Source organism: Oncorhynchus keta, unplaced genomic scaffold (assembly GCF_023373465.1).
Source record: "Oncorhynchus keta strain PuntledgeMale-10-30-2019 unplaced genomic scaffold, Oket_V2 Un_contig_462_pilon_pilon, whole genome shotgun sequence".
NCBI classification, from domain to species: Eukaryota; Metazoa; Chordata; class Actinopteri; order Salmoniformes; family Salmonidae; genus Oncorhynchus; species Oncorhynchus keta.
Window position 1 is genome coordinate 445408 of NW_026287878.1, and position 67792 is coordinate 513199.

At 44.2% G+C, this 67792-nt stretch overlaps 1 protein-coding gene and 1 long non-coding RNA gene across 2 annotated transcripts; one reads left to right on the forward strand and one right to left on the reverse strand.

Annotated features, from left to right (window-relative positions):
- Window positions 1-22263: 22263 nt before the first annotated feature.
- On the reverse strand, window positions 22264-58536 carry LOC118397598 (serine/threonine-protein phosphatase 5-like). Its single transcript, XM_052509451.1, has 13 exons — window positions 58344-58536; window positions 50500-50741; window positions 42622-42769; window positions 42247-42368; window positions 40181-40246; window positions 39938-40036; window positions 39714-39819; window positions 30518-30660; window positions 26387-26474; window positions 26268-26308; window positions 25968-26146; window positions 24530-24611; window positions 22264-24048 (listed from the first exon to the last, which is right to left on the reverse strand). The coding sequence occupies exons 1-13, from the start codon at window positions 58438-58440 to the stop codon at window positions 23986-23988; spliced, it is 1476 nt and encodes a 491-aa protein (XP_052365411.1). The 5' UTR covers window positions 58441-58536; the 3' UTR covers window positions 22264-23985.
- Window positions 31832-32803, forward strand: LOC127924839 (uncharacterized). The gene is made up of 4 exons (XR_008119024.1): window positions 31832-31948; window positions 32106-32305; window positions 32341-32540; window positions 32662-32803. It is a non-coding gene; the product is annotated as an uncharacterized LOC127924839 (long non-coding RNA).
- Window positions 58537-67792: the final 9256 nt, after the last annotated feature.

The following is a 67792-nucleotide window of genomic DNA, read 5'->3' on the forward strand; positions in this document are numbered from 1 at the left end:
CATATTATAATAGAGACAGTAGATCTAGCTGGTCTGTCATAATGTCATATTATAATAGAGACAATAGATCTAGCTGGTCTGTCATAATATAATAGAGACAGTAGATCTAGCTGGTCTGTCATAATATAATAGAGACAGTAGATCTAGCTGGTCTGTCATATTATAATAGAGACAGTAGATCTAGCTGGTCTGTCATAATATAATAGAGATAGTATATCTACCTGGTCTGTCATAATATAATAGAGACAGTAGATCTAGCTGGTCTTTCATAATATAATAGAGATAGTATATCCAGCTGGTCTGTCATATTATAATGGAGACAGTAGATCTAGCTGGTCTGTCATATTCTAATGGAGACAGTAGATCGAGCTGGTCTGTCATAATATAATAGAGACAGTAGATCTACCTGGTCTGTCATTATATAATAGAGACAGTAGATCTACCTGGTCTGTCAAAATATAATAGAGACAGTATATTTAGTTGGTCTGTCATAATATAATAGAGACACTAGATCTAGCTGGTCTGTCATAATACAATAGAGACAGTAGATCTAGCTGGTCTGTCATAATAGAATAGAGACAGTAGATCTAGCGGGTCTGTTATAATATAATATAGACAGTAGATCTAGCTGGTCTGTCATAATATAATAGAGACAGTAGATCTAGATGGTCTGTCATATTATAATAGAGACAATAGATCTAGCTGGTCTGTCATAATATAATAGACAGTAGATCTAGCTGGTCTGTTATAATATAATAGAGACAGTAGATCTAGCTGGTCTGTCATAATACAATAGAGACAGTAGATCTACCTGGTCTGTCATAATACAATAGAGACAGTAGATTTAGCTGGTCTGTCGTACCATAATAGAGACATAGAGACAGTAGATTTACCGGGTCTGTCATTTTATAATAGAGACAGTAGATCTAGCTGGTCTGTCATAATATAATAGACAGAAGATCTAGCTGGTCTGTCATAATATAATAGACACAGTAGATCTAGCTGGTCTGTCATAATATAATAGAGAGAGTAGATCTTGCTGGTCTGTCATAATACAATAGAAACAGTAGATATCGCTGGTCTGTCATAATATAATAGAGACAGTAGATCTAGCTGGTCTGTCATATTATAATAGAGACAATAGATCTAGCTGGTCTGTCATAATATAATAGACAGTAGATCTAGCTGGTCTGTCATAATATAATAGACAGTAGATCTAGCTGGTCTGTCATAATATAATAGAGACAGTAGATCTAGCTGGTCAGTCATAATACAATAGAGACAGTAGATATAGCTGGTCTGTCATTTTATAATGGAGACAGTATTTCTACCTGGTCTGTCATAATATAATAGAGGCACTAGATCTAGCTGGTCTGTCATAATGTAATAGACAGTAGATCTAGCTGGTCTGTCATAATATAATATACACAGTAGATCTAGCTGGTCTGTCATAATACAATAGAGACAGTAGATTTAGCTGGTCTGTCATAACATAATAGAGACATAGAGACAGTAGATTTAGCTGGTGTGTCATAATATAATAGAGACAGTATATCTACCTGGTCTGTCATTTTAGAATAGAGACAGTAGATCTAGCTGGTCTGTCATAATATAATAGAGACAGTAGATCTACCTGGTCTGTCAAAATATAATAGAGACAGTAGATCTACCTAGTCTGTCATAATATACTAGAGATAGTAGATCTAGCTGGTCTGTCATAATACAATAGAGACAGTAGATCTAGCTGGTCTGTCATAATGTCATATTATAATAGAGACAATAGATCTAGATGGTCTGTCATAATATAATAGAGACAGTAGATCTAGCTGGTCTGTCATAATACAATAGAGACAGTAGATCTAGCTGGTCTGTCATATTATAATAGAGACAGTAGATCTAGCTGGTCAGTCATAATATAATAGAGATAGTAGATCTACCTGGTCTGTCATAATATAATAGAGACAGTAGATCTACCTGGTCTGTCATAATATAATAGAGACAGTAGATCTAGCTGGTCTGTCATATTATAATAGAGGCAGTAGATCTAGCTGGTCTGTCATAATGTCATAATATAATAGAGACAGTAGATCTAGCTGGTCTGTCATAATACAATAGAGACAGTAGATCTAGCTGGTCTGTCATAATAAAATAGACAGTAGATCTAGCTGGTCTGTCATAATATAATAGAGACAGTATATCTACCTGGTCTGTCATAATATAATAGAGACAGTATATCTACCTGGTCTGTCATAATATAATAGAGACAGTATATCTAGCTGGTCTGTCATAATATAATAGAGACAGTATATCGACCTGGTCTGTCATAATACAATAGAGACAGTAGATCTAGCTGGTCTGTCATAATATAATAGAGACAGTATATTTAGTTGGTCTGTCATAATATAATAGAGACACTAGATCTAGCTGGTCTGTCATAATATAATAGAGATAGTAGATCTAGCTGGTCTGTCATAATACAATAGAGACAGTAGATCTAGCTGGTCTGTCATAATATAATAGAGACAGTAGATCTACCTGGTCTGTCAAAATATAATAGAGACAGTAGATCTACATGGTCTGTCATTATATAATAGAGACAGTAGATCTACCTGGTCTGTCAAAATATAATAGAGACAGTATATTTAGTTGGTCTGTCATAATATAATAGAGACACTAGATCTAGCTGGTCTGTCATAATACAATAGAGACAGTAGATCTAGCTGGTCTGTCATAATAGAATAGAGACAGTAGATCTAGCGGGTCTGTTATAATATAATATAGACAGTAGATCTAGCTGGTCTGTCATAATATAATAGAGACAGTAGATCTAGATGGTCTGTCATATTATAATAGAGACAATAGATCTAGCTGGTCTGTCATAATATAATAGACAGTGGATCTAGCTGGTCTGTTATAATATAATAGAGACAGTAGATCTAGCTGGTCTGTCATAATACAATAGAGACAGTAGATCTACCTGGTCTGTCATAATACAATAGAGACAGTAGATTTAGCTGGTCTGTCGTACCATAATAGAGACATAGAGACAGTAGACAGTATATCTACCTGGTCTGTCATAATATAATAGAGACAGTAGATCTAGCTGGTCAGTCATAATACAATAGAGACAGTAGATATAGCTGGTCTGTCATTTTATAATGGAGACAGTATTTCTACCTGGTCTGTCATAATATAATAGAGGCACTAGATCTAGCTGGTCTGTCATAATGTAATAGACAGTAGATCTAGCTGGTCTGTCATAATATAATATACACAGTAGATCTAGCTGGTCTGTCATAATACAATAGAGACAGTAGATTTAGCTGGTCTGTCATAACATAATAGAGACATAGAGACAGTAGATTTAACTGGTCTGTCATAATATAATAGAGACAGTATATCTACCTGGTCTGTCATTTTATAATAGAGACAGTAGATCTAGCTGGTCTGTCATAATATAATAGAGACAGTAGATCTACCTGGTCTGTCAAAATATAATAGAGACAGTAGATCTAACTGGTCTGACAAAATATAATAGAGACAGTAGATTTAGTTGGTCTGTCATAATATAATAGAGACAGTAGATCTACCTGGTCTGTCAAAATATAATAGAGACAGTAGATCTAGCTGGTCTGTCATAATATACTAGAGATAGTAGATCTAGCTGGTCTGTCATAATACAATAGAGACAGTAGATCTAGCTGGTCTGTCATAATGTCATATTATAATAGAGACAATAGATCTAGATGGTCTGTCATAATATAATAGAGACAGTAGATCTAGCTGGTCTGTCATAATACAATAGACATTTACATTTACATTTAAGTCATCTAGATGGTCTGCTCTTATCCAGAGCAGTAGATCTATTGGTGCATACACCTTATGACAACCAGTGGAACAGTCTGTCATAATATGCATCTAAATCTACCTGGGGGAGAAGGATTATAGAGACAGTATATCTACTGGTCTATCCTAGGTATTCCTTGAAGAGGTGGGGCTTCAGGTGTCTCCGGAAGGTGGTGATTGACTCCGCTGTCCTGGCGTCATAATATAATGAGGAGTTTGTTCCAATATTGGGGGCCAGATCAGCTGAACAGTTTTGACTGGGCTGAGCTGGAACTGTCTTCCTCAGTGGTAGGGAGGCTAGCAGGCCAGAGGTGGATGAACGTAGTGCCCTTGTTTGGGTGTAGGGCCTGATCAGAGCCTGGAGGTACTGAGGTGCCAGTTCTACCCTCACAATATAGGCAGTATACCATGGTCTTCATAAGCGGATAGCGAGCTAGATCTAACTGGAAGCCAGTAGAGACAGCGGAGGAGCTGGTCTGTCATAATAGAATAGAGAGAACTTGGGAAGGTTAAACACCAGACGGGCTAGACGTTCTGGATGAGTTGTCAGGGGTTTAATGGCACAGGCAGGGAGCCCAGCCAATATAAGTTGCAGTAATCAAGGTCGGGAGATGACAAGTGCCTGTCTGATTAGGACCTGCTACCTGGTCTGTCCTAATACAATAGAGGCAGGGTAGACTCTGCTGGATGTTGTAGAGCATGAACCTACAGGAACGGGACACCGCCTTGATGTTAGTTGAGAACGTCAGGGTGTTGTCCAGGATCACGCCAGTAGAGCTGTTCTGTCATTTTAGCGCTCTGGGAGGAGGACACAATGGAGTTGTCAACAGTGATGGCGAGATCATGGAAGTAGATCAGTGGTCTGTCCCGGGAGGAAGAGGAGGTCTGTCTACATGCTGAGGTTCAGCTTGAGGTGGTGATCCTGGTCATCCACACTGATATGTCTGCTGGTCAGACATGCAGAGATGTAGATTCGCCACCTGGTCTGTCAGAAGGGGGAAAGAGAAGATTAATTGTGGTCTGTAGCAATGATAGGAGAGACCATGAGGTTATGACAGAGCCAGTGACTTGGTGTATAGCGAGAATAATAGAGGGCCTAGATCAGAGCCCTGGGGGACACCAGTGGTGAGAGCGTCGTGGTGAGGAGACAGATTCTCGCCACGCCACCTGGCGCGTGGTGAGACAGTAGATCTAGCTGGTCTGTCATATTATAATAGAGACAGTAGATCTAGCTGGTCAGTCATAATATAATAGAGATAGTAGATCTACCTGGTCTGTCATAATATAATAGAGACAGTAGATCTACCTGGTCTGTCATAATATAATAGAGACAGTAGATCTAGCTGGTCTGTCATATTATAATAGAGGCAGTAGATCTAGCTGGTCTGTCATAATGTCATATTATAATAGAGACAATAGATCTAGATGGTCTGTCATAATATAATAGAGACAGTAGATCTAGCTGGTCTGTCATAATACAATAGAGACAGTAGATCTAGCTGGTCTGTCATATTATAATAGAGACAGTAGATCTAGCTGGTCAGTCATAATATAATAGAGATAGTATATCTACCTGGTCTGTCATAATATAATAGAGACAGTAGATCTAGCTGGTCTGTCATAATATACTAGAGATAGTAGATCTAGCTGGTCTGTCATAATACAATAGAGACAGTAGATCTAGCTGGTCTGTCATAATGTCATATTATAATAGAGACAATAGATCTAGATGGTCTGTCATAATATAATAGAGACAGTAGATCTAGCTGGTCTGTCATAATACAATAGAGACAGTAGATCTAGCTGGTCTGTCATATTATAATAGAGACAGTAGATCTAGCTGGTCAGTCATAATATAATAGAGATAGTAGATCTACCTGGTCTGTCATAATATAATAGAGACAGTAGATCTACCTGGTCTGTCATAATATAATAGAGACAGTAGATCTAGCTGGTCTGTCATATTATAATAGAGGCAGTAGATCTAGCTGGTCTGTCATAATGTCATATTATAATAGAGACAATAGATCTAGATGGTCTGTCATAATATAATAGAGACAGTAGATCTAGCTGGTCTGTCATAATACAATAGAGACAGTAGATCTAGCTGGTCTGTCATATTATAATAGAGACAGTAGATCTAGCTGGTCAGTCATAATATAATAGAGATAGTAGATCTACCTGGTCTGTCATAATATAATAGAGACAGTAGATCTACCTGGTCTGTCATAATATAATAGAGACAGTATATCTACCTGGTCTGTCATTTTATAATAGAGACAGTAGATCTAGCTGGTCTGTCATAATATAATAGAGACAGTAGATCTACCTGGTCTGTCAAAATATAATAGAGACAGTAGATCTAACTGGTCTGACAAAATATAATAGAGACAGTAGATTTAGTTGGTCTGTCATAATATAATAGAGACAGTAGATCTACCTGGTCTGTCAAAATATAATAGAGACAGTAGATCTAGCTGGTCTGTCATAATATACTAGAGATAGTAGATCTAGCTGGTCTGTCATAATACAATAGAGACAGTAGATCTAGCTGGTCTGTCATAATGTCATATTATAATAGAGACAATAGATCTAGATGGTCTGTCATAATATAATAGAGACAGTAGATCTAGCTGGTCTGTCATAATACAATAGAGACAGTAGATCTAGCTGGTCTGTCATATTATAATAGAGACAGTAGATCTAGCTGGTCAGTCATAATATAATAGAGATAGTAGATCTACCTGGTCTGTCATAATATAATAGAGACAGTAGATCTACCTGGTCTGTCATAATATAATAGAGACAGTAGATCTAGCTGGTCTGTCATATTATAATAGAGGCAGTAGATCTAGCTGGTCTGTCATAATGTCATATTATAATAGAGACAATAGATCTAGATGGTCTGTCATAATATAATAGAGACAGTAGATCTAGCTGGTCTGTCATAATACAATAGAGACAGTAGATCTAGCTGGTCTGTCATATTATAATAGAGACAGTAGATCTAGCTGGTCAGTCATAATATAATAGATAGTATATCTACCTGGTCTGTCATAATATAATAGAGACAGTAGATCTAGCTGGTCTGTCATAATATACTAGAGATAGTAGATCTAGCTGGTCTGTCATAATACAATAGAGACAGTAGATCTAGCTGGTCTGTCATAATGTCATATTATAATAGAGACAATAGATCTAGATGGTCTGTCATAATATAATAGAGACAGTAGATCTAGCTGGTCTGTCATAATACAATAGAGACAGTAGATCTAGCTGGTCTGTCATATTATAATAGAGACAGTAGATCTAGCTGGTCAGTCATAATATAATAGAGATAGTAGATCTACCTGGTCTGTCATAATATAATAGAGACAGTAGATCTACCTGGTCTGTCATAATATAATAGAGACAGTAGATCTAGCTGGTCTGTCATATTATAATAGAGGCAGTAGATCTAGCTGGTCTGTCATAATGTCATATTATAATAGAGACAATAGATCTAGATGGTCTGTCATAATATAATAGAGACAGTAGATCTAGCTGGTCTGTCATAATACAATAGAGACAGTAGATCTAGCTGGTCTGTCATATTATAATAGAGACAGTAGATCTAGCTGGTCAGTCATAATATAATAGAGATAGTATATCTACCTGGTCTGTCATAATATAATAGAGACAGTAGATCTAGCTGGTCTGTCATAATATAATAGACAGAAGATCTAGCTGGTCTGTCATAATATAATAGACACAGTAGAGCTAGCTTGTCTGTCATAATATAATAGAGAGAGTCAATCTTGCTGGTCTGTCATAATACAATAGAGACAGTAGATCTAGCTGGTCTGTCATAATATAATAGAGACAGTAGATCTACCTGGTCTGTCAAAATATAATAGAGACAGTAGATCTAACTGGTCTGTCAAAATATAATAGAGACAGTAGATTTAGTTGGTCTGTCATAATATAATAGAGACACTAGATCTAGCTGGTCTGTCATAATATACTAGAGATAGTAGATCTAGCTGGTCTGTCATAATACAATAGAGACAGTAGATCTAGCTGGTCTGTCATAATGTCATATTATAATAGAGACAATAGATCTAGATGGTCTGTCATAATATAATAGAGACAGTAGATCTAGCTGGTCTGTCATAATACAATAGAGACAGTAGATCTAGCTGGTCTGTCATATTATAATAGAGACAGTAGATCTAGCTGGTCAGTCATAATATAATAGAGATAGTAGATCTACCTGGTCTGTCATAATATAATAGAGACAGTAGATCTAGCTGGTCTGTCATATTATAATAGAGGCAGTAGATCTAGCTGGTCTGTCATAATGTCATATTATAATAGAGACAATAGATCTAGATGGTCTGTCATAATATAATAGAGACAGTAGATCTAGCTGGTCTGTCATAATACAATAGAGACAGTAGATTAGCTGGTCTGTCATAATAATATAATAGAGACACTAGATCTAGCTGGTCTGTCATAATACAATATGTCAACATGTCAACATCATACTTTCTAAATCTTAGCTCGCACTCATGAATCAAATCAACAATCTACTAGGAAATCCTTTTTAATCCTTGTCATATGAAGAGAAGTTATAGATAAAACTTGAGCTCATCGGCCATAAACATTACACAAATTGCAAACGCATATTCAACAAAGAGTGGTTTGGAAGGAATCAGTGACTAACTCCAAGCATTGCAAAGCAATCACTAGCCTGCTTTTCAGTGGAGTGGGTGCGTGGTCCCAAGTCTGGGTTTAATGGTCTCTTTTCCAAGCTTAAACAGATAAACATTCAACATTGGCCATGATGTCAATCCAGCATGACTTCTGCTCAAAACAACAGGAAACTCGGGGCTGAGAAAATACCTTTCAAATGGTCATATAACTCGCAAATCGGGAACTCAGGCCTCTTTCTAGAGCTCCGATCTGAAGATCACTGACATCATTTAACCTTGTCGGGAACTCAGGCCTCTTTCCAGAGCTCCGATCTGAACTAACCCTAACACTAGTTTTGCCTTTGTTTGATGGCACCATGGACCTTTTATTTTGTTATTCTTGTACTCATTGGGTGGTTCACCTTGTAGACCCTAACCTGAATTCTAACCTTAACCCCTAGTTACCCCAATCCCTCACCCTAACCCTGAGACCCTCATGCCTAAACCTTACTTATTGAACCTAACCCTAACCCGACCCTGACCCTAACCCGACCCTAACCCTGACCCTAACCCCAACCCGAATTCTAACCTTAACCCAAACATCCCTACACTCTCTATATCTATTTCAATCTCTAGATTTTCATAACGAACTTTTTCTCCTAGACCACCGCTCTGAACTTGGCCTTTATTCTTAGTTTAGAATTTCTGGCTTTTAACCTAAGCCCCATTTTAAAATGTCGGACTCTGGTCCTTCTTTTATATGTTTTAGTCATTTAAAGTATATCATACATACGTCTTACCTATTTATCCTAAAGGGGATGCCTGTGCCAGTGCACACCAGATTCGTCTGTCACTTATTGAACCTAACCTAGCCCGCGCCTGGCATATTATACATTACTTGGGTTTTAAAAGACTTCTTTGACTGGATGGTTTTAGTATGTTAATTGTTTTAATTTGTTGGTCTAGTAGGCCACAATAATTGAACACCTACCCAAATTGGGACGGTTGATGGGAGGAGAATGGGGTGGATGGACGGAGGACTAAGCCCTACATATGTCTCAGCAAGAAGGGATCTGCCCCCTCAATTCCCCATATCAGCACAGGTGTTGGTGACTACTCTTTACCTCTGAAGAAAGCTATGATGCTGAAATGTCAGGTCCCTGTTTGTTTTAATATTCTGAAAGTTCCCTTAACAGATGTTTTCCTTTAACAAGCTATACAAACGGCAGTACTATGGAATCTAGCACATGAAGGCCTCTTGGACTGCAACTTCACTTGAAAGGAAGCCCCAGTGAGAACTAATGCCTGGAAAAGGACTAAGGTGAAAGAGATTTATTTTCTAACCTTTTGAACATTGCTAAGAACATTGCTAGGTCCATGGACAATCTCCTCTGGTTAAGTGGATCATTACCAGAGAATGTTTGTGTAGGATCAACTCAAGGGAACTTCAGAATCTTAATTGTTTTTATGTTTTGTTGTTTCTTGGTTTTAAATCTTTTCTTTTTATGAAAATGTTTATCCTCTTAACCTTTTTTTCCCCCTCAACCTATGTCCTCATTTTTTAAAACAGCCTAGGATATAGTAGAGACTCAGCTGGGATAACATTTCTGATTGCGGTCATTGTTTGGGGTGGCTGAAGATGACGCTTCCCAGAAGCAACAGGTTTGGGCCTCTGGCTCATTCTGTAACTTTGGGGGAGAATACACCCACCTTAAGCTCAGACACTCTTAAAACCTCTTTCGACCCTAAATTGACTAAGCAGTACTTTAAATTATTACAAGCCATCCATCATGTGGAAATTTTAGCAGAACTACAAAGGACTGGGTCTTTCCCACCTGGCATGATGAAACAGGTTGTTAGACTTACAGCTTTTATCAAGCCTTCCTCACCTAACTTAAGCACTCTGGCATTGGTGAAGGAAAATACGGAACACTGGATGAACACCAATATGGGTATCTTGGTGGAGCATTATGATTCAGTCCTGGCAGCGGGGTTACTGGAGGTGGGGGGATTTGATATCAATTCCTTTGAGCGAGCTGTGGCTTGGGCAAGGACTAGGTATAGGTATATCCTGGCAGCGGGGTTACTGGAGGTGGGGGGGATTTGATATCAATTCCTTTGAGCGAGCTGTGGCTTGGGCAAGGACTAGGTATAGGTATATCCTGGCAGCGGGGTTACTGGAGGTGGGGGATTTGATATCAATTCCTTTGAGCGAGCTGTGGCTTGGGCAAGGACTAGGTATAGGTATATCCTGGCAGCGGGGTTACTGGAGGTGGGGGGATTTGATATCAATTCCTTTGAGCGAGCTGTGGCTTGGGCAAGGACTAGGTATAGGTATATCCTGGCAGCGGGGTTACTGGAGGTGGGGGGATTTGATATAAATTCCTTTGAGCGAGCTGTGGCTTGGGCAAGGACTAGGTATAGACGCAAGTTTACTCAGTCATCAGTGGCAACGTTAAAGGCTATGCTTCCCAAGGCCAGCATTGGTGCCAGTGAGGTGGCAGGCCCAGGCCAGTTGACTATGGAGGACTTTCCGCCCTTGTTGGGTGCCCTGTCTCCAGCTCCCAGTAATGTGGAAGGGGTGGGAGATAGCAGTCCGGCAGGTGGGTTAGTCCACAGTGGCCCTAAACATGGACCTGAGGGGAGCTCCCTTAGGAGGTCTCCCGGCCTACCAGCGCTAGAGCTGGATACAGGGAAACGGGTGGGGAAAACTATTTCAGTTACGGCTGAAATATATTCCCCTAGACCCCAAGTACCTGTTGGAGATCCATTGACCACAGAGTTGGTGCCAGGGGGGGTGGATATTTGGAAACAAACACAGGTGAGGTCTGCTCTTGTTCATAGTCCTAAGAGGTCTTTATACAGTAATGTTTCCCTACAATGTAGTAATACAATTACCTCTTTATCTGACTCTGGCCAGGAGGACCCCGTAGTTGGAGGGCAGCGGGGACTGTGGGGGGCTCCACTTGGGACCCGAGGTGGGGGGAGGGCAGCGGGGGCTGTGGGGGGCTGCCCTTGGGACCCGAGGGGGGGAGGGCAGCGGGGGCTGTGGGGGGCTGCCCTTGGGACCCGAGGGGGGGAGGGCAGCGGGGGCTGTGGGGGGCTGCCCTTGGGACCCGAGGGGGGAGGGGAGCGGGGGCTGCCCTTGGGACCCGAGGGGGGGTAAACATATGATGATAAGTGGCGACACAACGGAATGTTCCCTGATTACGCCCTTGTCTGAGCCCCCTGGGGGGTCCCGCGGTGCAGCCGCTCCGGTCCCCCCGCTGCTACTCTCTTCGGGGACTCCGCCTCTTGGTCAAGGTAAGAGTAGAACAGTGGGATTAGTCCCAGCTGAGGCGCACCCGGGGGTCCCTTTTTCCATCCCAGAGTTTGACCTACCTGTCAGGAAGCCTATATCCACCTGTTTTGAACCAGTTAGGCACCCAAATTCTATCAGAAATTTGGGATTGGGAACTTAGATTCCAATATCTCACGGATACCTAGGTTTGCTGACCCCAGAGTGCAAGCAGACAGCTTCCCTGGGGCCACATTCCACCATCTAAAAGGGGTAGTAGAAAAATTGGCACAACACCCAACGGTGGAGAAGGTGGTTCTATCGGGGGGTTTAAACAACTGCCTTTTGAAACAGCTGGCGTTGACCTCCTGGAAACAACTACAACAACTGTTGAAAATGGCGGAAAGTACATTTCCCAATGCAATACTCTACGTGCCAATTATCAACTACTCAGATTGGAAAAACAGCAACAGATACTCTTGGAGTAACGTAATCTAAAGATCCTAGAGCAATGTAACTATTTCCCGGAGATTAGCAAACTTAGGTTCCATACACTGCCACGTGACCCAGTACACTGCACACCTGAAACAGGAAATTTTATTTTGAACTATTGGCTGGATAATTTAAACATGTAAGGGGAGAACAGTGCCCTGATACAGCTCCACATTCAAATATCACTAATCTTTCACACTCATATAGGCTTTCTGAGACAGAAAGAAAGGTATTGGAACGGGGATTGTCTTTTATCCCCACCCCCCGAATAATGGATAGGATGGAGCTTCGTAGGGACCTTCACCTATACCATAGGAGACTAAAATTGTTGGATCATTTTAACTATTTACAGACCCCTCTTTTTTGGGAACCTAGAGTACAATCCATGTCTCTATCCATTCAGACGTTGATCAGGAAGGATCTGGATGCATTTAGGAGGTTCCGACCTGGTCCAGTCACTGGGGGGAATACCACGGAATTGGAGCGAGATACTATTAAATCATCCAACCAGAGTATAGTCATTAAACCGGCGGATAAGGGATCACAGATTGTAATTATGGACAGAGTACAATATACCTACCTGCTGGGCCCCGAGGAGCCAAGACCGCGACAATTCTATCTCCTTCCAAAAATTCATAAACCTTTGGAAGAGTGGTCTGTGCCCTTTCAGATCCCTAGTGGCCGCCCAATTGTTAGTGACTGTGGATCGGAATCGTACCGAATTGCTGAATATATTGATTACTTTATTAATCCGTTATCCCAGAGGCACGCTTCTTATGTTAAGGATACATATGATTTTGTGGATAAACTTAAAGGCCTTGAATTACCACTAGGGGCGTTCTTATTTTCAATAGATATTAACTCATTATATACAAACATTGAAACCTCTTTGGGACTGCGGGTGATAAAACAGGCATTTGATAGGTTTCCTGATCCTCAGCGTCCGGATAAGGAAATCTTAGATCTGTTGGAGCTGAGTCTCTTGAGGAACGATTTTAATTTTAATGATGAGTTCTATCTTCAGATCCATGGGACTGCTATGGGTAAGAAATTTGCTCCGGCCTTTGCCAATTTATATATGGGCTTCTGGGAAGAGACAGCTTTTCTTAAATGCCAGATCCTTCCTTTTCTATATCTTAGGTATTTGGATGATATCTTTGGAATTTGGGTGAGTTCTATGCAGGACTTTGAGTGCTTCTTAGAAACTCTCAATACACATCATCCTGCCATTACAACCTCCCACAATATGCAAAGGGGAAAACTAGAGTTTTTGGACACTCAGGTCCTAATTGTACCCTCAGATGGGGTAACTAAATCATTGGCTACTAAAGTCTTCTTTAAGGAGACTGATAGGCATGCCTTGTTACATAAGGCGAGTTACCATCCAAAACATACTTTCAGAGGGATTATTAAATCCCAGCTGATTCGGTTCAATAGGATCTGTACATTGGGTGAGCATGTGGAGGAGGCCATAACTATCCCTTTTAGAGCCTAACAAGCGGTGGAAGGACTGGTAGATTGTAGAGTAATCTCAGCGTATAGAAGAAATATAAACCTTGGGGACAGTCTGGTCCACTCTCCCTTCCAGACGAAAAATGTACCTAATAAATTTGATAAATATTTGGGGAGACCAAAGTATGTTGTTAATGCCTTTTCGGGGTTGGGGTTCCTCGTAAGACAGAGGATCGAATTGTCCACTGTAAACTTGATCTATGGAATTAAGTGTAAATTGTGCCAAAAGATTTACATAGGAGAAACAAAGAATGCATTACAGGTCAGACTGAAGCACCACCTATATCAGATAGCCAAGGGTAATAAGACTACGGTGTTGTATTTGCATTTTGGCATACATGCACTGGACGGTTTGAGTATCTTTGGCCTGGAGACAAATGGGAGTTGGTCCAGGACACAACGACAGGGGATGGATAGAACTTGGATTGGGCGTCTCAATACGATAGACCCTAAGGGCCTGAATGAAAAATATTGATTTGGTGTAGTGACATGGGCTATTTGGGGTGGGGGAGGGAAGAGGGGAGGTGGTGGGGGCCGGTGGAGAGCCACTCATTATAAATGTTTGTTTATTGTATTACTTATTTATTTTGGACTGGTCCATGGTGGATTAGCCATTGTCTGATAGCACTTATGATTGCTTATTTCTTATTTAATTATTTATTTATGGATCTATTCACGGACCATAAAAACGATGGCACTTATTTTTTATCATATCGTTGATCTTTTAGTGTGGCGTGGTTTTATTTGATTGTTTGGATACTTTTATAGCACTTATTTCGAGTTTTGCCTTTGTTTGATGGCACCATGGACCTTTTTAAATTTTATTTATTTATTCTTGTACTCATTGGGTGGTTCACCTTGTAGACCCTAACCTGAATTCTAACCTTAACCCCTAGTTACCCCAATCCCTCACCCTAACCCTGAGACCCTCATGCCTAAACCTTACTTATTGACCCTTACGCTAACCCTGACCCTGACCCCAACCCTAACCCTAACCCCAACCTGAATTCTAACCTTAACCCCAAGTTACCCTAATTCCTCACCCTAACCCTGGGACCCCCATGCCTGAACCTAACCCTAACCCTAACCCCAACCCAACCTGAATTCTAACCTTAACCCCAAATTACCCTAATTCCTCACCCTAACCCTGGGACCCCCATGCCTGAACCTAACCCTAACCCCAACCCAACCTGAATTCTAACCTTAACCCCAAGTTACCCTAATTCCTCACCCTAACCCTGACCCCAACCCAACCTGAATTCTAACCTTAACCCCAAGTTACCCTAATTCCTCACCCTAACCCTGGGACCCCCATGCCTGAACCTAACCCTAACCCTGAGACCCTCATGCCTAACCTTACTTATTGAACCTAACCCTAATTCTAACCCTGACCCTGACCCTAACCCCAACCTGAATTCTAACCTTAACCCCAAGTTACCCTAATTCCTCACCCTAACCCTGGGACACCCATGCTTGAACCTAACCCTAACCTTAAACCCTTAGACCCTCATATCTGATTTTAATTTCAACCTGGACCTGTATTTTAACTCTGACCCTTATGGTAACCCCAATCTGAATTTTGACCTTAACCTATAGCTTTTAAATCTTCAGCTTAATTTCTAACCCTAACCTTATGTCCCTACACCTCCATATTTAATTTGAATCTCTACACTCTCTATATCTATTTTAATCTCTAGATTTTCATATCAAACGTTTTCTCCTCGACCACCGCTCTGAACTTGGCACTTGGTCTTTATTCTTAGTTTAGAATTTCTGGCTTTTAACCTAAGCCCCATTTTAAATGTCGGACTCTGGTCCTTCTTTTATATGTTTTATATATTTTTTGTCATTTAAAGTATATCATACATACTTACCTATTAATCCTAAAGGGGTTGCCTGTGCCAGTGCACACCAGATTCGTCTGTAACTTATTGACCCTAACCCTGACGAACACAGAAGTAAATACATAGACAACATGGAGTTAAGAGAAAAGGATCCGATGGAGAGTATACTCCTAGGTTGCACTATGCTTTGCACATCCGTTGACATGCGGACCTTGACATCAGGACCAAACCACTCGATATGGACACATGGCAACCAACCGAGGACCAAACCTGCATAAGGTGCGCAACTCAAGGGTTTTGCCTGATCCTACGTTGAGTTGACAGACTACCTAAACCTAATCTTAACCTTTCTAAAAAACTATACCTTACCCTAACCCTAACCATCCTAAAATCCATAAATAACCTTAACCCTCACCCTAAATATTAAAATACTATACCTTACCCTAACCTCAACCCTAACCTTAACCATTCTACCAACTATACCTAACCCTAACCCCTACGGACAGACGACTTTTTAACCCAATCAATGGGTTAATCTACAAGTGGGTAACCATGGGGCCTACAACTTTGGCCGGCCGCGCCCGGACCCCTCCGGCCTACGCGCACATGAGTGGAGTGCACCCCCTCCCTTCCCCCCTCCGGTTTCCATGTGTCAGAGATGGAAGTGGATCAACCGACTCAAAACTAGAAACCTAACCCTAATCTTTCCCTTAACTCCACGCCTAACCCTAATGTGTACCATTACCCTAACCAGGGTTCTCATCCTATCTCCCTCCCTCACCCTAACTTGCCTATGGAAAGTGATCTGCACCAATCACTAAACCGGAACACTTCCTCTGTCTCCCCTCCTTTGTCATCAATACTCAATCAACAGACAACTATCATCCCCCTAGTAACCACATTTTCACATAGAATTAGACCCCTACATCAATCATTCAAACACAACTTCTCTACAGTTCAGCACACTGACATACCACTCAAACCATACAGAATTATTTCAGCATTTAGAAAGAACAAAAACTTAAAGGACCTCCTCACCAAAGCAAGATTCAGTAGCAAGCCACCACAAGACCTCAAACCTCATCATTTCCATTTGACAGATAAAGTTCATTACAAATATACATAGCCACACATCAGCACCAGTACAAGAATCCTAGTCATTGAACACACATAACACCATTTATATCATTACATGCACACTTTGCAATAAACAATACATTGGAGAAACCAAACACACCATAGAAACCAGACTCAAACAACACCTGTATAACATTAAAAGGGCACACCTACAAACAGAACTCATAACCCACTTCCAGGAGCATCCCATCACTCACCTTACCATATCAGGGTTACAGGCACATATAGGCTGGACCTGTGGGCAGCGAAAGAGGGTAGAACGGGAGTGGATCCAGCACCTACAGACAATAACGCCAAATGGCCTGAACGAGAGGTTTTAGAAAATGGGTTTTAACAGACAGGAAAATGGATGGAGAAGAACATGGTTTTATTCATAATTTATTTTTATTCTCTATAGATTTATGTCTTGTTTGGTTTTAGTTTGGCACTGCCTCTTTTAGGTTTTTCTGTCCTTTAACAAAACAATAAAACCATTTAAATGCACAACATGGCGTTTATGTTCACATTTAACAACACTATGGTTGAATGAATCTCTCACCACATCGACTTCTGCACTGCCACCCAGAAAAAGAGGCAACTTGGAGCTTACCTCAGTTTTATTTATGGTCTTAGGAGGACATCTACGGGCCTTTAAGTACTACACCTATTATATCAGATCATCAGAAATGGGAGGGATAAACAGGAGATAGGCCTGTGCACCGTAAAACTAACTAGTTGAAACGAAACACAATTATATTCAAAACCTAACCCTAACCCCCCCCCTAACCCTAAACACTCCATACACCTACCAAAACATAGGACGGAACTCCAAGGGTGGATGCATGACAACCGTAGAGAGGGCTCGCCTTCTGGGTTTTTGTCTGCTCAAACCACTGGTAGTTTATAGACTGACCACTTGACAGGGACACATGGCAACCAACTGAGGCCTGGACCTGCATAAGGTACGCAACTCAAGGGTTTTGCCTGATCCTACGCCGAGTATACCCATACAGACCAGCTGGATTCGACTAGACATGGGTCAATTCAGAGTTAGAATCCTGGAAGGGAATAACTCCTAATTACACACATGATTGAAAACATCCAGGACCAAAAGACTGACGAACACGGAAGTAAATACATAGACAACGTGGAGCTAAAGAAGAAGGATCCGTAAGGGAGTAAAACTCCTAGGTTGCACTATGCTTTCCACCTCCGTTGACAAGTGGACCTGGACATCATGATCATACCACTCGACATGGACACATGGCAACCAACCGAGGACCGGACCTGCATAAGGGACGCAACTCAAGGGTTTTGCCTGATCCTAAGTTGAGTTGACAGACCTACCTAAACCATTCTAAAAACTATACCTTACCCTAACCACTCTAAAACCCATACCTAACCTTAACCCTAACCATTCTAAAAACTATACCTTACCCTAACCACTCTAAAACCCATACCTAACCTTAACCCTAACCATTCTAAAAACTATACCTTACCCTAACCACTCTAAAACCCATACCTAACCTTAACCCTAACCATTCTAAAAACTATACCTTACCCTAACCACTCTAAAACCCATACCTAACCTTAACCCTAACCATTCCAAAAACTATACCTTACCCAAAACCCTAACCATTCTAAAAACTATACCTTACCCTAAAACCTTAACCCTAACCATTCTAAAAACTATACCTAAACCTACAGACAGACAGTCTTTAAACCCAACCAATGGGTCAATCTACAAGTGGGCTACCATGGGGCCTACAACTTAGGCTGGCCACGCCCGGACTCCTCCGGCCTACGTGCATATGATGTGGAGTGCACCCCCTCCGGTTTCCACGTGTCAGAGATGGAAGTGGATCAACCGACTAAAAACTAGACACCATGGACTGGTGATAAACTACACATGGTATATGTCAAACACACCAGGGTAATGACCTATACTTGGCAGTTGGTAGATGTTGAGGCACACCATGGTAATGACCTATACTTGGCAGTTGGTAGATGTTGAGGCACACCAGGGTAATGACCTATACTTGGCAGTTGGTAGATGTTGAGGCACACCAGGGTAATGACCTATACTTGGCAGTTGGTAGATGTTGAGGCACACCAGGGTAATGACCTATACTTGGCAGTTGGTAGATGTTGAGGCACACCATGGTAATGACCTATACTTGGCAGTTGGTAGATGTTGAGGCACACCATGGTAATGACCTATACTTGGCAGTTGGTAGATGTTGAGGCACACCATGGTAATGACCTATACTTGGTAGATGTTGAGGCACACCATGGTAATGACCTATACTTGGCAGTTGGTAAATGTTGAGGCACACCATGGTAATGACCTATACTTGGCAGTTGGTAGATGTTGAGGCACACCATGGTAATGACCTATACTTGGTAGATGTTGAGGCACACCATGGTAATGACCTATACTTGGTAGATGGTAGATGTTGAGGCACACCATGGTAATGACCTATACTTGGCAGATGGTAGATGTTGAGGCACACCATGGTAATGACCTATACTTGGCAGTTGGTAGATGTTGAGGCACACCATGGTAATGACCTATACTTGGCAGTTGGTAGATGTTGAGGCACACCATGGTAATGACCTATACTTGGCAGTTGGTAGATGTTGAGGCACACCATGGTAATGGCCTATACTTGGCAGTTGGTAGATGTTGAGGCACACCAGGGTAATGACCTATACTTGGCAGGTGGTAGATGTTGAGGCACACCATGGTAATGACCTATACTTGGCAGTTGGTAGATGTTGAGGCACACCATGGTAATGACCTATACTTGGCAGTTGGTAGATGTTGAGGCACACCATGGTAATGACCTATACTTGGCAGTTGGTAGATGTTGAGGCACACCATGGTAATGACCTATACTTGGCAGTTGGTAAATGTTGAGGCACACCATGGTAATGACCTATACTTGGCAGTTGGTAGATGTTGAGGCACACCAGGGTAATGACCTATACTTGGCAGTTGGTAGATGTTGAGGCACACCATGGTAATGACCTATACTTGGCAGTTCGTAGATGTTGAGGCACACCATGGTAATGACCTATACTTGGCAGTTGGTAGATGTTGAGGCACACCATGGTAATGACCTATACTTGGCAGTTGGTAGATGTTGAGGCACACCAGGGTAATGACCTATACTTGGTAGATGGTAGATGTTGAGGCACACCAGGGTAATGACCTATACTTGGCAGATGGTAGATGTTGAGGCACACCAGGGTAATGACCTATACTTGGCAGTTGGTAGATGTTGAGGCACACCATGGTAATGACCTATACTTGGCAGATGGTAGATGTTGAGGCACACCAGGGTAATGACCTATACTTGGCAGTTGGTAGATGTTGAGGCACACCAGGGTAATGACCTATAGTTGGCAGTTGGTAGATGTTGAGGCACACCATGGTAATGACCTATACTTGGCAGTTGGTAGATGTTGAGGCACACCATGGTAATGACCTATACTTGGCAGTTGGTAAATGTTGAGGCACACCAGGTTAATGACCTATACTTGGCAGATGGTAGATGTTGAGGCACACCAGGGTAATGACCTATACTTGGCAGATGGTAGATGTTGAGGCACACCATGGTAATGACCTATACTTGGCAGTTGGTAGATGTTGAGGCACACCATGGTAATGACCTATACTTGGCAGATGGTAGATGTTGAGGCACACCATGGTAATGACCTATACTTGGCAGTTGGTAGATGTTGAGGCACACCATGGTAATGACCTATACTTGGCAGTTAGTAGATGTTGAGGCACACCATGGTAATGACCTATACTTGGCAGTTAGTAGATGTTGAGGCACACCATGGTAATGACCTATACTTGGCAGTTGGTAGATGTTGAGGCACACCATGGTAATGACCTATACTTGGCAGTTGGTAGATGTTGAGGCACACCATGGTAATGACCTATACTTGGCAGTTGGTAGATGTTGAGGCACACCATGGTAATGACCTATACTTGGCAGTTGGTAGATGTTGAGGCACACCATGGTAATGACCTATACTTGGCAGTTAGTAGATGTTGAGGCACACCATGGTAATGACCTATACTTGGCAGTTAGTAGATGTTGAGGCACACCATGGTAATGACCTATACTTGGCAGTTAGTAGATGTTGAGGCACACCATGGTAATGACCTATACTTGGCAGTTAGTAGATGTTGAGGCACACCATGGTAATGACCTATACTTGGCAGTTAGTAGATGTTGAGGCACACCATGGTAATGACCTATACTTGGCAGTTAGTAGATGTTGAGGCACACCATGGTAATGACCTATACTTGGCAGTTGGTAGATGTTGAGGCACACCATGGTAATGACCTATACTTGGCAGTTGGTAGATGTTGAGGCACACCATGGTAATGACCTATACTTGGCAGTTAGTAGATGTTGAGGCACACCATGGTAATGACCTATACTTGGCAGTTAGTAGATGTTGAGGCACACCATGGTAATGACCTATACTTGGCAGTTAGTAGATGTTGAGGCATGACCACCAGTTGGTAGATGTTGAGGCACACCATGGTAATGACCTATACTTGGCAGTTGGTAGATGTTGAGGCACACCATGGTAATGACCTATACTTGGCAGTTAGTAGATGTTGAGGCACACCATGGTAATGACCTATACTTGGCAGTTAGTAGATGTTGAGGCACACCATGGTAATGACCTATACTTGGCAGTTAGATGTTGAGGCACACCATGGTAATGACCTATACTTGGCAGTTGGTAGATGTTGAGGCACACCATGGTAATGACCTATACTTGGCAGTTGGTAGATGTTGAGGCACACCATGGTAATGACCTATACTTGGCAGTTGGTAAATGTTGAGGCACACCAGGTTAATGACCTATACTTGGCAGATGGTAGATGTTGAGGCACACCAGGGTAATGACCTATACTTGGCAGATGGTAGATGTTGAGGCACACCATGGTAATGACCTATACTTGGCAGTTGGTAGATGTTGAGGCACACCATGGTAATGACCTATACTTGGCAGATGGTAGATGTTGAGGCACACCATGGTAATGACCTATACTTGGCAGTTGGTAGATGTTGAGGCACACCATGGTAATGACCTATACTTGGCAGTTAGTAGATGTTGAGGCACACCATGGTAATGACCTATACTTGGCAGTTGGTAGATGTTGAGGCACACCATGGTAATGACCTATACTTGGCAGTTAGTAGATGTTGAGGCACACCATGGTAATGACCTATACTTGCCAGTTGGTAGATGTTGAGGCACACCATGGTAATGACCCTTTGTTGGTTCATGTCTAAACACCCAATGGACATGTAATAAACTATACATGGCTGCATCAGCAAATATATTGGTAATTTCTTTAAAGTGGGACAGTTTCTTGCCTCGAAACAGAATCATTGCTGCCCTCTAGTGTTCGGATGCAGACCCTGTGTCCTGACATTTCAACAACAACAAATATTTCATTCAAAATCAGTGGACTGAAAGTTTATTCAAATAACTTTTTTTCCCAAACATGTACACAGAATATACACACACACACACACACACACACACACACACACACACACACACATACATACATACATACATACATACATACATATACACTTCAGTGTATAGAATGATCTAAAAAGTTGAAGGGACACGGCAGCTGGGCGCTTGGTGTCTGGACGTCTGAGCCAAACATCTGCAAATGGGCAAAGTCACTGGTAGACTAACAGTGGAGCAGGTTGGAGCATCACACCAGTGCTTGGCCTTGTAGCAAAGCAGGTTGGGAGAGAAGAGGGGTTGTGTAGGAGCTACCAGGAGACTGATGGGCTGAGCTGAAGAGTTAACTTGGAGAGCAGCAACAGGTAGAGAAAAGGTGCAGTAGGTGCAAAACAGCATACATGTACAGCATGTGTCTAAACCATCGGACTAGCAGGAATGAACAGCACCGTGCAGAGTGAGACTGGAGTCAAATAACCAGGTTCATGTTCTCCTGAAGATGGAATCATAGCTACATTTTCTACTGTAAAAAAAGACTTAAATAAAACTGTGTACCAATACTGTAGCACATATTACTCACACAACCCAACAAGAGACACTACAAAGCGAACAGTAGGTCAACCAACGGTATGTTTTACAGTAGCAGAACAGTTTTACTGCTGTGACAGCGTGGATCATTCCAATTCTTTGGTACAAACCAGCTCCATACAGTATCAAAACTGTACCATGGAGGCTGCTGATGGGAGGATGGCTCATAATAATGGCATCAATGTAATGGTATCAACCACGTGTTTGGTACCATTACATTAACTCCATTCCAGCCATTATGATTAGGGTCAGAGCCAGTATTGAGCCATCCTCCCCACATACAGTATGGTTAAGGTTAGGTACAGTATGATTAACCAGTCTAATCACTACAAACGCAGCAGCTCCAAAATGGATGCATCAACACCAAACTGGCAGGGGTGGTTGGTTATCAATAGACACGATTTGGCTATTGGCCATGACCCTACCATGTTGTCTCTTCCTGCCTTAAATAACATGACCCTACCATGTTGTCTCTTCCTGCCTAAAATACCATGACCCTACCATGTTGTCTCTTCCTGCCTAAAATACCATGACCCTACCATGTTGTCTCTTCCTGCCTAAAATACCATGACCCTACCATGTTGTCTCTTCCTGCCTAAAATACCATGACCCTACCATGTTGTCTCTTCCTGCCTAAAATAACATGACCCTACCATGTTGTCTCTTCCTGCCTTAAATACCATGACCCTACCATGTTGTCTCTTCCTGCCTAAAATACCATGACCCTACCATGTTGTCTCTTCCTGCCTAAAATACCATGACCCTACCATGTTGTCTCTTCCTGCCTAAAATACCATGACCCTACCATGTTGTCTCTTCCTGCCTTAAATACCATGACCCTACCATGTTGGATACTCTGAAAGAAACAGTAGGGATTATCGGAACTGGACACAATTCACTTCCCATTTCTTCCCCTTAACAATAACCCTTTGATTTCTGCAGAGCAGTAAGGTGACAGTCATATGGTGAAAGCTCCATCACTACAGAGATCAAAGAGTTTGGGCCAAGGGGAAGGGAGCTACTCAGGCATGGCTGGGCGAGAGATCCCATGGAGCACAGTATGGGCATGTTGTTGGCCAGGGTCAGGGGTCAGACTGAGCGACTTGGGCTTGGCCTCTACATCATCCCCATCTGCATCAGTGAGTTGGCGTACGCCATGGGCTTCACATTCGGATGAGGCTGTGGAGGGGAAAGAGAGAGACAGAAAGAGACAGAGAGCACGACAGAGGTTCATGATAGTAAGGAGATGGGTTAGTATGGACTGGCTCACAGTAAGGACATATCATATATAATGGATGTACTGACCACAGCAGTGAACTGGGTTAGTATGGACTGGCTCACAGTAAGGACATATCATATATAATGGATGTACTGACCACAGCAGTGAACTGGGTTAGTATGGACTGGCTCACAGTAAGGACATATCATATATAATGGATGTACTGACCACAGCAGTGAACTGGGTTAGTATGGACTGGCTCACAGTAAGGACATATCATATATAATGGATGTACTGACCACAGCAGTGAACTGGGTTAGTATGGACTGGCTCACAGTAAGGACATATCATATATAATGGATGTACTGACCACAGCAGTGAACTGGGTTAGTATGGACTGGCTCACAGTAAGGACATATCATATATAATGGATGTACTGACCACAGCAGTGAACTGGTGAAACTGTGGTTTGAGGTCTGATCCACTGAGATGGATGTACGCTCCTTTGTTACACATCTGATCACTGTGGCGGTTGGGAGGGGGAGAGAGGGGGATGGGAGGGGGAGAGAGAGGTGGATGGAAGGGAGAGAGAGAGAGGGGATGGAGGGGAGAGAGAGGTGGATGGGAGGGAGAGAGAGAGGTGGATGGGAGGGGAGAGAGAGAGGGGGATGGGAGGGGAGAGAGGGGGATGGGAGGGGATGGAGAGGGGGATGGGAGAGAGAGGGGGATGGAAGAGAGAGGTGGATGGGAGGGGGAGAGAGAGGCGGATGGAAGGGGGGAGAGAGAGAGGCGGATGGGAGGGGGGAGAGAGAGAGGCGGATGGAAGGGGATGGGAGAGAGAGGGGGATGGGAGGGGGAGAGAGAGGGGGATGGGAGGGGGAGAGAGAGGGGGATGGGAGGGGGAGAGAGAGGGGGATGGGAGGGAGAGAGAGAGGGGGATGGGAGGGGGAGAGAGAGGGGGATGGGAGGGAGAGAGAGAGAGGGGAGGGAAGGGGAGAGAGAGAGGGGATGGGAGGGGGAGAGAGAGAGGATGGATGGAAGGGAGAGAGAGAGGGGGATGGGAGGGGAGAGAGAGGGGATGGGAGGGAGAGAGAGAGGGGGATGGGAGGGGAGGGAGAGGGGATGGGAGGGAGAGAGGGGGATGGGAGGGGAGAGAGAGGGGGATGGGAGGGAGAGAGAGAGAGGCGGATGGAAGGGAGAGAGAGAGAGGCGGATGGGAGGGAGAGAGAGAGAGGCGGATGGGAGGGAGAGATGGGAGAGGCGGATGGAAGGGAGAGAGAGAGAGGCGGATGGGAGAGAGAGAGAGGCGGATGGGAGGAGAGAGAGAGAGGCGGATGGAGAGAGGCGGATGGAGGGAGAGAGAGAGAGGCGGATGGGAGGAGAGAGGCGGGGTGGATGGAAGGGGAGAGAGAGAGAGGCGGATGGGAGGGAGAGGCGGATGGGAGGGAGAGAGAGAGGCGGATGGGAGGGAGAGAGGCAGATGGGAGGGAGAGAGAGAGAGGAGGATGGGAGGGGGAGAGAGAGAGGTGCATGGGAGGGGGAGAGAGAGAGGAGGATGGGAGGGAGGGAGAGAGAGGTGGATGGGAGGGGGAGAGAGAGAGGTGGATGGGAGAGAGAGAGGTGGATGGGAGAGAGAGAGGTGGATGGGAGAGAGAGAGGTGGATGGGAGAGAGAGAGGTGGATAGGAGAGAGAGAGGTAGAAGGGAGGGAGAGAGGTGGAAGGGAGAGGAGGAAGAGAACTGTTACTGTCATCTTAAACTAAGGTTTTAGAGGGGGGTGGCATTTAAAAGTCTTACAATACACGTTTTTATTTGAAATATGGCAATGCAGATGGAATCACTAAAATTGGAATGCATAGTGAGTCTGTTGCCATAGTTACCAGTAGTTGGGCGCTGAGAAGACTGTGATGCATTTCCCTGAGTGTGTGACCTCATAACCCTCTGCCTTGACCTCGTGACTGCGGACGATGTAATCCAGATTGTTCTGGTCAAGGAACCGCTCGGTGACATCCGGCCCAAACTGACAGCTCACACCTCGCTTAGACACACACCGGCCATTCTGAGACAGATGGAGGGGAGGAGAGAAAGTAGATAACTGTACTGCATGATGTCATCTATTTGAAGCAGATTATTGTTGATGACAGAGTGTATTTCGAGTGTGATGCAAGGAAACACCAAACCTGTGGCTGTGGATCTGACCAGAGAAGATCACACATAGGACCTGAAGAAAACAACAAACAAACTTATTCCTTGGTCCTAAACAGGAAAATAAAGATATTGATTAATTGATTGATTTTACCAGAGTCGGGGGGCTGTCTGTTCCTGTCGATCTTCTTCAGATCATCCAACGTCACTCCGTCCTCACTGAAGAGCCCCCCGTGCATCACCTGGCACAGACAACACAACTATAGGTAACAGTCTTCAAATGTTCAGTTGTACCACTGGTAGCCTAACAGGGAACCTACCATGTCCAGTTGTACCACTGGAAGCCTAACAGGGAACCTACCATGTCCAGTTGTACCACTGGTAGCCTAACAGGGAACCTACCATGTTCAGTTGTACCACTGGTAGCCTAACAGGGAACCTACCATGTCCAGTTGTACCACTGGAAGCCTAACAGGGAACCTACCATGTCCAGTTGTACCACTGGAAGCCTAACAGGGAACCTACCATGTCCAGTTGTACCACTGGTAGCCTAACAGGGAACCTACCATGTCCAGTTGTACCACTGGAAGCCTAACAGGGAACCTACCATGTCCAGTTGTACCACTGGAAGCCTAACAGGGAACCTACCATGTCCAGTTGTACCACTGGAAGCCTAACAGGGAACCTACCATGTCCAGTTGTACCACTGGAAGCCTAACAGGGAACCTACCATGTCCAGTTGTACCACTGGAAGCCTAACAGGGAACCTACCATGTCCAGTTGTACCACTGGAAGCCTAACAGGGAACCTACCATGTCCAGTTGTACCACTGGAAGCCTAACAGGGAACCTACCATGTCCAGTTGTACCACTGGTAGCCTAACAGGGAACCTACCATGTCCAGTTGTACCACTGGAAGCCTAACAGGGAACCTACCATGTACAGTTGTACCACTGGAAGCCTAACAGGGAACCTACCATGTCCAGTTGTACCACTGGAAGCCTAACAGGGAACCTACCATGTCCAGTTGTACCACTGGTAGCCTAACAGGGAACCTACCATGTCCAGTTGTACCACTGGAAGCCACATCTGCCTGTGATTGGGAGTCCCATAGGGCGTGTTGTCCGGGTTAGGCAGGGGTTATCATTGTAAATAAGAATTTGTTCTGAACTGACTTGCCTAGTTAAATAAAGATTAAAGTACCCATAAAAACACAGAAATACCATGGCCACTTTTTAAATGGTTGTCTTTTTAAAAAGATGACGAAAGGAGACCGCTAAAAAGGACCGCTATCATAAGCTTGGGAGGGACGAGAGGAATCATGATAAAATATATTTTGGAGCCAAATCTGTTTATTTGGGCAAGTAGCCTCACTGGCTGTGCGTTGTGTTGTAAATCATCAGGGGCCCGGCTGCAGAGCACACAACTCTGTTCTCCCCAGAACTGGATCATTATTAATTGATATGCATTTTTACATAATCCTCCTCTCTTATTAGGTCTTGGCATCTGTATGTTGTAGGTAGGTTGTAGCCTACATTGTGTTTCACAACACCTGACTTCACAACAACATGTCAGCGCTTGGATGTAGGCATAATGGCAGGCTGTACAAGTTCACCTCTGGCCTTCACTATGGCCATGGAAGTCATCAGGGCATTGAGATGGGTGGTCGGCGGTGAGAGAACTAAGGAAGGGCTCCGTCTCCCACCTATCCGAGCATACATGGATGACATGACTACACTGACCACCACTGCAGCATGCACCAGGCGGCTGGCTACTTGCAAAACTGCAGGATAACATCAAGGGGGCCCGGATGAAAATCAAGCCAAGCTAATCTCGAAGCATCTCCATAGTCAAGGGACAGCTTAAAATGTGAGGTTCTGCATTGGAGATGACCCGATACCAACGGTGTCTGAGCAACCCATCAAGAGCCTGGGTAGATGGTACAACGAAAGCCTTCGGGATAAAGATCAAGTGCAGCAAGTAAGGCAGGACATCGCCGACGGTCTTGAGAACGTCAACAAGACCCTACTGCCTGGGAGGCTCAAGCTTTGGTGCCTACAGTTTGGACTTCTCCCCCGGGTAATGTGGCCACTCACCGTCTATGAGGTCCCAATAACAACAGTGGAGAAGATGGAGCGAACCATTACCTCATACGTGAAGAAATGGCTGGGTGTCCCACGATGCCTGAGTAACATCGGCCTCTATGGCAAAGGGGTCCTTGAACTACCTCTTACAAGTCTAATGAAGGAGTATAAGTGCTCTAAAGTAAGACTTCAGATGACATTGAAGGACTCCAAAGACCAGACCATTAGCAAGGCTGCACCTCTTCTACAAACTGGACGGAAATGGACATCATCCAAGGCTGTGCAGCAAGCAACATCAGCCCTGAGACACCAAGATATTGTGGGGAATATCCAGCATGGAAGAGGAGGCTTTGGCCTGGCAGCAAGCAACATCAGCCCTGAGACACCAAGACATTGTGGGGAATATCCAGCATGGAAGAGGCGGCTTTGGCCTGGCAGCAAGCAAACCAACGTTCCATAAGGTAACAACATCTGAATGCAGGAAGCTGGTGGTCGAGGAGGTTCGCAGACAGGAGGAGACGGCAAGAAGTGCAAAGGCTGTCTCTCTTGCTAAACAAGGGCAATGGACGCGGTGGGAAGGCCTGGAGAGGAGAAAGATCAACTAGAGTGAGCTTTGGCAAATGGAGGCAAGCAACATCAGCTTCATCATAAGAGCTATTTATGATGTGCTTCCATCACCAAAAAACCTACATCAATGGTATGGCGAGGACTCGACCTGCCCCCTCTGCCCAGCTCCAGCGACTCTCAGGCATATAATGACAGGTTGCAAGACCAGCCTCTCACAAGGCCGCTACACCTGGAGGCACAATCAGGTCCTAAAGAGCCTGGCTGCAGCACTTGAGACCAAGAGGAATGCAACCAATTCATTACCTCCAAAAACAAGCAATCCCGTCAAAACAACAACATTCATCCGGGAGGGACAGAAAAGGCCCAAGCATCCTCCTAAGAAGCCAGAAACTGGACACCTAGCCATGGCCCGGGACTGGAAGATGCTTGTCGATATTGGCCAGCAACTCATTTTTCCACTTGAGATGGCTTCTACCAACCTTAGGCCAGACATGGTACTCTGGTCCCCTTCACGAAAGGCTGTGTACATCATAGAGCTCACAGTCCCGTGGGAAAACTCTGTTGAAGAGGCCCACGAGCGTAGGAAACTGCGTTACACAGAGTTGGCAGCAGATGCAACTCAGTGTGGCTGGAATGCAAAAGTCTAGCCAGTATGCGGTCAGCTGTAGGGCTGGCTCAGGGAAGAGGACGCCCCTGCCTTGCATAGTCCCGTGGGACATCTTAATTGGGCATGATACACAAGCTAAGGCTTGATCACCCTTTAGCTGGCCACCTTTGATGAGGGTGTTTAGTGATTAAAGGCCGAAAAACACCCACTGATTTGAAGGCACACAACTGAAGATGTGTCCCAAAATTGACATCTTAACCCAGTCTAAGAAATAAACCTCCCATGCCACTCTGTCAACATCACGGCAAATCTAATGTGAGTGCATTCCATCAATTGGCACAATGGACAGTTTTTAACATCTCGTCCCGTGTCTATGTGGTCCTTCTGTGGCTCGGTTGGTAGAGCATGGCGCTTGTAACGCCAGGGTAGTGGGTTCGATTCCCGGGACCACCCATACGTAGAATGTATGCACACATGACTGTAAGTCGCTTTGGATAAAAGCGTCAGCTAAATGGCGTATATTATTATTATTATATTCTATGATTCTGTTAATAATGGAAACAGGCCAACTATACACGTTGTTCCTTAATAAGCTTTGCTCAGCTTTGTTCTTTGGACAAATCTTTCCAGATGTCTTCATATTGTTTGCTCAATTTCACTTCTTGTTGCCTGTAATATTTGTAATTCAAAATAAAGCTGTGGGAGAGACTTGCCAAAAGACTGACTTTCAGAATTGTTCCTATTTGAAAGCTGCAACTTTAGGACAATACCTTTAACTTGTCTTAATGCTTTTGATAGGCCATTTAAAATTAGAAAGATTTGGCTTCTGGCTGTTTGGTTATGCAGGCTATAGCAAAGGAATAAGCCAGGAATAAGGAATAAGCCACTTGACATGGCCCTGCTGTGGGCTGCCTGGCCAACTCATATTTACGACCTTCCCACTTGGTTATGAATGCAGCATCACCTACCAGGGCTTGTAGTTGATGCACTGGGCTAGAGATTAGGGGTCACAGGTCAGGGTTACCTACCAGGACTTTGCCATTGATGCACTGGGCTAGAGGCAGCCACTGGAAGACCTCACTGAAGAGAGTGAACATCTGAGCGGTGTACTTGGCCTTCACCTCCCCCTCAAAACCATACATCTGGTTCATGTTGTCAGTCTCATGGTTACCTAGTTACACAGAAACATATGGACATTAGTTAAAAATACAATTTACCCGTCTCTAAGCCATGCCCCAGAATTTTGGGCAAAATTAATAATGGCAATGCTCTGATGGATCCCAACTGTGGTCGAGTCCGACACCTCAGTCAAGCTTACATTTCAAACCCTTGGAAGCCCAGGGGGGCAAAAACACAGATTTCATCCCAAAATAAATGGTTTAAAAATGGCTAAATAATTGAACAGTGCATATATTTAGATACATAAAATACAGCCTGTTGAAGTTTTTTTTTAAATCCTAAATTATACTGTTGAATTGTTTTTTAGCTTGCTGGTCAGCTAGCTCTCATTGAAAACAATGCCAGTGCTAGTAGCTAGCTAGCCATAGTTAATATAACTTGTTTTTCTCCAAATGCATGTTAGCTAGCTAAATTGGCTTTATTAGGAATAGAACTTTCATCTGCTGTCGACGTGCACAAACAATTTAAGGAGAAGCTCCAAAATTAGTTTGCAGTTTGACTGCAGTGCATTGAACCGTCCAGTGGCTAGCCACACTACAAACTTAATTTGACCAGGTTCCTGTGAAGCAATTGTAATGACAGTCCACCACAACATACCCAAGAGTCTCCTGATCGGCAAGGGGTAATCTGTGTTTCATTTCATTGTGTATTAAAAATACAATTTGAAATCATTGTGAGGTGTTTTCTCCAGTGGTTTGAAAGGGGAATTGGGCTTCCTGGGAAAATGTTGACCAAGGTTGCAACAGTAACCAAGGGGGGCGGGGCTTAGGGAAGGGTCAATTACACATGGGAATAGAAGACCAGACACTGACATAACAGTTTTTATCAACATTAATGTAAGAGCAGGTAGGAGTCAGGGAGCAGCATACTGACCACTGAGGAGGTAGAAGGAATCAGGGTGCAGCATACTGACCACTGAGGAGGTGGAAGGAATCAGGGAGCAGCATACTGACCACTGAGGTAGAAGGAATCAGGGAGCAGCATACTGACCACTGAGGAGGTGGAAGGAATCAGGGAGCAGCATACTGACCACTGAGGAGGTGGAAGGAATCAGGGAGCAGCATACTGACCACTGAGGAGGTGGAAGGAATCAGGGAGCAGCATACTGACCACTGAGGAGGTGGAAGGAATCAGGGAGCAGCATACTGACCACTGAGGAGGTGGAAGGAATCAGGGAGCAGCATACTGACCACTGAGGAGGTGGAAGGAATCAGGGAGCAGCATACTGACCACTGAGGAGGTGGAAGGAATCAGGGAGCAGCATACTGACCACTGAGGAGGTGGAAGGAATCAGGGAGCAGCATACTGACTGAGGAGGTGGAAGGAATCCACTGACCAGAGGAGGTGGAAGGAATCAGGGAGCAGCATACTGACCACTGAGGAGGTGGAAGGACCACTGAGGAGGTGGAAGGAATCAGCATACTGACCACTGAGGAGGTGGAAGGAATCAGGGAGCAGCATACTGACCACTGAGGAGGTGGAAGGAATCAGGGAGCAGCATACTGACCACTGAGGAGGTGGAAGGAATCAGGGAGCAGCATACTGACCACTGAGGAGGTGGAAGGAATCAGGGAGCAGCATACTGACCACTGAGGAGGTGGAAGGAATCAGGGAGCAGCATACTGACCACTGAGGAGGTGGAAGGAATGGAAGCATACTGACCACTGAGGAGGTGGAAGGAATCAGGGAGCAGCATACTGACCACTGAGGAGGTGGAAGGAATCAGGGAGCAGCATACTGACCACTGAGGAGGTGGAAGGAATCAGGGAGCAGCATACTGACCACTGAGGAGGTGGAAGGAATCAGGGAGCAGCATACTGACCACTGAGGAGGTGGAAGGAATCAGGGAGCAGCATACTGACCACTGAGGAGGTGGAAGGAATCAGGGAGGCAGCATACTGACCACTGAGGAGGTGGAAGGAATCAGGGAGCAGCATACTGACCACTGAGGAGGTGGAAGGAATCAGGGAGGCGCATACTGACCACTGAGGAGGTGGAAGGAATCAGGGAGCAGCATACTGACCACTGAGGAGGTGGAAGGAATCAGGGAGCAGCATACTGACCACTGAGGAGGTGGAAGGAATCAGGGAGCAGCATACTGACCACTGAGGAGGTGGAAGGAATCAGGGAGCAGCATACTGACCACTGAGGAGGTGGAAGGAATCAGGGAGCAGCATACTGACCACTGAGGAGGTGGAAGGAATCAGGGAGGCGCACCCTTTAAATGGTTCAAACAGCCGACCAATCCGCCTGTTACAATTGCTTAGCAAACTTTTGGAAATAATTATGTTTGATCAAATAAAAAAAAAGTTATTTTACAGAAAACAAAATAACACTTTCAGCATGCTTATAGGGAAGGGCACTCTTCGTGCTCGGCAATGACACAAATGATTGGCTGAAAGAAATTGGATTTGGGAGCTGGGATTGGGGAGCTGTTCTATTAGACTTCAATGCCGTTTTTGAGGTCATTGATCATAAGCTATTGCTGAATGTTTTTTTTTATGTGTTATGGATCGCAAGTTACCCATCTAATAGAACAGAGGGTTTTCTTTAATGTGGAAGCCTCTCTCATGGAAATGATGTTGAGTGCGTTGTACCGCAGGGCAGCTGGTTAGGGCCATTATTGTTTTCTATTTTATTAACCACCTTCCACTGACCTTGAATAAAGCCTGTGTGTTTATGTATGCTGCCGACTCAAAGGTATACACGTTGGCTGCAACAGTCAAATAAACAACAGACACTTAACATAGAGCTCCAGTCTGTTTTAGAACGGGTACCTAGCAATAGGCTGGGGAGACATATGTTTTTTTAATACTACATCTCTTAATACATTGATGAACATAGTCATGGCCTCTAAACACTCAAGCTGCATACTCCAGTATGGACCCTGCATACTGGACTAAACTACTGAAAAAGCTGCTTCCTGTGCTTGGCCCTCCTATGTTGAACATAATAAACTGTTCCTTATCCACCAGATGTGAACCAAACTCACTAAGAGAGGCATTAATAAAGCCTCACTTGAAAAAGCCAAACTGTCCTCTATGAACACGAGCTTCAATGCCATACAACACTCCTTCCGTGGCCTCAAACTGCTCTTAAACGCTAGTAAAACCAAATGCATGCTTTTCAACCGCTCGCTGCCTGCACCCGCACGCCTGACTAGCATCACCACCCTGGATGGTTCCGACCTAGAATATGTGGACATCTATAAGTACCTAGGTGTCTGGCTAGACTGTAAACTCTCCTTCCAGACTCATATCAAACATCTCCAATCTAAAATCAAATCTAGAGTTGGCTTTCTATTCCGCAACAAAGCCTCCTTCACTCACGCAGCCAAACTTACCATAGTAAAACTGACTATCCTACAGATCCTCGACTTCGGCGATGTCATCTACAAAATAGCTTCCAACACTCTACTCAGCAAACTGGATGCTGTTTATCACAGTGCCATCCGTTTTGTTACTAAAGCACCTTATACCACCCACCACTGCGACCTGTATGATCTAGTCGGCTGGCCCTCGCTACATATTCGTCGCCAGACCCACTGGCTCCAGGTCATCTACAAGTCCATGCTAGGTAAAGCTTCGCCTTATCTCAGTTCACTAGTCACGATGGCAACACCCACCCGTAGTACTGGTCATTTATGAACATTTGAACATCTTGACCATGTTCTGTTATAATCTCCACCTGGCACAGCCAGAAGAGGACTGGCCACCCCACATAGCCTGGTTCCTCTCTAGGTTTCTTCCTAGGTTTTGGCCTTTCTAGGGAGTTTTTCCTAGCCACCGTGCTTCTACACCTGCATTGCTTGCTGTTTGGGGTTTTAGGCTGGGTTTCTGTACAGCACTTTGAGATATCAGCTGATGTACGAAGGGCTATATAAATACATTTGATTTGATTTGATCCCTAAAGCCAACACCTCATTTGGCCGCCTTTCGTTCCAGTTCTCTGCTGCCTGTGACTGGAACGAATTGCAATAAAATATAAAAAAAACAATAATAATAATAATATATATATTTTTTTTTTTAATCGCTAAAGTTGGAGACTTTTATCTCCCTCACCAATTTCAAACATCTGCTATCTGAGCAGCTAACCGATCGCTGCAGCTGTACATAGTCTATTGGTAAATAGCCCACCCATTTTTACATACCTCATCCCCATACTGTTTTTATTTATTTACTTTTCTGCTCTTTTGCACACCAATATCTCTACCTGTACATGACCATCTGATCATTTATCACTCCAGTGTTAATCTGCAAAATTGTAATTATTCGCCTACCTCATGCCTTTTGCACACAATGTATATAGACTCTTTTTTTTCTACTGTGTTATTGACTTGTTAATTGTTTACTCCATGTGTAACTCTGTGTTGTCTGTTCACACTGCTATGCTTTATCTTGGCCAGGTCGCAGTTGCAAATGAGAACTTGTTCTCAACTAGCCTACCTGGTTAAATAAATGTTAAATAAAAAAATTATTTGACATGCTCAAAAATGCTAAATTGACTGGCCCGATGAACTCGGGATGGCCGGGCAGTGAAAGTGGTTCCTCTCCATCGCTCGATGGTGACATGAGAGAAGTGGGAGTTTTTGAAAAATGTCCAAAATTACTAGGGGCTCGGATGGGGGTGCAAAATTATTGGATGGGCTCGGATGGGGGGTGCTCCCTACCCAACTGTGGACCCCTTGCACACCCCTAAAGGCCATTATGAAAATGTTATCCTGGTAACCCGTTCCAATCACCAGGCGCACGGCTGTCCATTTCCAATGGGCATTTACCATAACGAATTTGACATGCTCAAAAAAATTCAGGAATGCGAAATTGACTGTCCCGGTGAACTCGGGATGGCCGGGCAGTGATTCTGGTTCCTCTCAATCGCGCGTTTGGGTTGATTTCAGAATGTCACTTTGGTGATGGTACCTCACTGTTTAAACATATTGCAAATGGACAAAAGTCAGCCAGCAAGTCACCATCCATCAGTCAATTAGATATCATTCTGACACCAAACTGATACAAACTGACACCACACCCACTTTTTCCAACTCGTTTAGAAGCCAACTATCACAGATTTCAGAGCAGGCCCAAAATTCACAGCGCCTTCTGTTCAAATTAGAGGTCGACAGATTCATTCGGGCCAATTTCAAGTTTATAACAATCGAAAATCTGTATTTTTGGGCGACGATTTGCTGATTTTTTGTTTTTACACCTTTATTTAATCTTTATTTAACTAGGCAAGTCAGTTAAGAATACATTCTTATTTTCAATGACGGCCTAGGAACAGTGGGTTAACTGCCTCGTACAGATTTTCACCTTGTCAGCTCGGGGGATTCAATCTTGCAACCTTATAGTTAACTAGTCCAACGCAATAACGACCTGCCTCTCTCGTTGCACTCCACAAGGAGACTGCCTGTTATGCAAATGCAGTAAGCCAAGGTAAGTTGCTAGCTAGCATTAAACTTATCTTGTAAAAAACAATCAATCATAATCACTAGTTAACTACACATGGTTTATGATATTAACAGATATTATCTAGCGTGTACTGTGCTGCATATAATCTGACTGAGCATACAAGCAAGCATACAAGTATCTAAGTATTTGACTGAGCGGTGGTAGGCAGAAGCAGGCGCGTAAACATTCATTCAAACAGCACTTTCGTGCGTTTTGCCAGCAGCTCTTTGTTGTGCGTCAAGCATTGCGCTGTTTATGACGTCAAACTTATCAACTCCCGAGATGAGGCTGGTGTGACCGAAGTGAAATGGCTGGCTAGTTAGCACGCGCTAATAACGTTTTAAAATTCACTCGCTCTGAGCCTTGGGGTGGTTGTTTCCCTGGCTCTGCATGGGTAACGCTGCTTCGATGTGGTGGCTGTTGTTGTGTTGCTGGTTCGAGCCCAGGGAGGAGCGAGGAGAGGGACGGAAGCTATACTGTTACACTGGCAATACTAAAGTGCCTATAAGAACTTCCAATAGTCAAAGGTTAATGAAATACAAATGGTATAGAGGGAAGTAGTCCTATAATTCCTCATAACTACGACCTAAAACTTCTTACCTGGGAATATTGAAGACTCATGTTAAAAGGAACCACCAGCTTTCATATGTTCTCATGTTCTTAGCAAGGAACTGAAATGTTAGCTTTCTTACATAGCACGTATTGCACAAACCAAATTGAACATGTTTCATTATCTACTTGATGCTAAATTGATTTTATTGATGTATTATATTAAAACCTCTTAGCGTCCCCCGAGACGTCTGCGTCCCACCCAGCCATCTAGAAATGCAAATGCGCTACGCCAAATGCTAATAGCACTTGTTAAAACTCAAACGTTCATTAAAACACACATGCAGGGTACTGAATTAAAGCTACACTCGTTGTGAATCTAGCCAACAAGTCAGATTTTTAAAATGCTTTTCGGCGAAAGCATGAGAAGCTATTATCTGATAGCATGCAACACCCCGAAATACCTGAAGGGGACCTAAACAAAATAATTAGCGTAGCCGGCGCTACACAAAACGCAGAAATAAAATATAAAACATTCATTACCTTTGACGAGCTTCTTTGTTGGCACTCCTATATGTCCCATAATCACTATTGGGTCTTTTTTTTATTAAATCGGTCCATATATACCCAAAATAGCCATCTCTGAAAACTGTGTGATCCAGAAAAAAACACTGTTTCAAAACACGTCATTTTTTTATTAAAAAAGTTGCCTGTAAACTTTCACAAAACACTTCAAAATGCTTTTGTAATCCAACTTTAGGTATTAGTAAATGTTAATAATCTATCAAATTGATCGCGGGCGATGTGTATTCAATAGCTCCACGTCTTCAAATCATGGTCGGAAATCTCTCTTCCAAAACATCCTCGGAACCGGATGGAATGGGGTCTCTTCTTCGTTTGAAGGAACAACTCCCAGGCAATTGCCAAGACTGGCGACATCGTGTGGAAGCTGTAAATCTCGGCGCCATCTAATTTGCTGTGCCATAGACAATACATGCAAGTGGCGCATTGATATTTTTTCCACTTTTTGGTGATCAGTTTTCCTTGGGCTTTTCTACAAAACACACGTTCTGTTATAGTCACAGCCGTGATTTAACCAGTTTTAGAAACGTCAGAGTGTATAGTATATGCATATGATTAGTATGTGTGGATAGAAAACACTCAGACGTTTATAAAACTGGTTAAATCACGGCTGTGACTATAACAGAATGTGCGTTTCATCGAAAAGGGCAGGAAAATCTGATCACTGAAAATGGAAATAAATATCCATGCGCGACTTCAAGGAATTGTTCAAAGTGAACCGAATTAAATGAGGCCGAGGTTGCAGTGCCTACAGCTTCCACACGTTGTCTAGAGTCTTGTCATTTGATTCAGCTTTGATTCTTGGTCAAACCGAATCAAGGGAACCGATTCCCTACGGTCAACAATGTTTTTGTTGGGCTCTCTCCAGACATTTTTTTCGAGACAGACACCTATAGAATTGACATCGCCTCCTGATGAATTTTATCGCTTATTAACGTGTAATACCTAAAGTTGCATTACAAAAGCATTACAAAAGTATTTCGAAGTGTTTTGTGAAAGTTTATCGTCAACTTTTTGAATTTAAAAATGACGACGTTATGAAACGCAATTTTTTTCCGTTTATCACACAGTCTTCATAGATCGATATCTAGGCTATATATGGACCGATTTAATCGAAAAAAGACCCAATAGTGATTATGGGACATCTAGGAGTGCCAACAAAGAAGATGGTCAAAGGTAATGAATGTTTTATATTTTATTTGTGCGGTTTGTGTAGCGACGACTATGCTAATTATTTTGTTTACGTCCCCCTGCGGGTCTTTTGGGGTGTTACATGCTATCAGATAATAGCTTCTCATGCTTTCGCCGAAAAGCATTTTAAAAATCTGACTTGTTGCCTGGATTCACAACGAGTGTAGCTTTAATTCAATACCCTGCATGTGTATTTTAATGAACGTTTGAGTTTTAACTAATACTATTAGCATTTAGCGTAGCGCATTTGCATTTCCAGAGCTCTAGATGGGACGCCTGCGAGCAAGAGGTTAAAGATGCAATAAAACTGGCCTTCTTTAGACTAGTTGAGTATCTGGAACATCAGCATTTGTGGGTTCGATTTTAGGCTCAAAATGGCCAGAAACAAATACCTTTCTTCTGAAACTCATCAGTCTATTCTTGTTCTGAGAAATGAAGGCTATTCCATGTGATAAATTGCCAAGGAACTGAAGATCTCACACAACGCTGTGTACTACTCCCTTCACACAACAGAACAAACTGTCTCTAACCAGAATAGAAAGAGGAGTGAGAGGCCCCGGAGTGTCTAATTTGAGAAACAGACACCTCACAAGTCCTCAACTGGCAGCTTCATTAAAATAGTACCCACAAAACACCACTCTCGACGTCAACAGTGAAGAGGCGACTCCGGGATGCTGTCCTTCTAGGCAGAGTTCCTCTGTCCAGTCTCAACGTCAACAGTGAAGAGGCGACTCCGGGATGCTGTCCTTCTAGGCAGAGTTCCTCTGTCCAGTCTCAACGTCAACAGTGAAGAGGCGACTCCGGGATGCTGGCCTTCTAGGCAGAGTTCCTCTGTCCAGTGTCTGTGTTATTTTTCCCATCTTAATCTTTTCTTTTTATTGGCCAGTCTGAGATATGGCTTTTTCTTTGCAACTCTGCCTAGGAGGCCAGCATCCCGGAGATGCCTCTTCATTGTTGACGTTGAGATTGGTGTTTTGCGGGTACTATTTAATGAAGCTGCCAGTCGAATTTACTTTTCTTTCAAAATCAAGTGAACCCAAATTTTCGAACGGTAGTGTATATTGTATTGTAATTTACACTGTACCATGTATTATACCTAGATATGGTGTGTATGTACTGATATGTTGGCTGTGTGAGACATTTTAAATATATGTATTTCAGTCCTTGACTAATAATGTACTATGTCATATTTCATGTGGACCCCTGGTAGAGTAGCTGATGCTTTTGTAGCGGCTAATGGGGATCCTAATGAATACCAAAAATCCAAATTACTGACCTCTGAGGAGGTAGAAGGAGTCAGGGAGGAGCAGCTTGAAGCCAAACAGAGTCAGGATGACCTCTAGGGAGAACGAACCACGGTCCACAAAGTCTCCATTAAATAGCTGTGTTCTATTGTTAAGGGTTATCATGACATTTCAATTAATACTAACTAACACATGGTTTACTCCACATGTCACCGTTTACTGCACATGTCACTGTGGCTGTGACTGAACAGGATACATAGGGGTTGGTCTCAGAGGGTAAGCCGTTCAGCTCAAAGATGTTTATAAGATCGTAGAACTGTCCATGTGTGTCGCCACAAATGGTTATCTTTTCCGTCTGTTGGGGAGAAAACAGAGGACAGACAGGTTTAGGCACAGGGACAGTTCATCTGCTGAAGGGGATAATCATCTTGACAATTGGAGGACAGGAGAGGAGGAAGAGCAATTACCAGGAAGTCAACAAATATCATGGATGTCTTACCTCTTTTAATGTGATCTCAATAAGACTGGGTAGTTTGGATAAGAGTTCTTTGACTTGGATCAGAATCTGAAAGGATAGATTTTATTAGTTAACAAATACAGGATTACATGTTTTATATAAGGGTTTTTATTTCATAAGGATTAGGGCAATGCGTAAGTTTAGTAAACTAGGGGCCTCCCGAGTGGCACAGTGGTCTAAGGCACTACATCGACGGTGCTTGAGGTGTCACGACAGACCCGGGTTTTATCCCAGACTGTGTCACAGCCAGCTGTCACCGGGAGACCCTTGAGGCGGTGAAAAATTGGCCTCAGTCTACACACAATACCCCATAAAGACAAAGCAAAAACAGTTTAGGAATTTTAGAAAATGTATACAAAAAAAAGAAAAACTGCGGAAATATCACATTTGAATAAATATTCAGACCGTTTATTCATTACTTTGTTGAAGCACCTTTGGTAGCGATTACAGCCTCGAGTCTTCTTGGTAATGACGCTACACGCTTGGAACACATGTATTTGGGGAGTTTCTCCCTTCTCTGCAGATCCTGTCAAGCTCTGTCAGGTTGGAAGGGGAGTGTTGCTGCACAGCTATTTTCAGGTCTCTCCAGAGACGTTCGATCGGGTTCAAGTCCGGGCTCTGGCTGGGCCATTCAGAGACTTTGCCGAAGCCAATCCTGCTTTCTTATAGCTGTGTTCTTAGGGTCGTTGTCCTGTTGGAAGGTGAACCTTGGCCCCAGTCTGAGGTCCAGAGCAGTATGGAGTAGGTTTTCATCAAGGATCTCTCCATACTTTGCTCTGTTCATCTTTCCCTCGATCCTGACCAGTCTCCACATCCCTGCCGCTGAAAAACATCCCCACAGCATGATGCTGCCACCACCATGCTTCACCGTAGAGATGGTGCCAGGTTTCCTCCAGAAGCGAAGCTTGGCATTCAGGCTAAAGAGTTCAATCTTGGTTTCAACAGACCAGAGAATCTTGTTTCTCATGATCTGAGAGTCCTTTAGGTGCCTTTTGGAAAGCTCCAAGTGGGTTGTCGTGCCTTTCACTGAGGAGTGGCTTCCATCTGGCCTGATTGGTGGGTGCTGCAGAGATAGTTGTCGTTCTGGAAGGTTTTCCCATTTCTAGAACTCTGTCAGAGTGACCAGCGGTTCCTTGGTCACCTCCCTGAACAAAGTTCTTCTCCCTCGATTGCTCAGTTAGGACGGGCAGACAGCGCTAGGAAGAGTATTTGGTGGTTCTAAACTTCATCAATTTAATAATGATGTAGGCCACTGTGTTCTTGGGGACCTTCAATCCTGTAGAAATGTTTTGGTACCCTTCCCCAGATCGGTGCCTTGACACAATCCGGTCTCGAAGCTCAACAGACAATTCCTTCAACCTCATGGCTTGGTTTTTGCTCTGACATGCACTATCAACTGTGGGACCTTACATAGAGAGGCGTGTTCCTTTCCAAATCATGTCCAATCAATTGAATTACCACAGGTAGACCCCAATCAAGTTGTCGAAACATCTCAAGGATGATCAATGGAAACAGGACGCACCTGAGGACGCACCTCAATTTCAAGTCTCATACCAAAAGGGTCTGAATAATTCTGTAAATAAGATATTTCAATTTGCAAACATAAAAAAAAAAAGTTTTCGCCTTGTCATTATGGGTATTGTGTGTAGATTGATGAGGAAAAACATTTATTTAATACATTTTAGAATACGGCTGTAACATAACAAAATGTGGAAAAATGGAAGTCTCTGAATACTTTTCGAATGCACTCGATATTATTTAGCAAATGTAAAGACAACATTAAAATTAACAAGTCTGACAATATCAGCCTATCACTTGTGAATGATGTAATTCTCCTGTCTTGTGATCTTAACTGTACATCTCCCTCATTTTTTATTCATTTGTAAACATTTCTAAAAACATAATTCCGCTTTGGCATTATGGGGTCTTGTGTGTAGGTCAGTGACACAAAATCTCAATTGAATCTATTTTAAATTCAGGCTGTAACACAACAAAATGTGGAAAAGGTCAACGGGTGAGAATACTTTCTGAAGGTAATGCATGTGTACCTGATAAGCACACTTTCTGTGCAGTTTCTTCTGGTCTTTGAAGCACTCCATCATCTCTTTCATGAACCTCATTGTGACCTTCCCTTCTTCCAGCTTCGGTCCTGTGTATTGGTCCTCGATCACTGCATGGTGGCACAATCAATCGACCAATCAAATCATCAAATGTATATAGCTCATTTTACAGAGACATTTGTCACTAAGAGCTTTACAGTAACTTAGCATCGAAGGGTAGATGAAGCACAATGTATACAGGCAGTAGCCCATTATTTCTAGACATTAAAATGATGACTGCTGGATAATATATCGTTTTACAACAGTTATGATAACCACTATTTTATTAAAGTAATTAATCGTAAAATATGAGAAACCACTCACTCATGTTTTCGATGTCTAGGGAGTCTACGACTGATCTCTTCATCTCGTCGCTAGCAATGGCTCTCTCGAAGGCTTTCTGTTTCACAATCTTGTTGCACTCCTGGTACTTCATCTTAGCGTCCTTATCGTTAGGTCGCACACGCACTACCTAACCCCACAACAACAGGCAAACACACAGGGACAGGGGGAGGAGCAGAACTACAGTCAGTCACATAGCAGCATACCACCTTGGATCCCACTGCTGGCTTGGTCCTGGATGGAAAACCAGATGCCTCACCAATTCAAAAAGAAAAGAAAAAAAAAGCATTATTTACCTCAAATCTGAAATCTACAATAGAAGCTAGCCGGAAGCTAGCCAGTTTACTGGCTAACGTTAGTGTTAAGAGATTTTAATCAAGGTTTAACATGAATGATTAAATAATTATACTCAGAAACTTAACCATTAGGGATTAGAGGTTATGTAGCATGGATAAGGAGTAATTGGAAATGATAACCATTGTGGAAGAAGGAATGTATGTGTGTGTGTGTGTCTAAAGTAAGCAAAGAGTCTCATTAACCTATGTTTGAAACAACTCACCTATAACTTTGTGGCGATAAAATAAGACAGCGAGAGCCCTCCCAGGATTTCCTTATCTGGAACTGTCTGCTAAGTGGTAAGAAACTATGGTGAGACTTCAGGAGTTAATCCAGGTATAGTGTGTCAGGTATGTATGCTGGTGAGTTGGAATTAACTTTTGAACCTGCTTTGTCCTGGTCGAGAGGAGGAGATACGGTTTATAACTTTTGACGTCATATTTGATGTATAAACTGTTGTACAGGGTTCAATGAGAAGTGCTCTCGATAATAAATGCTATTGTCTAATTTTGGTAGACTGGTCTCTGTCTATTTTATGCAAAGAAGGATCTTACAAATTCTTAGGAACAGACAGAGTGATTTTAATTGAATTGGTTAATGAACACATATAGGAATTGTAAAATTCCTTTAACAGTTAGTATTCAGCTAACCACGGTTTGTGGTCATCTGCTGTCCTTTAGCTTGAAAAGCTATTGCCAGTTGTGTACAACACGACTCAGATCAGAACATACCGGACCTATTTTTCTCTCCATATCCCCGGATTTCAACCGCAAGCTCTGGACATTTACACCTGGATCTCGCAGCTAGCTAGCTGCTATCCGTGTGACTATTGGCTTACGTCGATCCCGGAGCAAACATCAATTGTTCTGGAGCTAGCCAGCTGAAGAGTTCCATCAGCCGACTGGACTACACTGACGTTATCTGCCCGAGGGAGTTATCCAACTGGCCCCTCCGTCGCGACTTTACCAGAAGCCCATCTGCGGCCTGCTAATCGCTAGCTGTCTTATCGGCTGCTATCTGAATAGGTCTATTGGACAATTTTTCTTGGGTCAATATAACTATATCTATTTTGCCACTTGGATTGATCCCCTCTACCTCACGGAACCCCACTAATCTACCGACGGAAACGCACGAGGTGGCTAAAAACAGACCTCCATCCTATGATAGCTTGCTACCAATGGCCCGGTTAGCTGTCTGAATCGCCGCTACCCCAACCAACCTCACTACTCACTGGACCCTTACGATCACTCGACTAAGCATGCCTCTCCTTAATGTCAATATGCCTTGTCCATTGCTGTTCTGGTTAGTGTTTATTGGCTTATTTCACTGTAAAGCCTCTAGCCCTGCTCATTATACCTTATCCAACCTTTCAGTTCCACCTCAAACACATGCGATGACATCACCTGGTTTCAATTATGTTTCTAGAGACAATGTCTCTCTCATCATCACTCAATACCTAGGTTTACCTCAACTGTATTCACATCCTACCATACTTTTGTCTGTACATTATACCATGAAGCTATTTTATCGCCCCCAGAAACGTCCTTTTACTCTCTGTTCCGGACGTTCGAGACGACCAATTCTCATAGCTTTTAGCCATACCCTTATCCTACTCATCCTCTGTTCCTCTGGCGATGTAGAGGTGTATCCAGGCCCTGCAGTGCCTGGCTCCACTCCTATTCCCCAGGCGTTCTCTTTTGATGACTTCTGTAACTGTAATAGCCTTGGTTTCATGCATGTTAACATTAGAAGCCTCCTCTCTAAGTTTGTTCTATTCACTGCTTTAGCACACTTTGCCAACCCAGATGTTCTAGCCGTGTCTGAATCCTGGCTTAGGAAGACCACCAAAAATTCAGAAATCTCCATCCATAACTACAACATTTTCAGACAAGATAGAACAGCCAAAGGGGGCAGTGTTGACATCTACTGCAAAGATAGCCTGCAGAGTTCTGTCCCACTATCCAAGTCTGTACCCAAACAATTAACTTCTACTTAAAAAAAAAAAATCAACCTCTAAAAACAAGTCTCTCACCGTTGCCGCCTACTATAGAACACACACTGCCCCCAGCTGTGCTCTGGACACCATATGTGAACAGATTGCCCCCCCATCTATCTTCAGAGCTCGTGCTGCTCGGTGACATAAACTGGGACATGCTTAACACCCCAGCCATCCTACAATCTCAACTTGATGCCCTCAATCTCACACAAATTATCAATGAACATACCAGGTACCACCCCAAAGCCGTAAACACGGGCACCCTCAGATATCATCCGAATCAACTTGCCCTCTAAATACACCTCTGCTGTTTTCAACCAAGATCTCAGTGAGCACTGCCTCATTGCCTGCATCCATAATGGGTCAGCGGTCAAACGACCTCCACTCATCACTGTCAAACGCTCCTTGAAACACTTCAGCGAGCAGGCCTTTCCAATCGACCTGGCCGGGGTATCCTGAAAGGACATCGACCTCATCCCGTCAGTAGAGGATGCCTGTTTTTTGTTTTGTTTTTTTAAATGCCTTCCTCACCATCTTAAATAAGCATGGCCCATTCAATAAATGTAGAACCAGGAACAGATATAGCCCTTGGTTCTCTCCAGACCTGACTGCCCATAACCAACACAAAAACATCCTATGGCGTTCTGCATTAGCATGGAACAGCCCCCGTGATATGCAACTTTTCAGGGAAGCTAGAAACCAATATACACAGGCAGTTAGAGAAGCGAAGGCTAGCTTTTTCAAGCAGAAATTTGCTTCCTGCAACACAAACTCAAAAAAGTTCTGGGACACTAAAGTCCATGGAGAATAAGAACAACACTTCCCTGCTGCCCACTGCACTGAGGATAGGAAACACTGTCACCACCAATAAATTCCACTATAATTGAGAATTTCAATAAGCATTTTTCTACGGCTGGTCATGCTTTCCACCTGGCTACCCCTACCCCGGTCAACAGCACTCCACCCCCCCACAGCAACTCGCCCAAGCCATCCCCATTTCTCCTTCACCCAAATCAAGTCAGCTGATGTTCTGAAAGAGCTGCAAAATCTGGACCCCTACAAATCAGCCGGGCTAGACAACCTGGACCCTTTCTTTCTCAAATTCTGCCGAAACTGTTGCAACCCCTATTACTAGCCTGTTCAACCTCTCGTGTCGTATGAGATTCCCGGGCTGCGGTCATCCCCTCTTCAAAGGCGGGGGGTCTCAACCCAAACTGCTACAGACCTACATCTATCCTACCCTGCCTTTCTAAGGTCCTTTTAAGCCAAGTCAACAGACAGATTACCAACCATTTTGAATCCCACCATACCTTCTCCGCAATGCAATCTGGTTTCAGAGCTGGTCATGTGTGCACCTCAGCCACGCTCAAGGTCCTAAACGATATCTTAACTGGCATTGATAAGAAACAATACTGTGCAGCCGTATTCATTGACCTGGCCAAGAATTTAGACTCGGTCAACCACCACATCCTCATCGGCAGACTCGATAGCCTTGGTTTCTCAAATGTTTTCGCCTGGTTCCCAACTAAAGAGTTCAGTGTGTCAAAAGGGCCTGTTGTCCGGGCCTCTGTCAGTCTCTATGGGGGTGCCACAGGGTTCATCCCCTTCTCTTCAATGAAGCTCTTGCTGCTGGTGAGTCTCTGGGGACACCATTTTTACTTCTGGCCCCTACTGTGTTAAAACTGACCATCCATTCAACTCTCCTTCCGTGGCCTCCAATCCTTAAATACAAGTAAAACTAAATGATGCTCTTTCGCTGCTGATGTCATTTACAACATAGCCTCCAATACCCTACTCAATAAATTGGATGTAGTCTATCACAGTGGCATCCGTTTTGTCACCAAAGCCCCATATACTACCCACCACTGCGACCTGTACACTCTCGTTGGCTGGCCCTCGCTTCATACTCGTCGCCAAACCCACTGGCTCCAGGTCATCGACAAGAACCTGCTAGGTAAAGTCACCCCTCATCTCAGCTTGCAGGTCACCATAGCAGCACCCACCTGTAGCACGCGCTCAGCAGGTATACCTCTCTGGTCCAGTTCTGCTGCCAATAACTGGAACAAACTACAAAAATCTCTGAAACTGGAAACACTTATCTCCCTCACTAGCTTTAAGCACCTGCTGTCAGAGCAGCTCACAGATTACTGCACCTGTACATAGCCCATCTATAATTTAGCCCAAACAACTACCTATCCCCCTACGGTACTTATTTATTTTGCTCCTTTGCACCCCATTATTTCTCTCTCTACTATCTCTTCCACTGCCATTACCATTCCAGTGTTTTACTTGCTAAATTGTATTTACTTTGCCACCATGGCCTTTGTTTTGCCTTTACCTATCTTATCTCACCTCATTTGCTCACATCGTATATAGACACTTGTTTCTACTGTATTATTGACTGTATGTTTGTTTTACTCCATGTGTAACTCTGTGTTGTTGTATGTGTCGAACTGCTTTGCTTTATCTTGGCCAGGTAGCAATTGTAAATGAAAACTTGTTCTCAAATTGCCTACCTGGTTAAATAAAGGTGAAATAAATAAATAAATATAGACAGTATTAAATAAAGGTCAGTCTCACATTGCGTAATTTCCGGTCACAATTTGCAGACTCGTTTATGTGCTGCTGTGCGTTTTGTTGCCAACCTTACTTTGCTACCTGACAACTTTACGGTTTTTACTTTTTAATTACCGTTTACATTTTTAGTTTTTCCCTCACTCAACTTTTTTTTCTTGAACTTTTTTACTCTGGACGTTTTATCTGGACATGGTTCGTCAGGACTTCCATCAGTCAAAGCTAAGTAGTAACATTAACATTATGCCTTCTAATTGCAGTCGCTGTACACATAATATACAGGAGTATGATCGCCTTGTGGCGAGGATAGCTGTGCTTCAAGCCCAGCTTCAGACACAATCGTTAGGCAAGGGTAATTTCAGTGTAGGAAAGGATGAAAGAGCGTCTGTGCCACCAGTAAGTAGATAGTATAAATCCCCTCGCACAGTCCCCGCAGCAGGACAACTTTCTCATGGCTTCTGGAGGGAAATGCTGTAGGAATGCTCAACCGGTGTCGCTCATTCAGCCGACAAACTTTCAACCGGTTCTCCCCATTAAGCAATGGGTCGGAGTCAGAGGCCGAGCCTTCTCGTCTCTACTCCTCCCGTTAAGGGGTCTGAGACGCCGAAGCTTCCCACCATTAGATAATTGGCCCTCTTTCTGGGACTCACCCACAAACAGGACCAAGCCTGGCCTGCTGAGGAGTGAAGGACTCCATTTTAGCTGGAGGGGTGCTCTCATCTTATCTACCAACATAGACAGGGCTCTAATTCCTCTAGCTCCACAATGAAATAGCGTGCAGGCCAGGCAGCAGGCTGTTAGCCAGCCTGCCAGCTTAGTGGAGTCTGCCACTAGCACAGTCAGTGTTGTCAGCTCAGCTATCCCCATTGAGACAGTGTCTGTGCCTCGACCTAGGTTGGGCAAAACTAAACAGGGCGGTGCTCGCCGTAACAATCTCACTAGAATAAAGATCTCCTCCATTACTGCCATTATTGAAAGAGATCATGATACCTCACATATCAAAATAGGGCTACTTAATGTTAGATCCCTCACTTCAAAGGCAGTTATAGTCAATGAACTAATCCCTGATCATAATCTTGATGTGATTGGCCTGACTGAAACATGGCTTAAGCCTGATGAATTTACTGTGTTAAATGAGGCCTCACCTCCTGGTTACACTAGTGACCATATCCCCCGTGCATCCCGCAAAGGCAGAGGTGTTGCTAACATTTACTATAGCAAATTTCATTTACATCATTTACAAAAAAATAACGTTGTCTTTTGCGCTTCTAGTCATGAAATCTATGCAGCCTACTCAATCACTTTTTATAGCTACTGTTTACAGGCCTCCTGGGCCATATACAGCGTTTCTCACTGAGTTCCACGCATTCCTGTTGGACCTTGTAGTCACCTTTTGATACCATTGACCACCACATTCTTCTGGAGAGATTGAAAACCCAAATTGGTCTACACGGACAAGTTCTGGACTGGTTTAGATCTTATCTGTCGGAAAGATATAATTTCGTCTCCGTGAATGGTTTGTCCTCTCACTCACTCACAGGACCTGAGCCCTAGGACCATGCCTCAGGACTACCTGGCATGATGACTCCTTGCTGTCCCCAGTCCACCTGGCCGTGCTGCTGCTCCAGTTTCAACTGTTCTGCCTGCGGCTATGGAACCCTGACCTGTTCACCGGACGTACTACCTGTCCCAGACCTGCTGTTTTCAACTCTCTAGAGACAGCAGGAGCGGTAGAGATACTCTTAATGATCGGCTATGAAAAGCCAACTGACATTTACTCCTGACTTGCTGCACCCTCGACAACTACTGTGATTACTATTATTTGACCATGCTGGTCATTTATGAACATTTGAAAATCTTGGCCATGTTCTGTTATAATCTCCACCCGGCACAGCCAGAAGAGGACTGGCCACCCCACATAGCCTGGTTCCTCTCTAGGTTTCTTCCTAGGTTTTGGCCTTTCTCGGGAGTTTTTCCTAGCCACAGTGCTTCTACACCTGCATTGCTTGCTGTTTGGGGTTTTAGGTTGAGTTTCTGTACAGCACATTGATATATCAGCTGATGTAAGAAAGGCTATATAAATCAATTTGATATAGATATGTAAAACTAAGTCAGTCTCATACAGACAGTATTGGATAAAGGTCCGTCTCAAATAAACAATATGACAGTATTACATAAAGTCTCAAATACTATATCAGTACACTGCTTGTCCTAGCACATGCACAGATCAAAACACCGCTATAAATAACTCTGATTAATGTGTTTACATGTCCTAATAATTCAGTTTAATAAATACTATATCAGTACACTGCTTGTCCTAGCACATGCACAGATCAAAACACCGCTATAAATAACTCTGATTAATGTGTTTACATGTCCTAATAATTCAGTTTAATAAATACTATATCAGTACACTGCTTGTCCTAGCACATGCACAGATCAAAACACCGCTATAAATAACTCTGATTAATGTGTTTACATGTCCTAATAATTCAGTTTAATAAATACTATATCAGTACACTGCTTGTCCTAGCACATGCACAGATCAAAACACCGCTATAAATAACTCTGATTAATGTGTTTACATGTCCTAATAATTCAGTTTAATAAATACTATATCAGTACACTGCTTGTCCTAGCACATGCACAGATCAAAACACCGCTATAAATAACTCTGATTAATGTGTTTACATGTCCTAATAATTCAGTTTAATAAATACTATATCAGTACACTGCTTGTCCTAGCACATGCACAGATCAAAACACCGCTATAAATAACTCTGATTAATGTGTTTACATGTCCTAATAATTCAGTTTAATATCTCATGATTACTGTGCAGGTAAACATACTCAATAATGTCATCTTGCTGACTTTACCTTTAAGCCTCCTCTCCTGTCATCTTGCTGAGTCTAACTTGAACTTTCCTGTCTCGACTAACCTTGTCCTGTCTTACCGTCTCGTAGTCTTTGAGTGCAGCCTTGAACTTGCCCAGGGCCATGTTGGACGTGGCTCGGCGGTAGTAACCCTTGATGTAGTTCTGGTCTATCTCCAGACACTTGGTGGCGTCGGCCAGGGCGTAGCCATAGCACTCTGTCCGCAGGTATGCCAGGCTGCGGTTGGAGAAGTAGATGGCGCTGCACGGTTTGAGCTCCAACGCCTCCGTGTAGTATTTAATCGCATTCTCATAGTCTCGCTCTAGAAAACAACATCACATTTATTCTCATACTCTTTCCCTAGAAAATGGTTCACAGGTTGCATTGTAATGTATACCACTGTAAGACACATACACACAGTAGGAAGTAGGGATGCACGATATAATCAGTGAACATATCGGAATCGGCCGATATTAGCTAAAAATGACAACATCGGTATCGGCCCGATGTCTAGTTTAACGCCGATGTGAAAAACCAACGTCAAAGCTGACATGCATACCTAAACTCAGCAAAAAAAAAGAAACAGCACTTTTTCAGGACCCTGTCTTTCAAAGATAATTTGTAAAAATCTAAATAACTTGACAGATCTTCATTGTAAAGGGTTTAAACACTGTTTTCCATGCTTGTTCAACGTGGTCCTTCTGTAGCTCAGTTGGTAGAGCATGGCGCTTGTAACGCCAGGGTATTGGGTTCGATCCCCGGGACCACCCATACGTAGAATGTATGCACACATGACTGTAAGTCGCTTTGGATAAAAGCGTCTGCTAAATGGCATATCATCATATCATATCATATCATCATCATAAACAATTAATGAGCATGCACCTGTGGAACGGTCTTCAAGACTAACAGCTTACAGACGGTAGGCAATTGAGGTCACGGTTACGAATACTTAGAACACTAAAGAGGCCTTCCTACAGAATCTGAAAAACATCAAAAGAAAGATACCCAGGGTCCCTGAATGTGCCTTAGGCATGCTGCAAGGAGGCATGAGGACTGCAGATGTGGCCAGGGCAATAAATTGCAATGTCTGTACGGTGAGACGCCTAAGACAGCGCTAAAGGGAGACAGGACGTACAGCTGATCGTCCTCGCAGTGGCAGACCATGTGTAACAACACCTGCACAGGATCGGTACATCCGAACATCACACCTGCGGGACAGGTACAGGATGGCAACAACAACTGCCCGAGTTACACCAGGAACGCACAATCCCTCCATCAGTGCTCAGACTGTGCGCAATAGGCTGCTAGAGGCTGGACTGAGGGCTTGGAGGCCTGTTGTAAGGCAGGTCCTCACCAGACATCACCGGCAACAGCGTCGTCTATGGGCACAAACCCACCACCGCTGGACAAGACAGGAATGTCAAAAAGTGCTCTTCACTGATGAGTAGCGTTTTTGTCTCACCAGGGGAGATGGTCGGATTCGCATTTATCGTCGAAGGAAAGATCGTTACACCGAGGCCTGTACTCTGGAGCAGGATCGATTTGGAGGTGGAGGGTCTGTCATGGTCTGGGGCGGTGTGTCACAGCATCATCGGACTGAGCTTGTTGTCATTGCAGGCAAATAACACAGTTCAATTATAGAATGATGTGTGTTCCGAATTAGAATTATTTGGTTGACCGCAACTTCTGGGGTAGCTAGCTTTAGCTTGGTACCTAGCTAGCACCAATACAACCAGCCTGAAAACAATGACCAGTAGAAATTGCAGTCGTTTTCACTATTCTTAGCAATGATTAAGGATTCCTTGTAAGTATTAACTAGGTAGCCACTAGTTGTTCACCTATTGAAATTGAACTTCAGCTCATGAAAATAAATAGCTAGCCAGCTACTTAACCCTGTTGCCAAAGGCTAACGTTATTAGCAGCCAGCTAGCTTCATCTGGCCAGTGAGGCTCGACCGGACTGGTTTGTGTTTTTAAGCTCGCCACAATAAGGATTATGCACAATAGTGGAATTTGCGTTTTGCCTTCAAAATAAAAAAGTGTGTCATTGACAGTGATGCAAATGAATACAAATAGTATAATTATGCCATACTTTTATTTTGAAGGCTAACCACAAATTGAACGATTGTGGCTAATCCTTATTGTGGCTAGCTTCTGTTGGAGAATAATCAGAATTAGTTGGTAACATAGATAAGATGTTTTACATTCATTATATGCTTGTGAGTTATTTCTCATCAGAATGCTTATTTTTGTATAATACTGTTCGCCATTTGCAGTCATCTGTTCTCTGTCAGGACTAAGTTACTTGGGCCGGAGAGAGGGGAGAGATCAAGTGTGTATCTCTTGGCTCCACAATGTCTGTGTGCCAGTCAATGTGTCTCTGTGATCTTGTCAAGGAGGGGGTATTTGATATCGGTAAATAAAATTGACGCAGGTCAATTGTCTGGGAGAAGTAAAAAATCCAATTGCAAAAGAATGCTTTTTAGCATCTTCACTGATCGAAATACTCAATGTAAATACATTTGACTGTTCACGCTCATCTGTCTATAGGTTCATTTGCATATTTTTGTGGAATTAAATTGGCATGTGTGTAGGCTACAGTATATTCATTACGCATCTTATTTATCACACCCGTACATACAGATACAGAGCCATTGAGTGGAAAATCTGTCATACAGAGTGGGAGCTGTTGCTGCAGCATTTCAACCAGCAACAGAAGGCAGGCTTCAACAGCGAGTCACACACCACTTTGCAAAGAGCTGGAGGCAGTAGGCTATACATTTTGAAAACATATACTTAAATTGTTTGAAACCTGAACAATTAAAAACATTATTATCTCATTGATCATCCCTAAAGCCAACACCTTATTTTTGCCGCCTTTCAACTTCAAACATCAGCTATCTGAGCAGCTAACCGATCGCTGCAGCTGTACATAGTCTATTGGTAAATAGCCCACCCATTTTCACCTACCTCATCCCCATACTGTTTTATTTATTTACTTTTCTGCTCTTTTGCACACCAATATCTCTACCTGTATATGACCATCTGATCATTTATCACTCCAGTGTTAATCTGCAAAATTGTAATTATTCGCCTACCTCATGCCTTTTGCACACAATGTATATAGACTGTTTTTTTTTCTACTGTGTGACTCCATGTGTTACTCTGTGTTGTCTGTTCACACTGCTATGCTTTATCTTGACCAGGTCGCAGTTGCAAATGAGAACTTGTTCTCAACTAGCCTACCTGGTTAAATAAAGGTGAAATAAATAAAAAAATTAAAAAAAATATTATGAGGCATGTCTTACCTTGATACAAAGTAACCTATTAGATCTCCTCTTTCTACACTTCTAACAGATATTTTAATCTCGGTCATGAAACCGCTCGCAGGTGCAGTGCCTTTTTGACAGTATTTTCCGCTAATTGCATTATGGAACGAACATTCGCGCATAGCCTAATGCTTTAGGCGCATAACTGCGGTTATAATGTGAAGAAATAATAGTTTATTAACATTTTAAGCTAAACGTTCTGATCTGTTGCATCAGACTCATTGCTTTTTAACATTTCTTTAAATGTAGCCTTGGCCTAGTGGTTGTATGAATTTGGGATCTATCGTCCCACAACTGTCCCAGAGTCTGTTTGGAAAAGGATATTTCTCAACACGCTGACCAAAAGAACAGGTAAACTTGTCTACTATGGGGGATAGTAGATTGACATTTGTTTGTTACTGATCATCTTGTTGGCTGTAAGTAAATGTGGACAGTTATTCTAATATCTTCAAAGTGCACATCAAATTCGTTAAGAAGGACCTCACATCATTGCATCCTTGACTTGCATGTTCTGTTAATATGATTACCATCATCTAAATGTGATTTCTGTCATTCTGAGCAACGTGGGTGGACGCCCTAATCAGGTTTTGGACCCAATGCATATGGGTCTGGCAGATTTATCAAATTTCTGGAAAATTTTAAAATGTCTAGTGCCACTTTTTCCTAATGTTAAACCCTGCTAGGGTAACTACAGTACCTAGCTACCCCATAGAAACTCATTCTACTACAGTAACTAGCTAACCCATAGAAACTCATTCTACTACAGTAACTAGCTAACCCATAGAAACTCATTCTACTACAGTAACTAGCTACCCCATAGAAACTCATTCTACTACAGTAACTAGCTACCCCATAGAAACTCATTCTACTACAGTACCTAGCTACCCCATAGAAACTCATTCTACTACAGTAACTAGCTACCCCATAGAAACTCATTCTACTACAGTAACTAGCTAACCCATAGAAACTCATTCTACTACAGTAACTAGCTAACCCATAGAAACTCATTCTACTACAGTAACTAGCTAACCCATAGAAACTCATTCTACTACAGTAACTAGCTACCCCATAGAAACTCATTCTACTACAGTAACTAGCTAACCCATAGAAACTCATTCTACTACAGTAACTAGCTAACCCATAGAAACTCATTCTACTACAGTAACTAGCTACCCCATAGAAACTCATTCTACTACAGTAACTAGCTAACCCATAGAAACTCATTCTACTACAGTAACTAGCTACCCCATAGAAACTCATTCTACTACAGTAACTAGCTACCCCATAGAAACTCATTCTACTACAGTAACTAGCTAACCCATAGAAACTCATTCTGCTACAGTAACTAGCTACCCCATAGAAACTCATTCTACTACAGTAACTAGCTAACCCATAGAAACTCATTCTACTACAGTAACTAGCTAACCCATTCTACTACAGTAACTAGCTACCCCATAGAAACTCATTCTACTACAGTAACTAGCTACCCCATAGAAACTCATTCTACTACAGTAACTAGCTAACCCATAGAAACTCATTCTACTACAGTAACTAGCTACCCCATAGAAACTCATTCTACTACAGTAACTAGCTACCCCATAGAAACTCATTCTACTACAGTAACTAGCTACCCCATAGAAACTCATTCTACTACAGTAACTAGCTAACCCATAGAAACTCATTCTACTACAGTAACTAGCTACCCCATAGAAACTCATTCTACTACAGTAACTAGTAACTAGCTACCCCATAGAAACTCATTCTACTACAGTAACTAGCTACCCCATAGAAACTCATTCTACTACAGTAACTAGCTACCCCATAGAAACTCATTCTACTACAGTAACTAGCTACCCCATAGAAACTCATTCTACTACAGTAACTAGCTAACCCATAGAAACTCATTCTACTACAGTAACTAGCTACCCCATAGAAACTCATTCTACTACAGTAACTAGCTACCCCATAGAAACTCATTCTACTACAGTAACTAGCTAACCCATAGAAACTCATTCTACTACAGTAACTAGCTACCCCATAGAAACTCATTCTACTACAGTAACTAGCTACCCCATAGAAACTCATTCTACTACAGTAACTAGCTACCCCATAGAAACTCATTCTACTACAGTACCTAGCTACCCCATAGAAACTCATTCTACTACAGTAACTAGCTACCCCATAGAAACTCATTCTACTACAGTAACTAGCTACCCCATAGAAACTCATTCTACTACAGTAACTAGCTAACCCATAGAAACTCATTCTACTACAGTAACTAGCTACCCCATAGAAACTCATTCTACTACAGTAACTAGCTACCCCATAGAAACTCATTCTACTACAGTACCTAGCTACCCCAGAAACTATTCTACTAGTAACTAGCTAACCCATAGAAACTCATTCTACTACAGTAACTAGCTACCCCATAGAAACTCATTCTACTACAGTAACTAGCTACCCCATAGAAACTCATTCTACTACAGTAACTAGCTACCCCATAGAAACTCATTCTACTACAGTAACTAGCTAACCCATAGAAACTCATTCTACTACAGTAACTAGCTACCCCATAGAAACTCATTCTACTACAGTAACTAGCTACCCCATAGAAACTCATTCACTAGTAAAGCTACCCCATAGAAACTCATTATACTACAGTAACTAGCTAACCCATAGAAACTCATTCTACTACAGTAACTAGCTAACCCATAGAAACTCATTCTCTACAGTAACTAGTACCCCTAGAAACCCATTCTACTACAGTAAGCTACCCCATAGAAACTCATTCTACTACAGTACCTAGCTAACCCATAGAAACTCATTCTACTACAGTAACTAGCTAACCCATAGAAACTCATTCTACTACAGTAACTAGCTAACCCATAGAAACTCATTCTACTACAGTAACTAGCTACCCCATAGAAACTCATTCTACTACAGTAACTAGCTACCCCATAGAAACTCATTCTACTACAGTAACTAGCTACCCCATAGAAACTCATTCTACTACAGTACCTAGCTACCCCATAGAAACTCATTCTACTACAGTAACTAGCTACCCCATAGAAACTCATTCTACTACAGTAACTAGCTAACCCATAGAAACTCATTCTACTACAGTAACTAGCTACCCCATAGAAACTCATTCTACTACAGTACCTAGCTACCCCATAGAAACTCATTCTACTACAGTAACTAGCTACCCCATAGAAACTCATTCTACTACAGTACCTAGCTACCCCATAGAAACTCATTCTACTACAGTAACTAGCTACCCCATAGAAACTCATTCTACTACAGTAACTAGCTAACCCATAGAAACTCATTCTACTACAGTAACTAGCTACCCCATAGAAACTCATTCTACTACAGTACCTAGCTACCCCATAGAAACTCATTCTACTACAGTAACTAGCTACCCCATAGAAACTCTCCCTTGTATCTCTCTGACATAATTCATCCCCTCCCATCTGTCTCTCTTCATCACCCTGACAGTTTTCAGAGGCGGTGTGTAGTAGTGTAAAGCTGAGCAGCAGGAAGCTCAATTAGAAGACTATGGCCAGGGTACTGTAGTATAGCATGGTACAGTAGTATAGCAGTAATGTAGTGTTGCAAGGCACCATAACAGGGAACTGTAGAGAACCAGCTTGTCTAATTTTACATATTTTCTCATTATTTACCAATATACTTCGATGGTTGATATGACAATGTGCAGCCACTTGCACATCAATTTATGGCCATGTAGCTAGTTAGCCATTTCAATCAGTGCACTTTAATGTTTTGGACATTCTGATTTGCCTTGACCATAAACCATGATCTGGCCATTATCTTCAACCTATTGACGTGGTATCCCGAGTAACTCTAAACATTGCAAGAGAACATTACTTGTATTACTTTGCTAGATAAATGTATCCCCCTGTTAGCTACATTAGTAAAGGCAGCGAGCTAGCAAACGTTAGCTTATCTCCCGCATAATGATCGGCGACGTGCCAAACTACTACTAGTAACCATGTGTTGTGATTTGGGCTATTCTGTGTTAAGTTAATGATATCTCGGGTGAGACAGGTTTTGTTTCCAAACGACCAAAGACATTTTGACGGGAGTCCAAATGAAAACCAAAACAGCGCTAGCTAGAGTAGCCAACGTCAGGAATGAATGATTTGATAAAAGTTTCTGCCACAACGTTAGATACATTCTGGTTGGTGTCTTCGAGATAAACTACGACATACCGGATGATCATATCATTTCACACAATTATAAATATTACATGGAATATGAATGGATCGTGTTTTTTTTTGTTGTTTTTAACAAGACCCGAGCTGACGACAAAACGGCACCACACAACTCTGAGGTACTTTTTGGTTATCTTAGCATAGTGTTGCTTAGCACAGCGCATATAGCGCAACTGTCCATTAAAAGCGCCGTTCAGCTCGTTAGCTGCCTAGCGGTAGCATAGCAACCGTCTCGCGTGTGCTAGAAACAAATCCACTGTTGTCCATGTGAAGGGCGCTGGATTTGGATCATTTACAGACGTTGTCCATATTGAAAGATAACGGTGATAAGACAACTTTCACATGGTTGAAATCCTACCTTTAAAGTAATTATTCGCCTTCTCCTTTAAGTTCTCTGCATTTGTATCTTCCTCCGCCATCTTCTCCTTGCTCCCGGTTGCCGTATCGTTCGCCATTGGCAGTATAGTCGCAAAGGGCGTCCGCTGCAGTCCTATGGTCTCAAACTGACTCACAGAGTTTCTAAACCCAGAGGTGCTACATCACGAGACTTCCGGGAACGCTAACGAAACAGACCTAACGGACCAGACCGGAGTTTGACAAGTACCAAATGATTCATTGGTTGTTAGTTTTCTCAACATTAGCCAAGTAGTTGAAGATGTTATTATTACATCATCGTGAGTGACAAACTGACACGTTTTCATTTTCGTCAAAAACAACTATCGATGCGAGACGACCGTTATACCTGGCGAGGTATCGACGCATGAATTTAGTAGCCAACGTCACCATAAATTCACCAAGTGTGATCAGGTTGGAGAATTGGAGAAGCAGTTTATGCTTCTCTTCATACTGTACTGTCTTATTTTGTTATACTTTTCCAATGCCAGATCCGGGGTCAGTTTTCAATTGCTTTAGATAACACTGCCACTGCTACTGCTCTCTCTCTTCGTCCGCCCACGTGTTCTCGCACACCCCGAGAGCTTCTGGTCAGCGGGGTGGTGGCACCGGGATCCTCATCTCTCCCAAGTGGTCATTCTCTCTTTCTCCCCTTACCCATCTGTCTATCGCCTCCTTTGAATTCCATGCTGTCACAGTTACCAGCCCTTTCAAGCTTAACATCCTTATCATTTATCGCCCTCCAGGTTCCCTCGGAGAGTTCATCAATGAGCTTGATGCCTTGATAAGCTCCTTTCCTGAGGACGGCTCACCTCTCACAGTTCTGGGCGACTTTAACCTCCCCACGTCTACCTTTGACTCATTCCTCTCTGCCTCCTTCTTTCCACTCCTCTCCTCTTTTGACCTCACCCTCTCACCTTCCCCCTACTCACAAGGCAGGCAATACGCTCGACCTCATCTTTACTAGATGCTGTTCTTCCACTAACCTCATTGCAACTCCCCTCCAAGTCTCCGACCACTACCTTGTATCCTTTTCCCTCTCGCTCTCATCCAACACTTCCCACACTGCCCCTACTCGGATGGTATCGCTCCGTCCCAACCTTCGCTCTCTCTCCCCCGCTACTCTCTCCTCTTCCATCTTATCATCTCTTCCCTCTGCTCATACCTTCTCCAACCTATCTCCTGATTCTGCCTCCTCAACCCTCCTCTCCTCCCTTTCTGCATCCTTTGACTCTCTATGTCCCCTATCCTCCAGGCCGGCGCGGTCCTCCCCTCCCGCCCCATGGCTCGACGACTCATTGCGAGCTCACAGAACAGGGCTCCGGGCAGCTGAGCAGAAATGGAGGAAAACTCGCCTCCCTGCGGACCTGGCATCCTTTCACTCCCTCCTCTCTACATTTTCCTCCTCTGTCTCTGCTGCTAAAGCCATTTTCTACCACTCTAAATTCCAAGCATCTGCCTCTAACCCTAGGAAGCTCTTTGCCACCTTCTCCTCACTCCTGAACCCCCCCCCTCCTCCCTCTCTGCAGATGACTTCGTCAACCATTTTGAAAAGAAGGTCGACGACATCCGATCCTCGTTTGCTAAGTCAAACGGCACCGCTGGTTCTGCTCACACTGCCCTACCCTGTGCTCTGACCTCTTTCTCCCTCTCTCTCCAGATGAAATCTCGCGTCTTGTGACGGCCGGCCGCCCAACAACCTGCCCGCTTGACTCTATCCCCTCCTCTCTTCTCCAGACCATTTCCGGAGACCTTCTCCCTTACCTCACCTCGCTCATCAACTCATCCCTGACCGCTGGCTACGTCCCTTCCGTCCTCAAGAGAGCGAGAGTTGCACCCCTTCTGAAAAAACCTACACTCAATCCCTCCGATGTCAACAACTACAGACCAGTATCCCTTCTTTCTTTTCTCTCCAAAACTCTTGAACGTGCCGTCCTTGGCCAGCTCTCCCGCTATCTCTCTCTGAATGACCTTCTTGATCCAAATCAGTCAAGTTTCAAGACTAGTCATTCAACTGAGACTGCTCTTCTCTGTATCACGGAGGCGCTCCGCACCGCTAAAGCTAACTCTCTATCCTCTGCTCTCATCCTTCTAGACCTATCGGCTGCCTTCGATACTGTGAACCATCAGATCCTCCTCTCCACCCTCTCCGAGTTGGGCATCTCCGGCCCACGCTTGGATTGCGTCCTACCTGACAGGTCGCTCCTACCAGGTGGCGTGGCGAGAATCTGTCTCCTCACCACGCGCTCTCACCACTGGTGTCCCCCAGGGCTCTGTTCTAGGCCCTCTCCTATTCTCGCTATACACCAAGTCACTTGGCTCTGTCATAACCTCACATGGTCTCTCCTATCATTGCTATGCAGACGACACACAATTAATCTTCTCCTTTCCCCCTTCTGATGACCAGGTGGCGAATCGCATCTCTGCATGTCTGGCAGACATATCAGTGTGGATGACGGATCACCACCTCAAGCTGAACCTCGACAAGACGGAGCTGCTCTTCCTCCCGGGGAAGGACTGCACGTTCCATGATCTCGCCATCACGGATGACAACTCCATTGTGTCCCCCTCCCAGAGCGCTAAGAACCTTGGCGTGATCCTGGACAACACCCTGTCGTTCTCAACTAACATCAAGGCGGTGGCCCGTTCCTGTAGGTTCATGCTCTACAACATCCGCAGAGTACGACCCTGCCTCACACAGGAAGCGGCGCAGGTCCTAATCCAGGCACTTGTCATCTCCCGTCTGGATTACTGCAACTCGCTGTTGGCTGGGCTCCCTGCCTGTGCCATTAAACCCCTACAACTCATCCAGAACGCCGCAGCCCGTCTGGTGTTCAACCTTCCCAAGTTCTCTCACGTCACCCCGCTCCTCCGCTCTCTCCACTGGCTTCCAGTTGAAGCTTGCATCCGCTACAAGACCATGGTGCTTGCCTACGGAGCTGTGAGGGGAACGGCACCTCAGTACCTCCAGGCTCTGATCAGGCCCTACACCCAAACAAGGGCACTGCGTTCATCCACCTCTGGCCTGCTCGCCTCCCTAGCACTGAGGAAGTACAGTTCCCGCTCAGCCCAGTCAAAACTGTTTGCTGCTCTGGCCCCCCAATGGTAGAACAAACTCCCTCACGACGCCAGGACAGCGGAGTCAATCACCACCTTCCGGAGACACCTGAAACCCCACCTCTTTAAGGAATACCTAGGATAGGATAAAGTAATCCTTCTCACCCCCTTAAAAGATTTAGATGCACTATTGTAAAGTGGCTGTTCCACTGGATGTCATAAGGTGAATGCACCAATTTGTAAGTCGCTCTGGACAAGAGCGTCTGCTAAATGACTTAAATGTAATGTAAATGTAATGCCCAGAAACCTGCTCCTCTTATTCTCTGTCCCCAACGCTCTAGGCGACCAGTTTTGATAGCCTTTAGCCGCACCCTCATACTACTCCTTCTCTGTTCCGCGGGTGATGTGGAGGTAAACCCAGGCCCTGCATGTCCCCAGGCACCCTCATTTGTTGACTTCTGTGATCGAAAAAGCCTTGGTTTCATGCATGTCAACATCAGAAGCCTCCTCCCTAAGTTTGTTTTACTCACTGCTTTAGCACACTCTGCTAACCCTGATGTCCTTGCCATGTCTGAATCCTGGCTCAGGAAGGCCACCAAAAATTCAGAGATTTCCATACCCAACTATAACATCTTCCGTCAAGATAGAACTGCCAAAGGGGGAGGAGTTGCAGTCTACTGCAGAGATAGCCTGCAAAGTAATGTCATACTTTCCAGGTCCATACCCAAACAGTTCGAACTACTAATTCTGAAAATTACTCTCTCCAGAAATAAGTCTCTCACTGTTGCCGCCTGCTACCGACCCCCCTCAGCTCCCAGCTGTGCCCTGGACACCATTTGTGAATTGATTGCCCCCCATCTAGCTTCAGAGTTTGTTCTGTTAGGTGACCTAAACTGGGATATGCTTAACACCCCGGCAGTCCTACAATCTAAGCTAGATGCCCTCAATCTCACACAAATCATCAAGGAACCCACCAGGTACAACCCTAACTATGTAAGCAAGGGCACCTCATAGACGTCATCCTGACCAACTGGCCCTCCAAATACACCTCCGCTGTCTTCAACCAGGATCTCAGCGACCACTGCCTCATTGCCTGTATCCGCAACGGTGCCGCAGTCAAACGACCACCCCTCATCACTGTCAAACGCTCCCTAAAACACTTCTGTGAGCAGGCCTTTCTAATCGACCTGGCCCGGGTATCCTGGAAGGACATTGACCTCATCCCGTCAGTTGAGGATGCCTGGTCATTCTTTAAGAGTAACTTCCTCACCATTTTAGATAAGCATGCTCCGTTCAAAAATGCAGAACTAAGAACAGATACAGCCCTTGGTTCACTCCAGACCTGACTGCCCTCGACCAGCACAAAAACATCCTGTGGCGGGCTGCAATAGCATCGAACAGTCCCCGCGATATGCAACTGTTCAGGGAAGTCAGGAACCAATACACGCAGTCAGTCAGGAAAGCTAAGGCCAGCTTCTTCAGGCAGAAGTTTGCATCCTGTAGCTCCAACTCCAAAAAGTTATGTGACACTGTGAAGTCCATGGAGAACAAGAGCACCTCCTCCCAGCTGCCCACTGCACTGAGGCTAGGGAACACGGTCACCACCGACAAATCCATGATTATCGAAAACTTCAACAAGCATTTCTCAACGGCTGGCCATGCCTTCCGCCTGGCTACTCCTACCTCGGCCAACAGCTCCGGCCCCCCCGCATCTCCTCGCCCAAGCCTCTCCAGGTTCTCCTTTACCCAAATCCAGATAACAGATGTTCTGAAAGAGCTGCAAAACCTGGACCCGTATAAATCAGCTGGGCTTGACAATCTGGACCCTCTATTTCTGAAACTATCCGCCGCCATTGTCGCAACCCCTATTACCAGCCTGTTCAACCTCTCTTTCATATCGTCTGAGATCCCCAAGGACTGGAAAGCTGCTGCAGTCATCCCCCTCTTCAAAGGGGGGGACACCCTGGACCCAAACTGTTACAGACCTATATCCATTCTGCCCTGCCTATCTAAGGTCTTCGAAAGCCAAGTCAACAAACAGGTCACTGACCATCTCGAATCCCACCGTACCTTCTCCGCTATGCAATCTGGTTTCCGAGCCGGTCACGGGTGCACCTCAGCCACACTCAAGGTACTAAACGACATCATAACCGCCATCGATAAAAGACAGTACTGTGCAGCCGTCTTCATCGACCTTGCCAAGGCTTTCGACTCTGTCAATCACCAGATTCTTATCGGCAGACTCAGTAGCCTCGGTTTTTCGGATGACTGCCTTGCCTGGTTCACCAATTACTTTGCAGACAGAGTTCAGTGTGTCAAATCGGAGGGCATGCTGTCCGGTCCTCTGGCAGTCTCTATGGGGGTGCCACAGGGTTCAATTCTCAGGCCGACTCTTTTCTCTGTACATATCAATGATGTTGGTCTTGCTGCGGGCGATTCCCTGATCCACCTCTACGCAGACGACACCATTCTATATACTTTCGGCCCGTCATTGGACACTGTGCTATCTAACCTCCAAACGAGCTTCAATGCCATACAACACTCCTTCCGTGGCCTCCAACTGCTCTTAAACGCTAGTAAAACCAAATGCATGCTTTCCACCGATCGCTGCCTGCACCCGCATGCCCGACTAGCATCACCACACTGGATGGTTCCGACCTTGAATATGTGGACACCTATAAGTACCTAGGTGTCTGGCTAGACTGCAAACTCTCCTTCCAGACCTATATCAAACATCTCCAATCGAAAATCAAATCAAGAGTCGGCTTTCTATTCCGCAACAAAGCCTCCTTCACTCACGCTGCCAAGCTTACCCTAGTAAAACTGACTATCCTACCGATCCTCGACTTCGGCGATGTCATCTACAAAATCGCTTCCAACACTCTACTCAGCAAACTGGATGCAGTTTATCACAGTGCCATCCGTTTTGTCACTAAAGCACCTTATACTACCCACCACTGCGACTTGTATGCTCTAGTCGGCTGGCCCTCGCTACATATTCGTCGCCAGACCCACTGGCTCCAGGTCATCTACAAGGCCATGCTAGGTAAAGCTCCGCCTTATCTCAGTTCACTGGTCACGATGGCAACACCCATCCGTAGCACGCGCTCCAGCAGGTGTATCTCACTGATCATCCCTAAAGCCAACACCTCATTCGCCGCCTTTCGTTCCAGTACTCTGCTGCCTGTGACTGGAACGAATTGCAAAAATCGCTGTGGTTGGAGACTTTTATCTCCCTCACCAACTTCAAACATCAGCTATCTGAGCAGCTAACCGATCGCTAGGATAAAGGATAAAGGATAAAGTAATCCTTCTCACCCCCCTTAAAAGATTTAGATGCACTATTGTAAAGTGGCTGTTCCACTGGATGTCATAAGGTGAATATGCACCAATTTGTAAGTCGCTCTGGACAAGAGCGTCTGCTAAATGACTTAAATGTAATGTAAATGTAATGCCCAGAAACCTGCTCCTCTTATTCTCTGTCCCCAACGCTCTAGGCGACCAGTTTTGATAGCCTTTAGCCGCACCCTCATACTACTCCTTCTCTGTTCCGCGGGTGATGTGGAGGTAAACCCAGGCCCTGCATGTCCCCAGGCACCCTCATTTGTTGACTTCTGTGATCGAAAAGCCTTGGTTTCATGCATGTCAACATCAGAAGCCTCCTCCCTAAGTTTGTTTTACTCACTGCTTTAGCACACTCTGCTAACCCTGATGTCCTTGCCATGTCTGAGTCCTGGCTCAGGAAGGCCACCAAAAATTCAGAGATTTCCATAGATAGAACTGCCAAAGGGGGAGGAGTTGCAGTCTACTGCAGAGATAGCCTGCAAAGTAATGTCATACTTTCCAGGTCCATACCCAAACAGTTCGAACTACTAATTCTGAAAATTACTCTCTCCAGAAATAAGTCTCTCACTGTTGCCGCCTGCTACCGACCCCCCTCAGCTCCCAGCTGTGCCCTGGACACCATTTGTGAATTGATTGCCCCCCATCTAGCTTCAGAGTTTGTTCTGTTAGGTGACCTAAACTGGGATATGCTTAACACCCCGGCAGTCCTACAATCTAAGCTAGATGCCCTCAATCTCACACAAATCATCAAGGAACCCACCAGGTACAACCCTAACTATGTAAGCAAGGGCACCCTCATAGACGTCATCCTGACCAACTGGCCCTCCAAATACACCTCCGCTGTCTTCAACCAGGATCTCAGCGACCACTGCCTCATTGCCTGTATCCGCAACGGTGCCGCAGTCAAACGACCACCCCTCATCACTGTCAAACGCTCCCTAAAACACTTCTGTGAGCAGGCCTTTCTAATCGACCTGGCCCGGGTATCCTGGAAGGACATTGACCTCATCCCGTCAGTTGAGGATGCCTGGTCATTCTTTAAGAGTAACTTCCTCACCATTTTAGATAAGCATGCTCCGTTCAAAAAATGCAGAACTAAGAACAGATACAGCCCTTGGTTCACTCCAGACCTGACTGCCCTCGACCAGCACAAAAACATCCTGTGGCGGGCTGCAATAGCATCGAACAGTCCCCGCGATATGCAACTGTTCAGGGAAGTCAGGAACCAATACACGCAGTCAGTCAGGAAAGCTAAGGCCAGCTTCTTCAGGCAGAAGTTTGCATCCTGTAGCTCCAACTCCAAAAAGTTCTGTGACACTGTGAAGTCCATGGAGAACAAGAGCACCTCCTCCCAGCTGCCCACTGCACTGAGGCTAGGGAACACGGTCACCACCGACAAATCCATGATTATCGAAAACTTCAACAAGCATTTCTCAACGGCTGGCCATGCCTTCCGCCTGGCTACTCCTACCTCGGCCAACAGCTCCGGCCCCCCCGCATCTCCTCGCCCAAGCCTCTCCAGGTTCTCCTTTACCCAAATCCAGATAACAGATGTTCTGAAAGAGCTGCAAAACCTGGACCCGTATAAATCAGCTGGGCTTGACAATCTGGACCCTCTATTTCTGAAACTATCCGCCGCCATTGTCGCAACCCCTATTACCAGCCTGTTCAACCTCTCTTTCATATCGTCTGAGATCCCCAAGGATTGAAAGCTGCTGCAGTCATCCCCCTCTTCAAAGGGGGGACACCCTGGACCCAAACTGTTACAGACCTATATCCATTCTGCCCTGCCTATCTAAGGTCTTCGAAAGCCAAGTCAACAAACAGGTCACTGACCATCTCGAATCCCACCGTACCTTCTCCGCTATGCAATCTGGTTTCCGAGCCGGTCACGGGTGCACCTCAGCCACACTCAAGGTACTAAACGACATCATAACCGCCATTGATAAAAGACAGTACTGTGCAGCCGTCTTCATCGACCTTGCCAAGGCTTTCGACTCTGTCAATCACCAGATTCTTATCGGCAGACTCAGTAGCCTCGGTTTTTCGGATGACTGCCTTGCCTGGTTCACCAATTACTTTGCAGACAGAGTTCAGTGTGTCAAATCGGAGGGCATGCTGTCCGGTCCTCTGGCAGTCTCTATGGGGGTGCCACAGGGTTCAATTCTCGGGCCGACTCTTTTCTCTGTACATATCAATGATGTTGGTCTTGCTGCGGGCGATTCCCTGATCCACCTCTACGCAGACGACACCATTCTATATACTTTCGGCCCGTCATTGGACACTGTGCTATCTAACCTCCAAACGAGCTTCAATGCCATACAACACTCCTTCCGTGGCCTCCAACTGCTCTTAAACGCTAGTAAAACCAAATGCATGCTTTCCACCGATCGCTGCCTGCACCCGCATGCCCGACTAGCATCACCACACTGGATGGTTCCGACCTTGAATATGTGGACACCTATAAGTACCTAGGTGTCTGGCTAGACTGCAAACTCTCCTTCCAGACCTATATCAAACATCTCCAATGGAAAATCAAATCAAGAGTCGGCTTTCTATTCCGCAACAAAGCCTCCTTCACTCACGCTGCCAAGCTTACCCTAGTAAAACTGACTATCCTACCGATCCTCGACTTCGGCGATGTCATCTACAAAATCGCTTCCAACACTCTACTCAGCAAACTGGATGCAGTTTATCACAGTGCCATCCGTTTTGTCACTAAAGCACCTTATACTACCCACCACTGCGACTTGTATGCTCAGTCGGCTGGCCCTCGCTACATATTCGTCGCCAGACCCACTGGCTCCAGGTCATCTACAAGGCCATGCTAGGTAAAGCTCCGCCTTATCTCAGTTCACTGGTCACGATGGCAACACCCATCCGTAGCACGCGCTCCAGCAGGTGTATCTCACTGATCATCCCTAAAGCCAACACCTCATTCGGCCGCCTTTCGTTCCAGTACTCTGCTGCCTGTGACTGGAACGAATTGCAAAATCGCTGAAGTTGGAGACT

Excerpts from the sequence above, each read along its gene's own strand:
- LOC118397598 (XM_052509451.1), bottom strand. The coding sequence starts at position 58,440 with ATGGCGAACGATACGGCAACCGGGAGCAAGGAGAAGATGGCGGAGGAA. Across the intron at positions 40,037-40,180 it reads TTGAGATCACATTAAAAGAG|ACGGAAAAGATAACCATTTG; the intron begins GTAAGACATCCA and ends TCTCCCCAACAG. Across the intron at positions 26,147-26,267 it reads GGTCAGATCCACAGCCACAG|AATGGCCGGTGTGTGTCTAA; the intron begins GTTTGGTGTTTC and ends CATCTGTCTCAG.